This window comes from Nicotiana tomentosiformis, chromosome 9 (assembly GCF_000390325.3).
Source record: "Nicotiana tomentosiformis chromosome 9, ASM39032v3, whole genome shotgun sequence".
Classification (NCBI taxonomy): domain Eukaryota; kingdom Viridiplantae; phylum Streptophyta; class Magnoliopsida; order Solanales; family Solanaceae; genus Nicotiana; species Nicotiana tomentosiformis.
This window is the reverse complement of record NC_090820.1, coordinates 110,063,394-110,135,482: the sequence shown is the minus strand read 5'-3', so window position 1 is coordinate 110,135,482 and position 72,089 is coordinate 110,063,394. Positions and strand designations below refer to the sequence as shown.

Genomic DNA, 72,089 nt, shown 5'->3' with positions numbered 1-72,089 from the left:
ACCGGTACGCAATATTAGCAACAACAACAATAATAGAAATAAATTAGGTAATTCATTTATAATAATTGAAGACAACTCAACAGTCATAACCAATTATCATTTCCATCGATTTTGTTGCAGCGTGCAACCCGCTCTTACTATATATTCACATTCAATTCTGTTGCAGCGTGCAACCCGCTCTCACAACCTATTCACATTTAGTTCTGTTGCGGCATGCAACCCGCTCCTCCAATATATTCATTTTAATCAAGTCTGTTATATATTTATTTCAATCAAGTATATATATAAACTTTTTAATAAGTCTGTTGCGGCGTGCAACCCGATCGTCCAATATTAACTTTTCATAAGTCTGTTGCGGCGTGCAACCCGATCCTCCAATATTAACTTTTAATAAGTCTGTTTGCGGCGTGCAACCCGATCCTCCAATGTATCCATTTCAATCAATTCTTATAGAAGAAATTTCCCCATTAAATGCAACAATTAATATAAAATTATAAGACAACAAGTATACAACAATTATGATTTAATTATGAAACAAACAATGACAAATATCAAATTATTATAGAAATCAGGGAGAAAATAAACAGTTTAATATTTAATATGGTAAATGTCAAATAACAATTAAATCACATAATCCAAATAGCATGTAACAATTAATGCAGGAATTCAACAATTAATATTTGACAAAGAATAAGAGAGAAATAATTATTATAATAATTAATTTATAATTAAAAATAATTTATGATTTTTCAAGTAGGCAGGCAAACAATTAATTTGACGGCGTATAGACACTCGTCATCTCGCCTATATGTCGTTCACATGCAATTCACATAACAAATAAATTAAGGGATCTATTCCCTCAAGTCAAGGTTAACCACGACACTTACCTCGCTTTGCAAATTCCAATCAATTATTCAACCACAACTTTTTCTTTTAAATTTGCCTCCGAAAGCTTCAAATCTATTCACAAACAATTTGATATATATTCAATACGAATCATAGGAATTAATTCCGTATGAATTTATAAATTTTCCGGATAAAAATCCGAAATTTATTAAAATATTCGGCAGTGGGACCCACGTCTTAAATCCCGGAAAAACTTGCGAAATCCAAACACCCGTTCCGATACGAGTTCAAACATACAAAATTTGTCCAATGCCGATATCAAATGGACCTTCAAATCTTAATTTTTCGTTTTTGGAAAGGTTTACAAAAATTCCAATTTCTTCCATCTAAATCCAAAATAAATGATGAATATAGACTTAGATTTATGAAATACAATCACTATATGATAAAGAACACTTACCCAGTCCGAAATCGTGAAAAACTCCTTTGAAATCGCCACTAAGCCGAGTTATAATTGAGGGTTTGTGAAAAACAAATGGGAAAAATACCGTTTTGGTTCTATTTTAAGACACAGGGGTCAGGCCTTCTTCGCGTTCGCGAAGAGCCTGTCGCGTTCATGATAAGTAGTAGCCCGTGGCTTTCGCGAGTCCTCCTTCGCGTTCGCGAGGCATTACTCACGTTCACGATGAAGGAATGATCAACCCTCCCCCAGGTATGCCTAATACTACGCGTTCGCGAGGAGCTGGTCGCGTTCGTGAAGGGTAATGCCACCATCGCTTCGCGTTCACGACCAAGCCTTCACATTCGTGAAGAAGAAAACTTCAACTGCGCAGTTTACTCTTCGCATTCGCGAGAGTGCCTTCGCGAACACGAAGAAGGACATGCCAGAATACATGTTGCAAAACATCCCGTAGCCTATCCGAAACTCACCCAAGCCCTGGGGGCTCCAAACCAAACATGCACACAAGTCCTAAAACAACATACGAACTTTCTCGCGTGATCAAATCTCCAAAATAACACCTAGAACTACGAATCGGACACCAAATCAAAGGAAGTTTTCAAGAAAACTTTAAAATTTATATTTTTACAATCGGACGTCCGAATCACGTCAAATCCACTCCGATTCTCACCAAATTTGGCATACAAGTCATAATATTATAGTGGACCTATACCGGGCTCCAAAACTAAAATACGGACCCGAGGTCAATAAATCCAACATCAGTAATTTCTTAGAAATCATTAAGCTTTCAAGCTTTTAATTTTTTATCAAAATTCCATAACTCGGGCTAGGGACCTCGGAATTCGATTCCGGGCATACGCCCAAGTCTCAAATCACGATACAGATCTACCATATTTTCCGGAAATTGTACGGACTACGCACGCAAGTCGAGGAATGATAAATGGTGCTTTTTGATGTCTTAGAACACAAAATTACTTATTAAATATAAATATGACATTTTGGGTCATCACATTCTCAATCTCTAAAACAAACGTTCGTCCTCAAACGGAGTTAGAAAAAGTACCTGAGCTAGAGAAAAGGTGTGGATATCTACTCCGCATGTCCGGCTCGGACTCCCAGATAGATGCCTTTACCGGCTGACCTCTCCATTGCACCCGAACTGAAGGATAACTCTTAGACCTCAACTGTCGGAGCTGCCGGGCTAGAATAGCCACCGGCTCTTCCTCGTAAGTCAAATCTTTGTCCAATTGGACTGAGCTGAAATCTAACACATGGGACGGATCACCATGATATTTTCGGAGCATAGACACATGGAACACCGGATGAACCGCTGATAAACTAGGTGGTAATGCAAGCCTGTAGGCTACTTCACCTACCCTTTCAAGAATTTCAAAGGGTCCGATATACCTAGGGCTCAACTTGCCCTTCTTTATGAACCACATTACACCTTTCATAGGTGAAAACCGGAGCAATATTCGTTCTCCAACCATGAATGCAATATCACTAACTTTGCGGTCGGCATAACTCTTTTTCTTAGACTGAGTTGTGCGAAGTCGATCCTGAATAATCTTGACCTTATCCAAGGCATCCTATACCAATTCGGTACCCAGCAACCGAGCGTCTCCCAGTTCAAACCAACCAACTGGCGATCGGCATCATCTTCCGTATAATGCCTCATATGGAGCCATCTGAATGCTCGACTGGTATCTATTATTATAAGCAAACTCCGCAAGTGGCAAGAAATGATCCCAAGAACCTCCAAAGTCTATAACACAAGTGCGGAGCATATCTTCCAATATCTGAATAGTGCGCTCTAACTGTCCGTATGTCTGTGGATGAAATGTTATACTCAACTCCACCCGCGTGCCTAACTCACGTTGTACAGCCCTCCAGAAATATGAGGTAAACTGCGTACCTCGATCTGAAATAATAGACATGGGCATACTGTGAAGGCGGACAATCTCACGAATGTTAATTTCAGCTAACCTCTCTGAAGAATAGGTAACTGCCACTGGAATGAAATGTGCTGACTTGGTCAACCTGTCCACAATGACCCAAACTACATCAAATTTTCTCTGAGTCGCTGGGAGCCCAACAACAAAATCCATAGTGATACTCTCCCACTTCCACTCAGGAATTTCTAACTTCTGAAACAAACCACCAGGTCTCTGATGCTCGTACTTAACTTGCTGACAATTCAGACAATGAGCTACATATGCAACTATATCCTTTTTAATTCTCCTCCACCAATAATGTTGCCGCAAATCTTGATACATTTTGGCGGTACCTGGATGAATAGAATACCTGGAACTGTGTGCTTCTTCAAGAATAAACTCACGAAGCCCATCCACATTAGGCACACAAATACGACCCTGCATTCGTAGAACCCCATCTTCCCCCACAGCAACCTGTTTGGCATCACCGTGCCATACCGTGTCCTTAAGGACAAGTAAGTGAGGATCATCATACTGTCTCTCTCTAATGCGCTCATATAAAGAAGACCGAGCGACTGTGCAAGCTAGAACCCGACTGGGTTCTGAAACATCTAACCTCACGAACTGGTTAGCCAATGTCTGAACATCTGTAGTTAATGGACTCTCTCCAACCGGAATATATGCAAGACTGCCCATACTCACAGCCTTTCTACTCAAGGCATCGGCTACCATATTGGCCTTTCCGGGGTGATACAAAATGGTGATATCGTAGTCTTTCAACAACTCCAACCATCTTCTCTGCCTCAAATTAAGATCTTTTTGTTTGAACAGATACTGAAGGCTGCGATGATAAGTAAATACCTCACACGAGACGTAGAGGTAATACCTCCAAATCTTCAATGCATGAACAATGGCTGCTAATTCTAAGTCATGAACAGGATAATTCTTCTCGTGAACTTTCAACTGTCGTGACACATATGCAATTACATTGCCATTTTGCATTAATACTGCACCAAGCCCAATGTGAGATGCATCACAATATACCGTATACAATCCTGAACCTGTGGGTAATACCAATACTGGCGCCGTAGTTAAAGCGGTCTTGAGCTTCTGAAAGCTCAACTCACACTCGTCTGACCATCTGAATGGAACACCCTTCTGGGTTAGTCTGGTCAATGTGCTTGCTATAGATGAAAACCCTTCCACAAACCGACGATAATAACCTGTCGAACCCAGGAAACTCCGGATCTCTGTAACTGAAGTATGTCTAGGCCAATTCTGAACAACCTCAATCTTCTTAGGATCCACCTTTATGCCTTCTTCCGATACAACATTCCCCAAAAAGGCAACTGAGTCTAACCAAAACTCGCATTTTGAAAATTTGGCATATAACTGATTATTCTTCAAGGTGTGAAGCACACTTCGAAGACGTTGCTCATGCTCTTCTCGACTGTTGGAGTAAATCAAGATATCATCAATGAATACAACCACAAAAGAATCCAAATAAGACTTGAACACTCGATTCATCAAATCCATAAATATTGCTGGAGCATTTGTCAACCCAAATGACATCACTAGGAACTCGTAATGCCTATACCGAGTCCGAAAAGTTGTATTAGGGACATCAGATGCCCTAATCTTCAACTGATGGTAACCAGATCTCAAATCAATTTTCGAAAATACCTTGGCACCCTGAAGCTGATCAAATAAGTCATCAATTCTTGGCAACAGGGGCGGATCCAACCTATTACATGTGGGTTCTCGGGAACCCAGTAGCTTTTGGATATACCCTGTATATATATATATATTACAAAATCCACTAAATATCCATAAATATTTGATTGTAAACCCATTTACTTATTGTATATTTATTTAAGGTCGCTACAGGAACCCATAAACTTTAAATCCTAGATCTGCCTCTGCTTGGCAGCGGATATTTGTTTTTGATAGTGGCCTTGTTCAACTGCCGATAGTCTATACACATCTGCATCTAACCATATTTCTTCTTTACAAATAATACTGGTGCACCCTAGGGCGAGACACTGGGTCTAATGAATCCATGATCAAGCAAGTCTTGTAACTACTCTTTCAATTCTTTCAACTCTGGCGGGGCCATACGGTATAGTGGAATAGAAATGAGCTGAGTGCCCGGAGCCAAATCAATACAGAAGTCAATATCTCTGTCGGGTGGCATCCCCGGCAAATCTGCAGGAAATACTTTTGGAAATTCACGAACAACTGGTACTGAGTCCATAGAAGGGACATCTGTACTGGGATCACGAATATAAGCCAAGTAGGCTAGACACCCTTTCTCTACTGGCAGAATGGCCAGGAGTTCCTTTCCACTCTAATCGAGGTAACCCCGGCATAGCTAGGGTCACTATCTTAGCATGATAGTCCAATATAGCATGATAAGGAGACAGCCAATCTATACCCAAGATGACATCAAAATCTACCATATCAAGAAGTAGAAGATCCACACTAGTTTCAAGATTACCAATAGTAACCACACACGAATTGTAGACATGATCTACTATAACAGAGTCTTCCACCGGTGTAGTTACACACACAGAAGCACTCAGATAATCACAAGGCACAACCAGATATGAAGCAAAATAGGAGGACACAAAGGAATAAGTAGATCCTAGATCAAATAAAACTGAAGCATCCCTATGGCAAACTGGAATAATACCTGTAATCACAGAATCAGATGACTCAGCCTCAGGCCTAGCTGGAAAAGCATAAATCGAGGCTGGGCCCCACCACTCTGAACTACATCTCTGGGACGACCTCTAACTGGCTGGCCTCCACCTCTAACGGTTTGACCTCCACCTCTAATGGCCTGACCTCCACCTCTAGCTGGTTGGGCAGGCGGTGAAGCAACCAGTGCCGGTATGATGGCATGAGAGTCTTGCCGAGATCTGTTACTCGCCAACCTAGGGCAATACCTCATGATGTGACCAATGTTCCCATACTCATAACACCCATCCTGATGCCGTTGCTGCTGAAGCTGAAGCTGACCCAGATAGGTCGGATAACCACTGTAGTAACTCTGGAGTGGTGGTGCACTGATAGGAGTTGAATGTGCATTGAATACTAGCTTCCCAGAGTAAGGCATAATAGGATCGTGACTCCTTGAAGCACCAGGAGATATATGAAGTGCTGAATGAAACAGTTTGGGAGGATGACCCCTACCAAAATTACCCCTGCCACTAGACGAGGCACCACTGTAACCACCGAACTGACGAGGCCTCTTATCGGACCTCTGCCCTCTTTCCTGTGCAAGAACCATCTCGATCCTCCTTGCGACATTAGCAGCCACCTGGAAAGAAATCTCAATTCCGGTCTCCTTGGCCATCTGAAGTCTGATAGGGTGAGTGAGTCCCTCAATAAACCTCCTCACTCTCTCTCCCTCCGTAGGTAGTAAAAGGAGAGCATGACGAGTCAAATCCACAAAACGGGACTCATACTGAGTAGCAGTCATATCGCCATGTTGTAGATGCTCAAATTGCTTGCGGAATTCCTCTCTCAGTGTGATAGGGAGGAACTTTTCCAAAAATAACTGAGAGAACTGCTCCTATATAAGTGCAGGCGATCCGACTGTTCGGGTCAATGTGAAATCTCTCCATCACCTCTTGGCGGAACCCGTCATCTGGAATACAGCAAAATCAACCCCATTGGTCTCAACTATACCCATGTTCTGCAGCACATCATGGCAGCGTTCAAGATAATCCTGTGGGTACTCAGAAGGTGTACTACTGAAGTGAACTGGAAAGAGCTTGGTAAACTTATCCAGTCTCAATAAGGCCTCAAAAGACATGGGGGCCTATCACCGATTTGTGCTGCAACAACTGGCTGAACTACCCCAACTGGCGGGGCTACTGGAGCCTGATTCTGGGGCGCCATCTGCTCCGGAGTGGGAGTAGTGAGAGTTTGTGCTCCTCCCCCAGCTTGTGAGATGGCTGGTGCCATTGGAAATGTACCATTCTGGGCCACGCCTTCCATAAGACTTACCAAACGGACTAGAGCGCCCTGAAGTACTGGAGTGGCTATGAATCCTTCCGGGACCTGAACTGGTCCAACTGGTACATTTTGAACTAGAAACTCCTCCTGAAGGTCCACCTAAGGTTCTACAACAGGTGCAGTTGCTCGAGCTCTGGACTGAGCTCTACCTCGACCTCTGCCTCGGCCTCTAGCACGACCTCGGCCTCGACCTCTACCCCTAGCCATAGTTTCCACCGGGGGTTTTGGTCCCTGTCCATTGGTAGAGATATTACGTGTTCTCACCATCTGCGAGAGAATAAGAGTAAAATGGTTCAATCATCGATGATGGAATAGAATCGCACGACAGAATAAGAAACAAGTGATATTGTTCCTAAACTTCATAACCTCTGAGAGATAAGTACAGACGTCTCCGTACCGATCCTACAGACTCTACTAAGCTTGCTCGTGACTCATGAGACCTATCACCTATGTAACCTAGTGCTCTGATACCAACTGTCACGACCTAAAATTCCCTCCTTTGGACCGTGATGGCGCCTAACATTTCACTTGCTAGGCAAGCCTACGTTTGAATAATCTTAACCATTTTTAAACAAATCAAAATTAAATGGAAGTCAATTACTGAAATAAAGTGCGAAAGACTATGACAACCGAATCATCGAAATACATCCCTGAATCTAGAGTCACAAGTGCACGAGCTACTAGAATAATACAAATAAAGGTCTTAATAAAATTCAAGTTGTTTGAAAGATAATACAAAGTTGAGATAACCAATTTTTAAACAATTTTTAAATTATTAATAATCAAGGAAATAAAAGCGGAAGCAAAGTTTGAAATATAGTGAATAACCCATAAAAACAATGGTGTCTAAATACCATCTCAGAATTGGTGTCACAAGTGCACGAGTTTCTAGAATAAATACAAATAAGGTCTAAATAAAATAAAGTTGTCTGGGAATAAACACACAGCTAAAGTAAAATAGACGGGGACTTCAGAACTGCGGACGCCATGCAGTTATACCTCAAGTCTCCTCTGGTAGCTGAAATCCAAGCAAGTCTATGGTACGCCGCTGGGACCAACTCCAAAATTTGCACAAGAAGTGCAAAGTGTAGTATTAGTACAACCGACCCCATGTACTGGTAAGTGCTGAGCCTAACCTCGACGAAGTAGTGACGAGGCTAAGGCGGTTCACTTATATTAACATGTACGCAATATTAGCAACAAAAACAATAATAGAAATAAATCAGGTAATTCATTTATAATAATTGAAGACAACTCAGCAGTCATAACCAATTATCATTTCCATCGATTCTGTTGCAGCGTGCAATCCGCTCTTACCATATATACACATTCAATTATGTTGCAGCGTGCAACCCGCTCTCACAACCTATTCACATTCGGTTCTGTTGCGGCGTACAACCCGCTCCTCCAATATATTCATTTTAATCAAGTATGTTATATATTTATTTCAATCAAGTGTATATATACTTTTTAATAAGTCTATTGCGGCGTGTAACTCGATCCTCCAATATTAACCTTTCATAAGTTTGTTGCGGCATGCAACCCGATCCTCCAATATTAACTTTTCATAAGTCTGTTGCGGCGTGCAACCCGATCCTCCAATATTAACTTTTAATAAGTATGTTGCGGCGTGCAACCCGATCCTCCAATGTATCCATTTCAATCAATTCTTATAGAAAAGATTTCCCCAATAAATGCAACAATTAATATAAAATTATAAGACAACAAGTATACAACAATTATGATTTAATTATGAAACAAACAATGACAAATATCAAATTATTATATAAATCAGGGAGAAAATAGGCAGTTTAATATTTAATATGCTAAATATCAAATAACAATTAAATCACATAATTCAAATAACATGTAACAATTAATGCAGGAATTCAAGAATTAATATTTGACAAAGAATAAGAGAGAAACAATTATTATAATAATTAATTTATTATTAAAAACAATTTATGATTTTTCAAGTAGGCAGTCAAACAATTAATTTGACGACGTATAGACACTCGTCACCTCGCCTATATGTCATTCACATGCAATTCACATAAAAAATAAATTAAGGGATCTATTCCCTCAAGTCAAGGTTAACCACGGCACTTACCTCGCTTTGCAAATTCCAATCAATTATTCAACCATAGCTTTTCCTTTTAAATTTGCCTCCAAAAGTTTCAAATCTATTCACAAACAATTCGATATATATTCAATACGAATCATAGGAATTAATTCCGTATGAATTTACAAATTTTCCGGATAAAAATCCAAAATTATTTAAAATATTCGGCAGTGGGACCCACGTCTCAGATCTTGAAAAAACTTGCGAAATCCGAACACCCGTTCCGATACGAGTTCAACCATACAAAATTTGTCCAATTCCGATATCAAATGGACCTTCAAATCTTAATTTTTTGTTTTTGAAAAGTTTTAAAAAAATTCCAATTTCTTCCATTGACATCCGAAATAAATGATGAATATAGGCTTAGATTTATGAAATACAATCACTATATGATAAAGAATACTTTCCTAGTCCGAAATCATGAAAACCGCCTTTGAAATCGCCCATAAGCGGAATTATAATTGAGGGTTTGTGAAAAACAAATGGGAAAATTCTCGTTTTGGTTCTGTTTTAAGTCACAGGGGTCAGGCCTTCTTCGCGTTCGCGAAGGGCCTATCGCGTTCACGATGAGTAGCAGCCCGTGGCTTTCGCATTCGCGAGTCCTCCTTCGCGTTCATGAAGGCTTTCCCCCCTGGCCTTCGCGAGGCATTGCTCGCGTTCGCGATGAAGGAATGATCAACCCTCCCCCAGGTGTGCCTAATACTACACGTTCGCGAGGAGCTGGTTACGTTCGCGAAGGGCAATGCCCCCATTGCTTCGCGTTCGTGACCAAGCCTTCACATTCGCGAAGAAGAAAACTTCAACTGCCCAGTTTACTATTCGCGTTCGCGAGAGTACCTTCGCGAACGCGAAGAACGACATGCTAAAACACTTGCTGCAACAAAATACGAGATTTTCAAAGTCCAAACCATCTCGTAGCCTATCTGAAACTCACCCGAGCCCTCGGGGCTCCAAACCAAACATGTACACAAGTCCTAAAATATCATATGAACTTTTTCACGCGATCAAAATGCCAAAACAACACCTAGAACTACGAATCGGACACCAAATCAAAGAAAGTTTTCAAGAAAACTTTAAAATTTATATTTTTACAATCGGACGTCCGAATCACATCAAATCAACTCCGATTATCACCAAATTCGGCAGACAAGTCATAAATATTATAGTGGACCTATACCGGACTCCGAAACAAAAATACGGACCCGAGGTCAATAAATCCAACATCAGTAATTTCTTAGAAATCATTAAGCTTTCAAGCTTTTAATTTTTCATCAAAATTCCATAGCTCGGGCTAGGGACCTCAGAATTCGATTCCGGGCATACGCCCAAGTCCCAAATCACGATACGGACCTATCAGAATTTTTAAAATACTGATCCGGGTCCATTTGCTCAAAATATTGACCAAAGTCAACTTAGTTGAGTTTTAAAGCTCTATTTCCCATTTTAATCCATTTTTCACATAAAAACTTTTCGGAAAATTGTACGAACTGCGCACGCAAGTCGATGAATGATAAATGGTGATTTTCAAGGTCTTAGAATACAGAATTACTTATTAAATTTAAAGATGACATTTTGAGTCATCACATTTACTTTTCGCGTCCTTTTCATATGCGGCTTCGAGTGTATTTTTTCCCGATAGCATTTTTTATTCCAGGCATAAATTCTTTTGGAACCTACCCTTTAACGTGAGGGTTTTTTTATAAGAGAGGGCCCTTCTTTACGGTACTCATGTTAAGACAAGAAACAACCCTCTTATGTTTACGGTGCTCTTGAAGAGGACGTCTCATGTTCATTATGACACTAACATTTGAAGTACTTGTTTAGCTTTCAAATGAAAATTTAGTTCATCGTTCAGACAAGAAACAAGATAAAAGCAAAAGAATTTTATTTTATTCCTTTTATTTCAAAAAATACATAGGCATCTTGCTATGCAAAAAGAAATTTCCATTACATGTGTCTATCTTGTACAACTTGTTTTTGTGGGGATGACTGTGCAGTCCCGGGTCCCGACGAAGCATTTTGTTTCCGGATTTTTGTTCCCGGTTGACGTGACAATTATTGTTGATGTATCCTGATATTATTCCCCCTAGTGTTCGAAGGTGGAGAGTGTGAATTGGAACACTGGAAGTCTTGTACCCTCGAAGGCTCCACCAATGAATTGTTAGGTAATCCTTCACTTGGAAACATACTTTGCTTCTCCTTAGGAATACATGCTATCGAGCGAAAGAATACCTAACAGTCCTCTAGTGGTTTGTGCTCGTGAACGGTCGGGTAACCTCTGTTCGGCAGCAAACTTAACTTCACGGTGGGAATTTGCTATCGAAGTAAAGATTATCTAATCGTCCCCGAGTAGAAACTTGTTTGTTTGCCTCGTTATCAAAGGTATTATCACTTCTGTCTTCATAGTATGCTTTCCATCTCTGCCTTGTTAAAAACCTTGCTAGAAAAACCCAATTGGGACAAAAACTGAACGAAGGGAAAAAGAGTGAAGCACATACTTTCCGTTTGACTGTTGTTCGTCAGCAGTAATATCTTTTGAGGTGAGTCATGTTCCAGTTGTTGGGCAACTTGTCTCCGTTCTGGTTCTCCAACTCGTATGATCCTTTCCCAATGATAGCTGAAACCCGGTAAGGGCCTTCCCATGTTGAGCCTAACTTGCCCGCGTTGAGTTCCCAGATGTTTTGAGTTACCTTCCTCAAGACCAAGTCTCCTAATTTGAAATAATGGAGGTTGGATCTTCGATTATAATATTGCTCTATTCTTTGCTTTTGAGCCGCCATTCTGACATGCGCCAAGTTCCTGTGTTCCTCGAGCAACTCCAAGTTGATTAGCACTGCGTCGTTGTTCGATTCTTTGTCCGCCTAGAAATACCTTAAGGTTGGTTCCCCTACTTCTACCGGTATCAAAGTTTATGCGCCGTACACAAGGGAAAAGGGGGTCTCTCCTATGCTTGACTTGGCCGTTGTTCGGTAAGCCCATAGAACCCTAGGTAATTCTTCGGGCCAGTTGCCTTTTGCTACTTCCAACCTTTTCTTTAGATGTTGTATAATCACTTTGTTTGTTGACTCCGCTTGGCCATTTGTGCCCGGATGATAAGGTAAAGAAGCGATCCTCTTTATCTTCAAACCTTCAAGGAACTTTGTAACTTTTGCGCCGAAAATTGCGACTCGTTGTCGCATGCATTCTCCTTTGGTATTCCAAACCTGCAAATTATATTTTCCCATAGGAAGTCAACCACTTCGCATTCTCTGATCTTCTGATAAGGACCTGCTTCCTCCCATTTAGATAAATAGTCAATCAAAATTAAAAGAAACCTTACCTTTCCAGGAGCCGGTGGTAGCGGTCTGACGATGTCCATCCCCTATTTCATGAACGGCCACGGGGACAGAGTCAAATGTAGGGTTTCTGTCGGTTGATGTACTAGCGGTGTGTAGCTTTGGCACTTATCACACTTTCGTACAAAGTCTTTGGCATCTTGTTCCATACAGGGCCAGTAATATCCTGCCCGAACTAATTTCAGCACCAAAGAATCTGCACCCAAATGATTGTCGCATATCCCTTCATGGACTTCTCTCATGACATAGTTAGATTCTGATGCTCCTAAGCACCGGGCCAACGGGCCTTGAAAGGATTTTCTATACAATTGGCCTTTGTTGAAGCTATATCGTGCAACTTTGGCACGTAACGCTCTTGATGTTTTGGGGTCTTCGGGCAACTTTACATGCTCGAGATAATCGATTATTTCGTATCTCCAGTCCCAAACCAAACTAGTCGAATTCACCTCATAGTAACCATCTGTGTCTAAGACTGAGTTCATTAATTGTACTACCGTCCCTGATTCTGATCCTTGGATTTCAGTCGATGAGCCCAAATTTGCTAATGCATCTGCTTCCGCATTATCTTCCCTCGGGATATGAGTAATTGACCACTCTCAGAATCATACAAATAAAGCCTGAACCTTTACCACGTATTGTTGCATATGTTCCTCTTTGGTGTCAAAATTCCGTAGACCTGATTTACCACCAACTACGAATCACACTTGATTTCGATGACTTCAGAGTTAAGCCCCCGGGCCAATTCGAGCCCCGCAATCAAAGCTTCGTATTATGCTTCATTGTTAGTTAAAGGAATCATTCTGATGGCTTTCCTTAAGGTTTCGCCCGAAGGCGTGATCAAGACTATTCCCAGCCCGAACCCTTTTACGTTTGAAGCTCCATCCGTAAATAAGGTCCCAACTCCCGATGTCGATTCTGACACCATTATTGCCTCCTTGGCTTCCAGAGGCAATAGCCCCGGGCTGAAATCGGCCACAAAGTCAGCCAAGACTTGTGACTTAATTGTAGTCCTCGTTTTATACTCTATATCAAATTCGCTCATTTCGACGGCCCATTTGGCCAATCTACCCGAGAGCTCGGGGTTATGGAGGATGTTTCTCAAAGGGAAAGTAGTCACCACAGCTATCAGGTGGCATTGTAAGTAAGACCTCAGCTTCTGAGCGGCAACTACGAGAGTTAAGGCCAGCTTTTCCAGATGTGGGTAGCTAGTTTTTGCTCTCGTTAAAATTTTGCTAACGTAATAAGTGGGAGATTGTGTACCTTCATCCTCTCGGACTAAAACTACACTTACCGCAACTTCTGAAACCGCGAGGTAGACTAGTAATGTTTTACCTTCTTTTGGTTTTGAGAGCAACGGAGGGCTTGGCAAATATTTCTTCAACTCCTTCAAGGCTTGCTGACACTCCGATGTCCATTCGAAATTGTTTTTCTTTTTGAGTAGTGCAAAGAAACGCTGACATTTTTCCGATGATCGGGAAATGAACCTCCTCAAAAACTACCAATCTCCTTGTGACCCTCTAAACTTCCTTTACGTTAGGCAATTGATCCAGGATGTCCTCTATGGCCTTAATTTTATCGGGATTTACCTCAATTCCATTTTGTGAGACTAGGAATCCTAAGAACATACCTGAACTTACCCCAGACGTACACTTCTCGGGGTTAAGCTTCATATTATGCTCCCTTAGGATGTCAAATGTTTCTTGCAAATGCTTCAGGTGGTCACCTGCATTCAAAGACTTAATGAGCATATCGTCTAGATATACTTCCATAGTCTTTCATATTTATTTTTTGAAAATCTTATTCACGATCCGTTGATAAGTGGCTCCGGCATTTTTTTAACCCGAAGGGCATTACATTGTAACAATATGTACCAAAATTCGTTATAAACGAAGTCTTTTCCTGGTCATCTGGGTTCATCTTGATTTAATTGTACCCAGAATAATCATTGAGGAAACTCATTAACTCATGTATCTGATCAATATTTGTCAATGGGAATGAGTCTTAAGGGCACAGTTTATTAAGATCCTTATAATCTACGCACATGCGAAATTTATTATTTTTCTTAGGAACTACTAATACATTGGCTAATCAGTATGGATATCTTATCTCTCGGATTGATCTAATATTAAGTAAAAGGGTTACCTTTTCTTTGACGAATTTATTCCTTGCTTCAGCAATAGGGCGCTTCTTTTGCCTTACCGGAGGTATGTTGGGATCCAAGCTTTACTTGTGTACGGCTATCTCCGTCGGGATTCTTGTCATATCCTCATGCAACCATGCAAAACAATCGGCGTTAATTTTAAGGAATTCAATAAAAGCAGACTTGAGCTCCGGGTGCAGTCCTGTTCCCAAATGGAATTTCCTTTCTACGAATTCTTCGAACAAAGCAACTTGCTCTAGTTCTTCTGCTGTGGACTTCACCACGTTCGTCTCTTCTAGTACTTGAAAATACCTCAGTACATGATATTGTTCCGACTCTTCTGTCCCCGGGCTAACTTCCTCTGATTTGGGAGCAGGTGTCAGTTCCAGTAATTTCTATGCCATAAGTTCCTTTCCTTTGCTACTGGAGACCGAAATTGCATTCATCTCTCTTGCTACCGGTTGATCACCTCTTATCTATTTGATCCCCTCAGGTGTCAGAAACTTTAACAATTGGTGATATGTCAAAGGCACAACTTTCATCTCGTGCAGCCATTGTCTTCCTAAGATGATATTATATCCCATGTCTCCATCTACCACTTCGAAGAGAGTTTTCTTCATTACTCCCTCAGCGTTCGTGAGCAGCAAAATTTCTCCTCGGGTTGTCACGCTTACGAGGTTGAAACCAACGAGGAGTTTCGTTGCCGGGATAATACTTCCAGTGAGTTTAGCGTGCTCCAGTACTCTCCATTGTATGATATTATCTGAACTTCCTGGATCCACTAAAACACATTTTATTTTAAAATCTAACACATTTCAAGAAATTACCAGTGCGTCATTGTGCGGTAGCAGTAATCCGTCTGCATCTTTATCCGTATATATGATATCCTCTTCCCGGAGCCTTTTACTATGAGTTATCAATACTTTTGTCTTATTTGCTGCCGAAAAGGTGGCCCCATTAGTCTCATTCCCTCCGAAGATCATGTTGATCGTTTGGCGTGGGGGTTCTTCTCATATTTTTTAGGGTTCCGCGTCGCCATTGTTCCGACCATAATTGTTTTTAGCTCGGTCACTCAAGAATTCTCAGAGGTGACCATTCTTTAACAGTGTTGCCACTTCTTCCCGAAGGTGTCGGCAACCCCCAGTCCGGTGGCCGTTGGTGCCATGATATTCACACCATAAATTGGGATCCCTCTAACTGTGATCAGATTTCATAGGTCTCAGGGATCGTGCCTCTTTGATATTTCTCATAGATGACACCAACTCCACTACACTGACATTGAAGTTATACTCTCATAACTTTAGGTAAGAAGAATCTCTCGACCCTGAGATTTCTTTATCCTACAGCGATCTGTTGTTCCGGCCACGATCGATCCTTCTATCAATGGTGAACTTGTCTGCTGTGCGGAAGCTCCTGCCATGACCTTTTGTCCATTCATAGGGAAAAAACCGGCCCCTCGAAGTTCGTCCATCCGTGTCAATATCATCTTTCATTTTTCTCTGTTCTTCTCCCGCCCTTTGGTCGATGATGAAAAGCCAACCTGATCGTCTTCGATCCTTATTTTTGACTCGTACCGGTTGTGGACATCCTCCTAAGTCGTCGCTTAAAACTCGAGAATACTTTCCTTCAACTTCCAGGAATCGTCTGAATTTCTTGGATTTAAACTTTTGGTGAACGCTTCAGCTGTCCATTCGTCCGGGACAGCCGGTATTAACATCATTTCCTTCTGGAACCAGGTAACGAACTCTCATAATAACGCGGATTCTCCCTACACAATCCTGAATATGTCGGCCTTTCGGGCTTCTACCTTTCTGGCACCGGCATAAGCCTAGATGAAAGAATCCGCGAGCATTTCAAAGGAATCTATGGAATGCTCGGGCAATAATAAATACCACGTTAAAGAACCCCTCGTGAGAGTCTCACCAAATTTCTTTAGCAACATAGATTCAATTTCGTGAGGAGCCAAATTATTTCCTTTCACCGCTGTTGTATAGGTGGTAATGTGCTCATATGGATTTGAAGTTTCGTCATACTTCGACACTTCGGGCATTTTTAACCGCTTCGGGATTAATTTCGGGGTTGTGCTCGGTTTATACGGTAATTGGGTATACCTCTTTGAATCCAGGCCTTTCAGTACTGGTGGCTCTCTCGGGATTTGGTCCATGCGGGCGTTTACTTCCTTCATGCACCATAAAAGTTCATTATTGAATGGGTCGTTCTCGCTGTTGAGACCGGATCCGCTTCCCCCACCCTTATCGGAACCGACTTCACCCTTAGGAGTATTATTGTCGACTCTCTACATTGTCTGGATCGCGGGGACACCGGGAGGAATTGGATCTCGCATGTTTGCATTATTTAAGGCCCCGACAACGCCTATTTCAACTCCGTCATAACCTTATCATGCAACGTGAGATGGCCTAGAATAATCGCTTGTTGCTCTTATAAGACCCTTACAGCATCGACGACATGCTCTTAACGAGCATCATCGGGCGTTATTTCTTAAACACATCGAGGATATTATATATCATGAACTGGCGTGATGTCATTCCCCTCGTTGTGGGTGTCACTGATTGAATCCTCGAAATGAATTTGATTCCCTCGAATTTCAGGATTGCGAGTGTTGTTTTCAATATTGTCTGTCATCTTTCTTTTATGATATTTTCTAAGACAAAACAATCAAAGCTTGCTAGTAAAGAAGGCAAGGATTAATTTAACTGCACAGCTATCTAGGCCCCACGGTGGGCGCCAAACTATTTACTCGTAAAACGTACAATTGAATTTGTTCGTAGTTTCTAGACAAATGAATTAGTTTGATCCAAAAAGTAACGACATAACTGATGAAATATAAAATACTTAGCCTTAGAATGTAGATGAAATGACAGAATTGACGAGTCCAGGAACAAGATTTCCAAGCACCATAATGATTAGATCAAAAAACGAGAAAGCAAAATGGTATTAAAATTTTGTATAGAATGTAGTATAAGTTAGCCTGAAAATTTATGTCCCTTACAATGATCATTGAGCTTATTATTTATAGCTACGAAAAAGGTACTAGTGTCATGCCCTTCTTTAATGTCAATTATGAGGAGCATTGATGAAGATGTAATGGTGAACATAAATGCCAAATTATCTGTAACGGGCCGTTGCTCTTTAATGTTGTGGAATATTCCTCATTGATTGCTACCGGGCGCAGAGTATTCAATGTCTTCACGAACGTTATCATTTCCGGTGACACACGAAATAATTGCATCTGATTTTTTGTCCTCCCGGCTTAGGTTCCACGTGTCCCCTTATTGGGTGGCCACGTGCCATAATATATTTTACCTAATACAATAATATTTGTTGCAATTTTAGTATATTGATCACTAGCTCGTTTCTAATAGACCTACAAAATTCCAGGTCAATCAAAGTCCATCAAATTTATTTTTATAAAATCATCAGTTATTAATATATATGAAAAATATATATAATCATAAATGTGCATTGCATGATCCCGTAATGCCATAAATTGAACTCGAAAGTCATGGCGAAGAAATGAATATTGGTCACTTAGTCTGTATTCTACAGACCTAAAATTTTAGGTCAATTAGAGTCTTTTATTTTATTTTTTACAAAATCAGCATATACTAATACATACGAAAAAGTGGATATAATTACAAATTCGTATTGCATGATCTGAAACGCCATCAAATGAACCAGAAAGTCATGGCGAAATAATGTGATTGGTCACTAGACAGTTTCCTACAGACCTACAAAACTTCAGGCCAATCAGGGTCCGTGAAAATAATTCTACAAAATTTGCATGTACTGATACACACGAAAAAGTGGACATAATCACAAATTCGTATTGCATAATCCTAAAACACCATAACATTAAACCCGAAAGTCATGTCGAACCAATGAGTATTGGTCACTAGGGTGTTTCCTATGGACCTACAAAATTTCAGGTTAATCGTGTTCCATCAATTTGTTTTTACAAAATCAGCGCGTACTAATGGACACGAAAAGTGAATATAATCATAATTTCATGTTGCATGATACCCGAAATGCCATAAAATGAATCGAAATTCATGAAAAATACATGAGTATTGATATTAGGCTGTTTATTACGGACCTACAAAATCTCAGACCAATCAGAGTACGTTAAAAAATTCTATAAAATCAGCATATACTAATACACACGAAACATTAATGGGTATAATTATAAATTCATGTTGCATGACCCGAAACACTATAAAATGAATCTGAAAGTCATGGCTAACCAATGAGTATTTAAGCCATTACCTAATGAACGGTAATATCATGCCCCTCTGCTCTACTGGCAATATCAACAGGAAGAAATGTGAAAACTCTTGGTTAAGACATGAATGGAATCCATCTATTTGCAGTATTTCTTAAACAACACTCCAATGTTTAGAAAGCTTTCAGAGTCAGATTGTCGTATGCCAAAGAGACAGATTGTGGGCCAATCAGAAATAACCTAATGAATAATAGTTATCGCTTTGTCATGATCGTTCCTCGTTTTTTGACATTTTAGGGCCATAAAACAAGAATTCAACACGATTTACGATTTTTCGTGTACTATATTCCACGCCATCTGCATGAACTCAAGCGACTGGATCTGAAACGCCTAATATTTTGCTGGCCCATCAAACAATAGTCATCGCTTCTTCATGGATGTTCTTCGGTTTTTAGCATTTTAGGTCTATAATAAGAATACAAGATGATTTCTAATTTTTCATGTGCTAATGTCCTTACCATCTTTATAAATTCAGGCGATGGGCTCCGAATCGCCTAAATTCTATGTTCCTATTAGAAACAAAGCACTAAACAATAGTCATAGATTCACCCGGATCACTCCTTTATTTTTGGTATTTTATGGCCATAAAATACGTATTCGGGACGATTTTTAATTTCTCATGTGCATTAGTCTATAGGGGTGGGCATCGGTCGGTTCAGTTCGGTTTTGTAGAAGTTCGGTTCGGTTTATTCGATTTTCGGTTTGTGATTTTAATAACCAAAACCGAATCATAATAACTTTGGTTCGGTTCGATTTATTCATGTTTGGTTCGGTTTAATCGGTTCGATTTTTTGGTTTCAAGCCATGGCAAAAATAGTACGAAACAACGAAAATAGATTACTTGTTGAGAGAATAGCCTAAAAGGGTAACCAAAAACATATTGAGTGCTTATAAATATTCTCCATTTATTTTTGTTAGACTGCATTGATGGTTGTATAATATAATGAAATTCTATATATATATCCAATCAATGAAATAAGTGAATGATTAGCATGCGAATTCAGATGATATAGAAGAATGAATTGTGCGAACGAGGCTTTGTTTATTTTTCTGTAGATCTCATTCACCTGTTACTAAAATTCAAATACGAAAAAGGATTACATCAATTCCGCAATATCCGTTGGGGTCAAAATTCCTGTTGTATTTTATATTGTTCTTAATTCGGTTTTGGGCTTAGGCTAAAAAAAATCGGTTTTTCGCTTTAACCGAAAATCGAACCATTAAAACCGATCACCGAACCGAATACCGAACTTTTTAAAAATATAAATCGCAAACCGACCGAATAAATCGAAAAACCGAAAAAGAAAAAACCGAAATTTTTGGTTCGGTTCGGTCGGTATTATGCCCACCGCTATTAGTCTATATCATGTTCATGAATTGGGCGACAGACTCGAAATCACCTCAAATTATGAGGGCTCATCGTAAACAAGTTAATGCACAATAGTAATTACTTCTCCACGATCGTACCTTATTTTTTAAAATTTTAGGGCCAAAAAACGTAATTCATAATAATTTCAAATTTTTCGTGTGCTATTGTCCACACTATTGTCATGAATTCAGGAGACGGGCTCCGAATCTCCTAAAATTTTGTGGGCCTAACAGAAATAACCTAATCAACAATAGTCATAGCTTCTCCATACATGTTCCTCTTTTTTGACATTTTAGAGCCATAAAACAGTAATTCAGGATAATTTCTAAATTTTTGTATGCTAATGTACACACCATCTTCATGAACTCGGGCAACGAGCTACGAATTACCTAAAATTTTGTGGGTCCATTAGAAATGACTAAATAAATAATAGTCATCGCTCGCTATGATTCAGGATGATTTAAAAAAAATTCGTGAGCGAATGTCCATGCCATCTTCATGAATTCGGGCAACGGGCTCCGAATCGTCTAAAATTTTGTGGGCTGATTAGAAATGACCTAATGAATAATAGTCACTTCTCCATGATAGTTCCTCGATATTTAGTATTTTAGGGCAAAAAAACAGGAATTTAGGATGATTTCCTATTTTTCGTGTACTAATATCCACGTCATCTTCATGAATTTGGGTGACGGGCTCCAAGTCGTCCAAATATTTTGAGCCCATCAGAAACGACCTAATGAACAGTATTCATAGATTTACCATGACCGTTCCTCGGTTTTTGGCATTTTAGGATCATAAAACAAGAATTCAAACCGATTTTTTATTATTCGTGTGATAATGTCCACGCTATCTTCTTGAATTCATGCAACATGCTCTGAATTGCCTAAAATTATGTGGACCCATCCAAAATGACCTAATGAACAATAGTCATTAATTCTTCATGAGCATTCATCATTTTTTTGGTTTTTCAGGGTCATAAATATAGGAATTTAGGATAATTTTTTATGTGCTAATGTCCACGCCATCTTCATGATTCGCGAGACGAGTTCCGAATCGCCTAAAGTTTTGTGGTCCCATAAAAAATGACCTAATGAATAAATAGTCATTGCTTTGCCATAACGTTTCTCCTTTTTGGCTTTTAGGGTCATAAAATAGGAATTTATGATGATTTCTGATTTTTCGAGTGCTAAGGTCCACGCCATCTTTATGAATTCAGGCGACGGGCACCAAATCACCTAAAATTTTGTGGGACAAGCAGAAATGACCTAATGAACAATAGTCATAACTTGGTCATGACAGTTCCTTATTTTTAGAAATTTTAGGGCCATAAAATAGAAATTCGTGACGATTTTTAATTTTTCGTGTGCTAATGTCCGCATCATCTTCATGAATTTGGGCAACTGGCTCCAAATTGCCTAAAATTATTTGGGCCAACCAGAAACGACCTAATCAACAATAGTCTATGCTTCGCCATGACTATTCTTCATTTTTTGGTGTTTTAGGGCTATAAAACAAAAATTCATGACGAGTCCACGCCATCTTCATGAATTCGGGTGTCGGGCTCTGTATCGCCTAAAATTTTGTGGGCCCATCAGAGACGACCTAATAAACAATACTCATTGCTTTTCTATGATTGTTCCATGTTTTTGGCGTTTTAGGACCATAAAATAGGAATTCAGGACGATTTTTATTTTTTCTTGTGCTAATGTCCACGCCATCTTCATGAATTCAAGCGACGGGCGCCGAATCGCCTAAACCTTTTTGGGCCATCAAAACAACCTAATGAACAATACTCATTGTTTTTGTTTAACCAAAAAATAGTTATTGTGGTCAAAGAAAATAAAAGAATAAAAGAATAATTCGAATTCTACCAATTTTACTCCACTTTTTCTATTATAAAAGAGTAAGAAAATATGGAAAGTAAGAGAGAGAATAAGGAAAAAAATCTTATTGATAATGAACAATAGTCGTTGTTTCGCCTGGACTGTTTCTCGTTTTCCGACATTTTAGAGTTATAAAACAAGAATTCAAGATGTCGGACTCCGAGTTCAAGCCATGGTTATCGAGTCCTGACGTGGAACTTTTTTTTAGTCCATCCAAACGTGAATGATTGAACAATTGGTAGAAAACCAAGAAAAAGAAATGGGCAGTTGCCTAATAGTGATTTCCGTTCCCGTCAAAAACTTAGGCCCGGGTGTGTCGCTTTTAAAGATGGCGACCTGCTGTAAAATATAAATTTAAAGGCGTGATAATATTTTTTTTAAGACGACAACAACATATTCAGTATTATCCAATACAACAACAATATATCGTAAGATTTGAGGAGGGTAATATGCACGCAGACCTTACCCCTACTTTGCGAAGATGAATCGAACACAAACCTTCTGGTCTGGAGTCAGACGCGCTACCATTGCGCCAAGGGCCAAATTAATTGATTATATGTCAACAAACCAAGCATATTCCAGGTGTTAACATTAGAGGTACCTTCACAGGAAAACTCAAAAAACTTAACGCCTATTGAATGTCCACTACTTATGAAACAGAGCAGAAATCTGTGTCCCTCAATTATTCAATTTCATGTTTCCTTCCTCTTGTCTCCAACAGTATTCTCACTTTAGGAAATAATTTCCTATAATTAGTTATTATTTAAATTTAAAAAAATGACCCTATAAATTTTTTATGTATTTTATTTACCAATCTCATACGTTATTAATTACTATGTTCCTTTTAAATGATCATATAATAAAAAGAAATATTAGTAATAAACCACAAAATTACAAAATCTCTATTTAGGATGTTTCTGTCGTCCTAGCCATTGGAACAATGTAGCACTTGGCTCAATAAAGGCCAAGTTGTCCGCTATGAGCCGCTGGCAGGGCAGGCTCACGTTGGTTCAAACATGTTCAGTTGAACTCGCTTTATTAAAAAAATAAATTATTTTTAAGTGGAATTTATTTTTCTAAGAAATAAATTTTCAAATAAATAAATAAAATTGAACCCACTTGACAGAAAATGGAATTCTGGCGTGATGGTTCATGTGGGTTCAATATGAATAAGAGGTTTTGAGTTTGCCTTTTTACTAGTGACTTAGTCTCAATTTTACCGTGAGTTTTAAGTTTTTTATTGAATTGATTTTTTTAAGTAAAACTTCAAAAGGTTGTGAAGTTAATAAATTGTCAAACTTTTGAAAGTAATAGAGCTATTTTTTATTTTTTTTATTTTTTACGACCGCGACCTCAAAACAAAATAAAGAGTAGCGAAATAACCCCTTTGAGGTTATGAACCAAAATAAAGGGCGGAGGGCAAAACTAGTTTGTTATGCCCATGCCGCTTTTACTGTCAGATGATATCGATGACTTAGTCTCCGTCAGGATCCGCTTGTACAAAATTCTGGGTTCGTCGCTGATAGCTTGATGCAGAAAAATTTGAGAAGTGAGCCAATTTCAAACATTTTATCATGTCAATCCAACTAAGTCAATGAAGTATTTCTTAAGAAATGATTTCTCTAATAGGTAAAGTGTGACTAAAACAAGGCAATTAATTTGGTACTATATATGAAGCCAGCACAAAAATTATTTAGGTTCTCTTGTCGTTGATCTAAATATATTTTAAGGTTCTATTCCACAGTGGACACTGATTAATAGTGAAGGTTTAAGTAGTTACGGCCTCAGTGATAAGCACAAAACAAGATTTGATGATTTCTTCTTTAAACACTAAAATATAATTAAGGTTATTCAATGGAAGGGGAGTGACCATTTGGGCCAATAAACAAACGAAATTAGATTTTCTTGCCAATGTCAAGAATATGTCCTTTAAAAAAAGTTGTATTAGATTAGATTATAACAACTTTAATGGAGACAAAGGAAAAGACCATAATTAAATTTTAATAATTTACATATTGGTGACTCTTGAGAGGCACCAAAAGATGCTCTATCTGTATGCCAAGTAAAAATTAGATTTGCTAGCTATAAAGAATCTTTTTTTGGCTCCGCATAAAGTAATTTTTACTAGTAAAGTCTGGACCATTTGGAGTATGTTAATTTAGTTCTAATTGGGACATGCAAGAATTTTAGTAAGCGATATCAAAATTTTAAAAAGTGAACAAATAAATAAATCGTTATAACGAGATAAGTTGTATCATTTTTTATATTTTACACATGTATTGGGCTCGTGAACAAAGTCTATTATTGAAAGTTGATAAGAAGAAGAAGTTACATATCGATATAGTAAGCGTTAACAGCAATAGCTATTATCAAACGTTTACTTAATCAAAATAGTAGAGAGAACAAAGGGGCAGTTAACATTTAACAATTACTATTAAAAATCTTCATATTAATTTATAATAGTAACAGTTTGCATGCTCTAATTCAACCACGTCAAATTAGAAAATGATTATATAATGCCCTTTATTTGCGACTACATTAGAAGCCTTTGTAATTTGAATTTCCCATAGGTCATTTGGATTTAAGCCAACCATCTAAAGCAAATTTTGAATTAGTTTTAGTACTGAATTAAAAGTTTCTCATGTTATAAGGAGATTCAACAATTATACGTACAGAAAGACAGACACATATTACTACACCATCTCAACAATTGGAACTGCCTAACCTTTTCTATCTATCATTGGAAATAAGGTGAGTGAATCTGTTCCTTTAGTACAACGCGAATTAATTGTATTCCTTGAAACCACGTAGCCTCCTCCATTTTAGTCGACCGCAGTGCGGAGGTAGTATATAACATGTCGGTTCCTCAGAATGTTGGTTGTAGTTACGATCCAAACCTTTTTGTGTTAAAAAGAAATTATTAAATATGTATAAAAATTAAATTTATAATTCAATTATTAATACTTTTGACTGCGTTTTAAAATCTAAAATCCATAAAGTTTAAATCATGACTCTGTCTTTGATTACTCCAACTAAGCATCTGAAATTATAAGCTGGAATTAGCAATGCATATGACCAGGAGGTTACGAGTTCAAGCAGTGGAAACAATCTCTTGCAGAAATACAGAAGACTTTTATAGTCCGACTCTTTTACGAACTCCGCACGTAGCGGAGATTTAGTGCACGAGATTGCTTTTTTTAATTAGCAGTGCATGCAATTGCCTGTGCATAGCCGTAAAGGGCATCAAAATGCGCGGCGTGCATCTTGTGACTGATAAAGGAACATAAGGAAATAGGCAGGGAAGTCCCACAACAACAATAACAACTCAGTATAATTCTACTAGTGGAATCTGTGGTGGATAGTGTGTACACAGACCTTATCCCTACCCTGGATAGAGAGGCTGTTTCCGATAGACCATCGGCTCCCTCCTTCCAAGAATTCTTCACCTTGCTCTTGGGGTGACTCGACTCACAACCTCTTGATTAAAAGTGGGGTACTCAGCACAAAAGCAACTCACTCTTCACCTATGCTCACCACTAGGCAGGAAAGTCCCACAACTACTCTTCAAATTAAAAGCAACATATTCTCATATGACTTTGACCATTACTAAAAAGCAAGTTGAACAATGGAAACTAATACGAAACCTTCCATAGTGCTAATTAAAGTTGCTATAAATATCTCATAAAGTCACGTAAAGGTGTTGCATGTCTATTTGTCACGACTTGATAAAGGGTCAAAGGTACCACCAATGGAATGAATTTGATCCCTTTATTCTAAATTAGAACTCACTATTAAAAAGTAAGAATTAGTGCGGCTAAATTCTGTAGCTAAACAACAAAATATGACCTTAATTTTACTTAATGATAAATTAGCGATATATTATCAAAGTATATATTAGCTACAAGTGATTTAGCGACTAATTAGCAATGAAATTCGTAGCTAATTTTAATTTGTTTTAATAGTGTCTCGAATTTAAGCAAAAAAATCTTTGTAGGAAACACTTCACGCCCTTTTAATGAGCTCTAAGTGGATTAGTCGAGTCAATAATTATCGCTTATCATATACTTATAACATAAAAAAAAAAAAAAAGAGATTTTTAATTTCACTATCTACTTTGCATATTCTTATCTGTCACCAACTTTCAGTAGCAAATTGTTTATACTTGAACTTTTAAAAGTAAATGAAGCTGGTGACATACGTTATTAAAAAGAGTGAAAATGACGGGTTTTAGAGAATATATTCAGAGAAAAATATCTACCAATTAGAACTTTGATGATTAACTTATTGTGGAAGTGGAGAAGATTTATTAAAAAATAAGTGCATATTATGTAAGAAAATATCAGATTCAAGTTAAAGTAATCAAGAGATAATTGGAACACATCATGTGCTCTATTTGTTATTAAGAAATAGTCCAATCTTTTTATTTAAAAACGTTCATCTTTTGTAAAGACAACATTTATTTTTGGTCAGATATGTATAGACAACATAATTTGGACATTAGAAATGACAAGTTTCTCCAATACGGATTTACACCTATAATTATTTATTCACTAAGCTTTTACAAGATCGAAATTTTTTACATCCTTGACCTTATCTATTTTTATTTTTTTCATATATGTTCAGTACCCATTTTAGGGCCCGACTATATTTGAGCCGAAAAACTCTATTTTGGAATAAAGCATAGTTACAGAAGGTGACTTTATACCCAGGTGATAATCGGCTTAATGTATACATATTTTGATATATATCACCTCACATTTTACTCATGTCTCGATGATTTGAGATGTTTAATATGATTATTTGTGCTAAATTTTGGTATTTCTATGTGTAGGAATCATTCGGATGCAATTTGGAACGAAAGGGCGCGAATTGGAGCAAAATCGGGACAAAATCGCAAAAAGGAAAATTTGAGGGCCACAACCAGCATGGGGCGCTGGTTGTGGCGCACTTTACAGAGGCCAAAATGTTTGAGCGCCAGGGCCAATGCCCCACGCTGCCCTGGACGCTCAAGACGGGAAGTGTCCTTTTTCGACTAGGACTCGGTTATTTCGACCCCTAGACGCCCCCAACTCATATAAAAGCCAACCTAAACCTATTTTTGGAGGAAGGACGTGATTTAGAGAGAGGAGGGAGGCGCAAAACACTCGAAAGCAAGGATTTGATCAATTCTTCCATCCCTTTCCTAGTATTCATTGATTTTATGTTTGAAAATATTATTTTTGATGATTGTATGAACATGAGTGGCTAAGAAACCTATTGTTCTAGGGTCATGGGTATACATGAATGTTGATGTTTGGAGTTTAATTTGACGAAGTTAATTTTATCATATTGGGTTATTTATTTAATTCTGTTTTTAATTATTTTGCTGAGTAGCTAACAGTGAAATACTATCTACGAATCTAGAGTTGAACTCGAAAGTGGGAACTCTATATTGCATATAGAATTAAATAGAGCAAGTTCTTAAACCAGGGCATCGGGGAAAGGATTCGCAATTGGGATAGACATATACCTAATTTCCTTGCTCGGTTGCAATACAGGAATTGTAAATGCGTTCTTGTTAATCTTAATTCCATAGACATATAGATATTAAGTTAGCTTGAATAGGCGAGTAAGGGCTCGACAGATTCTTATGAGTAATATCAACCCTGTCAACCAACAATCCAGATAAATCAATTAGTTATTTTAAGCTAAGAATGCAACATGATTGCTAGATAACCCGTGACCCTGGAATATTATCTCCCATTGATTTTTATTTAAAACTATTTAAGTGTTGTGTTGATTTCTAGTATTTCATTACTTGATAATCTTTAGGTAGTAAATTAGACAATTATCTATTTTATAAGAAATCGCTTGAATCAATAAACTATTTGAGTTGAATTAGTCAAAAGTTAATCATAAGTCTTCGTGGGAACGATACTTTATTCACTACTCTATTACTTGACGATCACGTATTCTTGCGTGAGTGTGTTTGGTCGCAACAAGTTTTTGGCGCCGTTGTCGGGAACTTAGAAATTAGCTACTTTACTGAGTTAAGCTTTTATTACTTATTAGTTCAAGTTTTAATTTCCAGTTTGCCTTGTTTGTGTTAACGCATGATCTTCTCTTGAATGCTGAGGAGTAGAAGTGCAAATAACCTCCTTCCTTTTGATCCAGAGATTGAACGAACACTTCATAGAGTGAGGAGGGAAGTCGAAGCTAGAATGAGAATAGAAAGAGAGTTGGACATCGTAGTTCAACCACATCCAATAGAGATGGCAGGTAATGAGGAGCGTCCGGTGATAGAAGCCACAAAGCCCAATCTTGCTAATATGACGGGGCTGATATCACAAGGCATTTTGAACTCAAATAGTACATGGTACAACTGATTCAGTCCACAGGGCAATATGTGGGTCTATCTCATGAAGACCTGCAGAGGCACATTCAGAACTTCTTGGAAATTACGGACACTTATAATTATCCGAACATTTCCAAGGACTATGTCAGGCTGACATTATTTCCCTTTTCATTGTTGGGGGAAGCTAAGGAATGGTTGCAAAAGGAGCCTGCGAACTCAATCCACACTTGGGATGATTTAGCAAGGAAATTCCTAATCAAGTTTTTCTCTACTAAGAAGACAAAATCGCTGAGGAGCCAAATTCTTGGGTTCCAACAACGGGATGGCGAGACACTTCGTCAAGCTTGGAAAAGATACAAGAAGCTACTCAGAGACTGCCCACATCATTGTCAGACTGATGAGGTATTGGGTCACACTTTTGTTGATGGTCTAGACGAGGCATCAAAGATGAATTATGATTCAGCTTGTGGGGGTAGTTGCATGGCAAGGCCGTATAGTGAAATACAACTCTTGCTAAATAACTTCACTGCTAATGACCATAATTGGCAAGGAGATGGGGACGCAAGAAGAGCAATTAAACAGAAGGCAGCCGGGGTGATTGAGCTTGATGACTTCTCAGCCATGAGAGCAGATATTGCAAAGCTGGCAAATCAGATGAACAGAATGACAATGCAACAAACACAACAGATGCATCATGTACAGCAGATGTCTATTTGCTGCGAACTATGTGGTGACAGTCATATGAGTGACATGTGTCCCACAAATCCTGAATCTATATACTATGTGGGGCAACAAAACAGAGGTCCGATGAATCAACATGCACAATATGGGAACACTTACAATCCAAGTTGGAGGAGTCCTCCTAACTTCTCATGGGGAGGAAATCAACAGAATCAAAACTAGTATAGGCCCCAAGGAAATTTCAATCAACCTCAGAAACCACCCCTACAAACAGAAGAGAGTACGAATGACTTTCTGAAGAAGTTGTTGCTTGATAATCAACAGCTCAGGACCGATTTCAGAAATCTTGAGAGGCAAATGGGACAGTTAGCAACAAATCAAAACACTAGACCTGCAGGCGCTCTTCCCAGTGATACAGAGAAGAACCCTCAAGTTAATGCAGTTACACTCAGAAACGGGAGGGAACTAGAAGAAGTGCCAAAGAAGAGAAAGGACAAACCTATACCTGAGAGGGAGCTAATCCCTAAGGTAATACACGAGTCAAAGAAAAATGATGCAAGTTCAGAGCCAGTAGAGGCTGCAAGGCCACCACCACCTTTCCCCCAGAGATTGCAGAAAAAGAATGATGATCGCATGTTCAACAAATTGCTCTCTATGTTGAGCCAGGTTCAATTGAATATTCCATTGGTGGATGTACTTCGTGAAATTCCAAAATATGCTAAGTACATAAAAGATATAGTGGCTCAAGAGAGGAAATTGACTGAGTTCGAGACAGTTGCACTTACTGAGGAGTGCACTTCAAGGGTCCAAAACAAGCTTCATCAAAAGCTTAAGGATCCTGGCAGCTTCACCATCCCTGTGCGAATTGGTAATATTGACGTGGGTCGTGCTCTTTGTGATTTGGGGGCGAGCATAAATCTAATGCCCTTGTCCTTATTTAAGCAATTGGGTCTGGGAGCTCCAAGACCAACCACTGTGATGTTGCAATTAGCTGACAGATCCATAGCCTACCCTGAAGGAGTTATTGAAGATGTATTGCTGCAAATTGGGAAATTTATCTTCTCAGCTGACTTCATTATTCTAGATTTTGAGACTGATGAACAAGTTCCAATCATATTGGGACGACCTCTTTTGGCTACTGGTGATGCAATAATTAAAGTGAGAGAGGGAAAAATGATAATGAGGGTGGACAACAAGGAAGCAGTTTTTAATGTCTACAAAGCGATCCAACTTCCCCGCCACTATGAGGAGCTCTCTATGATATCTGTTATGAAGGTGGATGAGAAACTTCTTGACACGAGTGTATATCTAGACGATTCTCTAGAAAAATCACTCATGTTGTTCGATAGCTTGGAGATTGATGATAAGGTTGAGGAGATGATGCATATCCTAGATGCATCTTGTGCTTACATGCAAGGAATACACCCGTTTGAGCCCCTGGATAGGCTAAGTGGATCTCCTCCAAAGTCGTCAATTGAAGAAGCTCCAAAATTGGAGCTTAAACCCCTACCCCCTCACCTTCAATATGCTTATTTGGGTAGTTCTGACACTTTACATGTTATTGTTTCTTCTGACTTGTCTAAATTGTAGGAAGAAAAGTTGTTGAGCGTGCTACGTGAGCACAAGCGAGCAATTGGGTGGACGATGTCTGACATCAAAGCCATTAGTCCAGCTTTCTGCATGCATAAAATCCTCATGGAGGACGGACACAAGCAAAGTGTAGAGCAACAACGCCGCCTAAATCCAATCATGAAAGAGGTGGTAAGAAAAGAAGTGATTAAGTGGCTTGATGCAGGTATTGTATTCCCAGTCTCTGATAGCAAATGGGTAAGTCCCGTTCAATGTGTGCCAAAGAAAGGGGGGATGACTATAGTGGTTAATGAAAATAATGACTTAATTCCTACAAGAACTATCACTAGGTGGAGAATTTGCATAGATTATAGAAAATTGAACAATGCCACCCGAAAGGACCACTTTCCCCTCCCTTTCATTGACCAAATGCTTGATAGGTTGGCTGGCCAGGAATACTATTATTTCCTAGATGGTTATTCGGGGTATAATCAGATTGCTATAGCCCAGAGGACCAAGAGAAAACCACCTTTACGTGTCCCTATGGCACGTATGCGTTCAAGAGAATGCCCTTTGGTCTTTGTAATGCACCTGCGACATTTCAAAGGTGTATGGTGGCTATTTTTACTGACATGGTTGAAAGATTTGTGGAAGTATTCATGGATGATTTCTCTGTTTTTGGGTGTTCTTTTGATAATTGTTTAATGAACCTTGATAAAGTGCTTGCTAGGTGTGAAGAGACAAACTTGGTACTCAACTGGGAAAAGTGCCATTTCATGGTACGTGAAGGTATAGTCTTGGGGCACAAGGTGTCAAAAGATGGTCTACAGGTGGATAAAGCAAAGGTGGAGGCGATTGAAAAATTTCCCCCACCGACATACGTCAAAGGCATTCGCAGTTTCTTGGGCCATGCAGGTTTTTATCATTGATTCATTAAAGATTTTTCGAAAATTTCTTCTCCATTATGCAGGCTTCCAGAGAAAGATGTCACATTCAAGTTTGATGATGCATGTCTGAAAGCATTTGAGGAGATGAAGGGAAGGTTGGTGACTGCACCAATTATCATCGCCCCATATTGGGGACTGCCATATGAGTTGATGTGAGATGCAAGTGACATAGCAATCAGAGTTGTTTTGGGGCAAAGAAGGAATAAAATATTTCACTCCATTTATTATGCGAGCAAAACTATGAATCCAGCTCAGATGAATTATACAGTTACTGAAAAAGAGTTGCTTGCAGTGGTGTGGGCGTTTGACAAGTTCAGATCTTATCTAGTGGGAACCAAAGTTATCGTCTACACAGATCATTCAGCTATCAGATACTTGTTTGAAAAGAAAGATGCCAAGCCGAGGCTGATTCGTTGGGTCCTCCTCTTGCAAGAATTTGAATTAGAGATCCGAGATCGAAAAAGGATAGAAAATCAAGTGGTTGATCACTTGTCCAGATTAGAAAGTCAAAACCATGTAGCTGAAGGAGGGTCAATCAAAGAAACATTCCCTGATGAGCAGTTATTAGCAGTCACCTCAGGTGAAGCCCCATGGTATGCGGATTATGTGAATTTTATTGCAAGTGGGGTAACACCACTAGAATTAACACCTGATAATAGAAGAAGATTCTTACATGATGTGAGGCTCTACATATGGGATGAGCCATTCTTATATAGGCAATGCGCAGATCAGTTGGTGCGAAGGTGTGTTCCTGAGGAAGAGATGAATGCAATATTGCATGGTTGTCATGCTTCGCCATATGGAGGTCATCGCGGTGGGGATAGAACCGCCCAAAAAGTGCTACAATCAGGTTTCTATTGGCCAAAAGTATTTAAGGATGCACATACCTTTGTTAAAAAGTGTAACAGATACCAAAGAACCGGAACTATCACGAGGAAGCACGAAATGCCTTTGCAAAATATTCTGGCAATAGAGCTGTTTGATGTTTGGGGGATTGATTTCATGGGACCATTCCCATATTCTAATGGTCACGGGTACATCTTGGTGGCGGTCGAATATGTTTCTAAGTGGGTGGAGGCTATTGTTCTTCCTACTAATGATGCAAAGGTAGTGGTAAGCTTTGTAAAGAAGCATATCTTCACGCGCTTTGGGACGCCAAGAATGTTAATAAACGACGGAGGAACTCACTTTTGTAACAAATTGATGAATAATGTTCTTACAAAGTATGGAGTTAAGCACAAAGTTTCCACCGCCTATCATCCCTAAACGAGTGGTCAAGTAGAAGTTCAAACAAAGAAGTAAAGCAGATTCTGGAGAAAACAGTAAGTGGAAATAAAAAAGATTGGGCAGGGAAGCTGGATGATGCATTATGGGCATATCAAACTGCATACAAGACTCTCATAGGTACTTCTTCGTACAGGTTGGTTTATGGGAAGGCATGCGTCTTGCCCATCGAGCTTGAACATAAAGCTTATTGGGCGATCAAAAAGCTAAATATGGATATGGACTCAGCTGGTGAAAATAGGTTGCTGCAACTCAACGAGCTTGATGAATTTCGATTGCACGCATATGAAAATGCCAAATTATATAAAGAAAAGACGAAGAGGTGGCATGACAAGCACATTCAACATCGAGAGTTTGAGCCGGGTCAAGAAGTTCTCTTGTTCAATTCAAGGTTGAAGCTATTCCCTGGAAAGCTTAAGTCTCGTTGGGCAGGTCCTTTTGTTGTGGTAAGTGTGAGGCCTCACGGAGCGGTGGAACTGCGTGATACGAGCTCAAGTGGTACCTTCTTGGTAAATGTCCAGAGAATAAAATATTATTGGGGTGGTGACATTGCACATCACAAGACCTCAGTGGACTTAGCAGATGCTTAAACATGTGTTGAGTCGTGCCGCGACGTTAAATTAGGCGCTTGTTGGGAGGCAACCCAATTTTTACCGCTTTCGAAGCATAATTTTTTTTTTCTTTTGTAGGCCATAATTTTTTATTTGTAGGTTGAAATGGTGTGGAATGTGTGTAATGTATATATTGAGTGCTCGGATAGTTGGGATTGTTTAAAAAAAATCAGCCAAGTGAATGCCCAGGCCAGCGCCCCACGCTGCCTGGGGCGCACTTTACAGTATCTGCGACGCTTCAGCGCCAGCCCCAGCGTGGGGCGCTAGGCTGGCGGTCCAAGTGAGTAATTTTTTTTTTATTTTTTGTTTTCTTTATTTAATTAAAAATACCCTACCCAATTACCCATATACACTCACAACCCAACCCATACCCAATTACCCAAACCCATTCCCCCACCTAAATTAAGACAACCCAACCCAAAACCCCCCATTCTTCAAAACACACGGTTTCTTCTTCTTCTTCTTCCCCTTTTCTCTCAACTTCTAATATTCATCAATAGTTCTTGCTCAATTCCATCTCAAGACTCTAAGGTATGTTCTTCTTGTTATCTCTTTTCTTGTATTTTGGAAGTTCTTAAAGTAGTTGTAGTCTTCCTTCTCCCTCAATCCTCCAACACCCGTTTTGGAGGAAGGATAAAAAGTTTTTTTTTGGCAACACCCTAACACAATACATGCTCTCTCATGGGGTACCAGAGTACCCTGGCTATGATGAGGTAGTGGAGGCACCCACAACATTGTTAGACATCACATCCATGCTAGAATCCACATCCAAGCTCACCCAAGCTGCTAGGAATGAGAGAGACGAAAATTTCAACAGGTATCTTTACAAATCCCTCAATGTTATTATGAGCAAGCTTGGGGTGTCAGATGAGGAGCGCACGCAATTGCGAAGTGATCTCTCCAGTTCTTCCAAGGAGATGTTCGGCATAGCACCAGGCAGTCTCGTTCATCCATCTGAGGATGAAAACACTAACGAAGAATCTGATAATGAGGATGTGGATGATGATGAAGTTATGGGACCAATGGCTTTGGTACCCTTTGGAGATGATGATGAGCCCATTGCCGCAGCTGGTTGGCATCCTGATGAGGAAGACTCCGACTAACAGGGAGTTCTTTCTTTCCACCTTACCATATTTTCGAATTGATTAAGCATCGGGGACTATGCATTGTTTAAGTGTGGGGTGGAGGAAATATTCCTTGAATTGTATAATACTCCTTAAATTGTATATAATTACTTGATAAACTTTAGGTAGTAAATTAGACAATTATCTATTTTATAAGAAATCGCTTGAATCAATAAATTATTTAAGTTGAATTAGTCAAAAGTTAATCATAAGTCTCTGTGGGAACGATACTTTATTCACTACTCTATTACTTGACGATCACGTATACTTGCGTGAGTGTGTTTGATCGCAATACCAGGTATCGAACGAAGATCTTTGGTTATAGATAAAAGAATATTTACTACTCCACCACAAATTTCGAGTGTTACTTCCTTGCTCTTATTATGCCTTGTTGTGCAATATTTTTCTATTCAAAAGCTACGTTCAAATAACGTCAAAGAGTGGAAATTATAACTTCGCACTATTTATCCTGTCATTTTTTTGCTTTTTAAAGGTCAAATTAATTTATTTGTGAGTGGAATTAGACGTCGATAATTCTGTCCTTTTATTTTAATTTAGTAATCTAGAAATAGTAAGAAACAATACAACTTAACAAAACTTTTCATTGCCAATATATCGCATCATAACTCAAGGATTTGTTATTATAATTCACGGGCTAGACTGCTTTCACAAGAAATTACTATTATAAAAATTTTAAATTGGATAATTTCGTTACACTATTTAAATTCTTTCTCAATTGCATTTTAAATGATTATTAATCAATTCCAAATAGATCGATACATTTTAAGATTGAAATTCCTTGGTTCTATTATTCATATTTTGCCATTAATAACGTCTTATAGAAATAACTGACATATTTAAGAGTATAAGTTTATTGAAGCATATTATACGCAAACTTATGTTTCGAAAATATTTATTTAAATAACTCTGTGTCCAGTTAGACATTGTAATAAAAATATAAAATAACAAGCATGCAGTATTTTTCTTCTTAAAAAAGTTGAGTTTTTTTTAAAAATAAAAATCAGTTTGTTTGAGTTATTTTTGTAGAAACAAGTCATTTTTTTTTAAAGATTAAATATTTTATTTATTTAGGACTTTAAAAGTTTTCACATAAATATTTTTTTTATTTATTTATATTTTTTGGCAAAAGCAAGTTGAAGAAACGCGGTTAAAAAAAACAGCTTATATCCACTGAAGCCTCACTCAAAACTGAAACTCCTTTCTCCTATAAAACCAACGCAAATACCTCCTCCTCTGCCACCCCAGCTTTTCTCTTTCTCCTCCAACCACGCGCCGCCGCAGGCATGGACGTAAAATGCACCCAACCACCCTCCTCCGCCTTGAAACTCCGAAGAACAACCAGTGCCGACGATAGTGGAACTGGAACCATCATTCTCGGCAAGTATCAACTTGGCCGTCTTTTAGGCCGTGGTAGTTTCGCTAAAGTCTACCACGGCCGCTGTTTAAACAATAATACTAACATCGCCATTAAAGTTATTGACAAAACCTCTATCTCGGATCCTTCAATGGAGCCTCGGATCATTCGCGAAGTCTCCGTTATGACACGTGTCAATGATCATCCCAACATCATCAAACTCGACGAAGTGTTGGCGACGAAAACCAAAATCTACTTAATCATGGAGATCGCCACGGGTGGCGATCTCTACGCTAATCTGAACCGTCGCGATCGGTTCTCTGACTCGACCGCGCGGTTTTATTTTCACCAGTTGGTCTCAGCCCTCCACTTTTGCCATCAAAATGGGGTGACTCACCGCGACATCAAGCTTCAAAACCTTCTCCTCGACCAAAACAACAACCTCAAAATCTCTGATTTCGGGCTCTCCGCCTTACCTGAACAACTAAACAACGGTCTCCTTCATACTGCTTGTGGAACTCCAGCTTATACTGCACCAGAGGTAGCTTACAGAAAAGGATACGATGGTGCAAAGGCGGATTCGTGGTCTTGTGGAGTTATATTATTTGCATTTCTTTCTGGGTTCCTTCCATTTGATGATAGCAATATATCAAACATGTACCGTGCAATACACCGTCGCTTATTTAAGTTTCCTGATTGGGTTTCAAAACCAGCTCGGAATATAATAAAGCGACTACTGGATCCTAACCCGAGTACCAGGTTAAGCATTGAAGAATTAATGAATCTTTCGTGGTTCAAGAAATCCGGGCTGAAACAAGGAGAATCTAATAGTCAGCAGAAATTCGATGAATGTGTGTATGAAAAAGAGTGTAAAAACTTGGGCAGGATAAATGCGTTTGATATAATATCAATGTCATCTGGGTTGGATTTATCTGGGTTATTTGAAATTGGAATGAGTAAGAAAGAGATGAGGTTTACGACAAGAGCGAAAATTGGGGAAGTTGAAGAGAAAGTGATGAAAATTGGAAAAGAAGGAGGGTATAAAGTGGAAAGAGGGAAAGGTAGGGGAATTGGATTGGTTAAAGGCAGAGTAGTTTTAATGGTGGAAATTTTGGAGGTGGCAATGGAGTTGTTGTTGGTGGAGATTAAGGTTGTTAATGGTGGATTGGAATTTGAGGATTTTCAATGGGAGGAATTGAAAGTTGGGTTGAAGGATATAGTAGTTTCATGGTACACTAATGGATCCTGAAAGAAATTATTTTTCTGCGTTATACATCTAATATTCGAAATTGACTAGCTCGATTAATCTAAATTAACATCCCACAGAGGTAGTATAGGGTTCACTTAACGAGAAAGCGATCCATATCAGGAATTTTTTCATTCTTCGAGCTCAACCCTATTTGAAGATGGTTGTTGGATGAATTTTAGTGGCTACACGGCGGAGATTTAATTCCGTTGCGGTGGATGCCGGCGGCGGAGTTGTACATTGGTAGCTATCTCTAGTACTTTTAAATGTATAGGCACATTGCTAGTAATAGGAACTTTGTTCTGCTTGGGAGTTTAAAATATTCTTTTTAGTCTTTGAATATGATTTTGTAAATGAAAACTTCTCTTCCTGAGTTTTAGTTGCACAATGTTTTTCACTAGTTCTTGTTCATATTCGTATATATATTTGAGAGGAATTTTCATAAAACACTACAGTTTAGAGCTTAATTATCATATGTAATAATAATTATTATTCGTAGCTTGTACTACAACGAATACAATCAAGATAAAATACATAAATACAAAAAAATAGAATATTTTTATTGAGAGTCAAACTAAAGACATCCACCTTACTAAAGCAGGTGGTATAACCAATAGAGATACAAGATCTTGTTGCTCTCTTGTTTCAGTTCAAAACATTTGATATCTTGTTTCAGTACTTTCAGGTGAATTTGCTATAAAATTCAAATATAGTTTTTAATGGTAATTTTCTAAGAGTATAACTAAAAATGATAAATACAATGTATATGTTTGTTGTGTCACGTAAATTTTCCTACATTACGATATACTTACTAGTTGAACATATTATATCACCCCCAACGATGAGAAAGAATTATCATTTTTACTTGTCCAAATTCAAGAACAAACTCATTAAAAAGTAAATTTTTCAGTGAGTCAATAGAAGACTCATGAGCAATTCGTAACACTTCCAGTAGAAAGTTCAATTTAATTTCTTCAAAAGATGATGAACTTTCAAAGTGAGAGTAGCAATATGTTCTTGGTGAAAAGCTAAAACATCCAAAGACGAATATGTGTATTTACCAATTGAAGAGGAAACAATGAAAGAAAAGTAATGCGTAACTGTGTTATCAAGAGTTTGGGGGGGAGGGGGGGGGAAACAACAACAACAATAATACAGTCGGTATAATTCCACAAGTAGAATCTGAGGAGAGTAATGTATACGCAGACTTTATCATTACCTTGTGAAGGTAGAAACACTGTTACCAATAGACTCTCCGCTCAAGAAAATCTATCGGCTCAATTAAATATTTATAGATATTAAGAAAATTTCTTAATGCGCATACCTAGTTGGGCAAAATTTATTGAATTAGCGGAACCAAATTGTATATCCGACTTCGAAATATTTAAAACCAAAGAATCCAATCACATCGTAAGCCTTCTTAGCTCAGTGGTAGAGCGCGTGGCTTTTAACCACGTGGTCGTGGGTTCGATCCCCACAGACGGCGATTTTTGTTTTTATTGGTCCAAATCCATTCAAGCCTAAGTCAGACTAGAAATTATTGGTCCAACGTTAAGTATTGGTCAGTCTAGAAATAACTTTTCGGAATATGTTTTAACAAAATAAAGTGTTTTTATTCTTGTCTGAGTTTTATAATAAAGTTAATTTGGCATGGAAGACATTGTCATAACGATGTTTTGATTTTAAACACAAATAGTATATTTTTTCTTTACTAAGCACCCATTCACTTTTATAATTTATACAGTAAACCAGTAAATATTACAACAAAAATTTCTAAGAAGCTTTAATCAAGATTTGCTTCTCCCGACTGACAAAGCCAAGCATGACATCATTATGAACTCTGTCTAAAAAAATGGCAATTGGTGCAAGGGGTTAAAGAAGTGGAGGAAACAAATTATTACTCATTCTCTTTAGGGTAAAATACAAAATTATCCGGTCAGCTGAAACTAATTGCATTCGCTAGCCGATGTGTATAATATATGTATTTCCATTGTCATTAAATAAAAAAGAGCAAGTTTTTGATTTTCTAAAAACATCTCATCCATTTTCCAATGAACGATTCAAAATTTTCCTTTTATGATACCCGAGAAATCTTAGAGAAGGCGTAGTTCAAAACTTGATGAATAATGGGCTCGCCCCTTCTGCTCTTCTCCCCACTTAAATACCATGCCCCTCTGCTCTTATGACAATATCAGCAGGAATGCATGTCGAAAGTCTCGGTTAAGACATGAATAGAATCCATCTATTTGCAGTACTTCTTAAACCAGACTCCAATGTTTAAAAAGCTTTCAAAGTCAGATTGTGGTCTGCAAAAGAGATGTAAACGCAAGTTCAAAATATGAAACTCAAGTACCAGATACTGCAATTTGATGGACATAAGACCACTTTACCTATCAATTGCATGAGTGTCCTCAGGGAACACAATGACTTTAACCTCCACTCCTTTCTCCTTCAACGCTCGTGCATACTGCACGTAATAAGAGCGAAAAAAGCATACACTTTCTTGAGTTATACATTGTATGGAAATAAAACCAAAACTTAAAAAGCCATTAGTCATTGTGTTGCAACAGACATCACAGCCGTTAGACCACAATAGCTTAACTAGCTTATAAACAACAAAGTAACTCGCTTTCATCTCACAGATTTACGTGGTTCACTGAGTCATATTGCTGATTGGGTATCGGCACTATGAATTTTTTGGTCCACAGATGATAGGCACTCAACGGATATCCTTTTACGACATTTTATCAGCAAGAAGTTTGTAGCTTGCCTTAAAAATAAGCCAGCAACTAGATTCCACAAAGATTTGATCATATTATGGATCGGCTCATAGTTGTTCAAAGAGAATCAAAAGGAAAATGAAATAGACGATGGACATACATAAATTACAAATGTTCCCATACCCTAGATGTCATGTTAAAAATGAACCAAGATATGCAACCAACAAAAGGTGCAACTAGGAAAGATGATATAGAATATCGATGGACTTTCATAACTACAACCTTGCTCATATCAATGAAAACTTATGTTCAATGAATAAACAAGTAACTTGAAAGATGATAAGAAAGCTCACTTGCAACCCAGTAGACATTGGTACACGGAGGTCCTTTGCACCTAACAGGACAAGTGTAGGAGTTCTGACCTACAAATTTGTAAGCACATCGATGTTGGAAATGCATTCCGAAAAAATACTTTCTAGAGAACTGATAGAAACACAAATAGTTTAACACTGAAGACTGTCGAACCCAGATGTAACAGATCACACCTTGGAGACGTGTGAAATTGGTGATTTTCTGTAAAAGGATTCAAGGTGTTCAACTGAAGTAGCCTCTGTAAAGCTTGATTTTCCCTCATCTCCAAATGTCTCGGCATAGCACCAATCAGGTATATCAGATGTACCAACCATCAAAGCAAGGTTGCAAACAGGGTTCCTCGCAACTGCTGCTGCAAACTTATCTGGTGCCTGCAGAAATAGTAGCAGAACAGTCAAGAAATAGTCATTTTGGGATTTTTACACAAATAGCCGGCCGGATTCACAGTTTACTTTTCCTAGCCGGTATACATAGATTGTACACTGATTATACAAGGTTATACACATTATACATGGATTATACATATATTATACATCCACGGCTATTTTTGGTTTACGCGGTTGGGTGGGCGGCTATTTAGGTTAATTCTTCTTTAAATTTTAAAAAGACAAGCTTGTCCAGCTTCCCTTTATAAAGAGCACAAATGTTTGTTGAACAAAGCTAATGAGGATCATAAGTTCAGAAAAATGGGTACATAAGAAAACATAAAGACAATGGCATCTTAGGAAATTGATAGACCTGGCCAATCAAGTGAGTTGTCAAAAATCCACCGTGAGAACCGCCCAGCACGGCTATTTTAGACGGATCTGCAAGTCCCTTTTCAATGACATTATCTATAGCAGCAAGCACATCATTAACATCCTGAAGATAAAGGAAAAAAGAGGAAGAAACTCTTAGGTTCCAAATCCTTAATAAAATTATTATGAAAAAAGGAGCAATTCTATTCCATGAAACCTTTAAGTTAAGAGAATGAATAGATGGCAAACAAGTACCTGTGATCCAATTTTACCAGGAAGAGATTGTACTGCTTCCTCGCCAAACCCCAAGGAGCCTCTGAGAGGAGTGACAAAACAAAAAGTGCTTAATTAAGGCATTTATTGCCGCTTACCCAAAAAAAAAAAAAAGATATTCAGAGAACAAAAAAATATGAACTTTTCTGCTTGAAATGCCTTAAGCAAGAGACCAGCAATTACCGCTCCATTGCTACCCTCAGAAGTTAGCTTTACTAATAATTCTAGATAGTTTCACTACGACGAGCAATTGATACTACAGTTTAAACCAGAAATTAACAAAGGAAAGGCCACTCTACAAAGCAATTGAAGGGTTATTTTGCCTTAAACAATGCCCCCTCAAGGTTTTCTTTCGATGTTTACATGCCCCAAAATCTTCTTTTGAGGAGGTCGTGGGGGCTATGCGTAAGATGAGAAAGGGCAGAGCAACCGGGCCAAACGAAATTCCGGTAGAATTTTGGAAGTGTGTGGGTAGAGATGGCTGACTGTGCTGTTTAATGTTATTTTCAGGACGAAGAGGATGCCTAACGAGTGGAGATGGAGTACGGTGGTACCGTTGTACAAGAACAAAGGTGATATCCAGAGTTGCAATAACTATAAGGGTGTCACACTTCCTTTTTTCCGAGGGGATAGGGAGTTTTTTCAATTAAAGTGACATTAATCGAAATGAGATTATTTAATTAATCAGAGTCGTCACTTGGAATAATTGTTATGGTGTCCCAAGTCACCGGTTTATTTTAAAATCCCAAATCAAGAAAATTAACTCTTATTTATGGTCCGCGAACACAGAAGACCGGATAAGGAATTCTGTTAACCCGGGAGAAGGTGTGAGGCACTCCCGAGTTCTGTGGTTTTAGCACGGTCGCTCAACTATTAAAAATTGACATAATTATCTGATTTATTACATGTTCAAAATCAATTGTACATTTTTACTTTCTAACCGCTTTTAATTATTTATTTAACCGCTTTTAGTATTTATGGAATTTATTTGAACAAGTTGCGATGTCGCGCACTCGTTGTTTTTTTGTACATATTGCGAATCGCGTCACGTGAAACGCACCCGCGATCTACAACATATTGATTTTATTATTGTTTGAAATGAGGTCAAGTTGCGTGAAACGCGCACCTGAGTAGGGATTTATGTATCGTGACCATGACGCAGGAACCGTACCCATAGTCACGATGATTTATTACTAATCGCGCCTAAAAGCATATTAGCGAGTGAGTTGTTCAACTCCTAAATTTGAGATTATTGCAAGGTTGTGAATTATGGATAGGAGATTTTGTGGAAGAAATAGTATGATACAACTATTATTATCATTAAGAGAGCATTTATTCTTTAGAGCTTATTAAAAGTCATAATAACTTAATAAATTACTAGCATTCCATTTTACAAAATACCTAAATAATGTAAATAATAAAAGAACCAAATACGGACGTACAAAACATGGAAAAATGCTAAGGCATGATTTACGAAATATTGTTAAAATGAAATCAAGTTTCAAAATCAACATCCATTAAACATGATTTAAAGCTTACTTGAATGTTCTCTTAATCCAAACTAACGAACAACCAAAACTACAAAGAGTCAACTATAGATGAACACTAATGGAGATCAAAATACAGTAAAAGGACATTAACCGAGCAAAATATCATGTGTTTAATCATCGAGCAACACAGAAAAACAAGCAAACAAAATATACAACAGTGGAGAGAAAAGAAAACTGAACCTTATAGCGAGAAGCTTTCTTCATTATAATCCAACATTTTTTATCCCAAAGCTTTATACAGTGATGATTTGAAAGGAGCAAAAACACGAGAAAACTGATGACAAGATATGGACTAAAATGCGCCTCAAACCACAAGCCAAGTCGGCGACCTCGACCCTGACAAACTCAATTTTTGGAGCTATTTTTTTTTATGCGAAAAGAGGACTGGTTTTAGGTGATTTTCGCAGCTGTTTTTTTTGGGCCTGTTTCAGCTGCGTTTTCACTGCTGTTCGGGACGGTTTTGGGGGGGTTAATGATGGCTCAAAAGTGGTCAAGGGCTGGTGGTTTTTGGGTGGTGAAGCTGCTGGTTTTTTCGAAAGAAAGACGAAGAAAGAATGACACGAATAGAAATTCCCTTAGCGTAGAAGAAGCAAAAACATTTCTCTCAAATCCCTCCCCTCTATTTTTTCCTTCTTTTTTTTCTTCTTTTTTTTATGGTTGCACCTGCTTCTTGCAAGGTTGCTTTTGGGTTGCACCTGGTTCCTGTTTTTCATACAAAAAACAATTGTTAGTTTGAAACGGTGGTTGGTTTTGCGGCCTTGAGTGTTTCAGTAGCTTGATCTTGCCCGGCTTCTTTGATGATAATTTCACCTGCAACTGCTAGTTTCCTAAATACTGATTGCATTTCTGGCCTCGGAGAACCTTTGGTTTTTCCAAACTTTGCCATGATAGTCGATCACGTGGGACTTAACCTTTTCCAACTTTATTTTGACTTTGTAGGCCTTTGACTTCTTTCTTCCAATTTTAACTTTAGAGCATTGGGGAACCTTTGGCTTTTCAAACTTTGCCAAGACGGTTAGCCACTTGGGACTTTACCTTTTCAACTTCATTTTGCTCTTGTAGGCGCTTTCAATTTGATTTCCTCCTTCCAAGAGTTTTTGATTTCGAAGCATCGGCCGCCATGGCCAGTCGGGGTCGACTTAATGCCCCTGCCTAGGCTGGGTGCCTTTTTTGCATATTAGCTTGTATCAAACAAGAACCCTGTAAATCAGTCTTACTATCCCTTCTTTGTCTTAGCTTCAGAACAGAGTTAGACCAAAAAGGATTCAAGAAAGACAAACATTGGAATGGACAATGAATTTAGACAAAAGGTATCCCTTTTGGGGAAAGAAAAAAAGGACTTATCTGGAGTACATGCGGACTTCAATGAACATGATATGCCTTTTGGACAAGGTGCCCAGGAAAGCCCTTTGGAGATGCCTGGAGGCAAAAGGTGTGCCAGTCGCTTACATCAGAGCGATTAAAGACATGTATGATGGAGCTAAAACTCGGGTTAGGACTGTGGGAGGTGACTCAGAGCATTTTCCGGTTGTTATGGGATTGCACCAAGGATCTGCGCTAAGCCCGTTCTTATTTGCCATGGTGATGGATGCACGGACACACCATATTCAAGGGGAGGTGCCATGGTGTATGTTATACGCTGATGACATAGTTCTGATTGATGAGACGCGATGCGGCGTTAACGAGAGGATGCAAGTTTGGAGACAGACACATGAATCTAAGGGTTTCAAGTTGAGCAGCACGAAGACAAAATACCTCGAGTGCAAGTTCAGCGCCGAGTCGAGTGAAGCGGGCATGGACGTTAGGCTTGGATCACAGGTCATCCCCAAGACAGACAGTTTCAAGTACCTTGGGTTGGTTATCCAGGGGGATGGGGAGATCGGCGAGTATATTGCACACCGTATAAGGATAGGGTGGATGAAATGGAGGTTAGCATCTGGAGTCATATACGACAAGAAAATGCCACCGATGCTCAAAGGTAAGTTTTATAGAGCGGTGGTTAGACCAACCATGTTGTATGGGGCAGAGTGTTGGCCAGTTAAGAACTCACATATCCAGAAGATGAAAGTAGCAAAACTGAGGATGTTGAGGTGGATGTGAGGGCACACTAGGATGGATAAGATTAGGAATGAAAATATTCGGGAGAAGGTGGGGGTGGCTCCTATGGATGACAAGATGTGGGAAGCGAGGCTCAAATGGTTCAGGCACGTGCGGAGGAAAATCCCATAAGCCCCGGTAAGGAGGTGTGAGCGGTTGGCTATGGCTGGTACGAGAAGAGGTAGAGGGCGGCCTAAGAAGTATTGGGGAGAGGTGAACAGGCAGAACATGGTGTGGCTTCAGATTTTCGAGGACATGGCCCTTGATAGCAAGGTGTGGAGGTCGAGTATTAGGGTTGTAGATTAGAAGGCAGTTGAGCATTTTTCTGCATTGTTCCGGGTGAGAGACTAGTCAGATAAGGTTTTGTCTTAGACTGCTAGTGGTTAATGATGTGTTCATACTATTCTTCCGTTTTTTCCTAGTACCGGGCCTTATCTACTTGTTATTGTTATTGCTTTTCATCTATTTTCTGGTCCTTATGTTGCTACTATTATTTCTGTGATTCCTGTTGATGGTACTGATTTATTGTCTCTATTCGTCTTCTTGAGCGAGGGTCTTTCGGAAACAGCCTCTACCTCTCGGGATAGGGGTAAGATTTGCGTTCTCACTATCCTCCCCATACCCCACTTGTATGATTACACTGGGTTGTTGTTGCTGTTGTTTACATGCCCCCAAAACTGCAAAAGGGGAGCAATTGTCCCTAATGTCAAGTGACCATCTAGGAGCCAACTCAACCTAGATTTTGGGTTCACTTCATTCATTTTGATTCTGATTAATCTAAGAATCTGGATTGGCATCAGTCTACTACAACAACCCAATGTATTCCCACAGTTGGGGTATGGGGAGGGTAGGATGTACGCATCCTTACCCCTACCCTGGACGGGCAGAGAGGTTGTTTCCGATAAACTCGCAGCTAAAGAAAAGATGAAAGAAGCACTGATAGATAATTTGTTGATATCTAGTGTATTGATAAACAATCTCCATTTAAAAAAATCCATGAGTTCTATTTATAATTGTAAATATATTCTTCTACTAGTGTTTTGTTCCCGGGAACAGAGGCAAATGAGAGGATTCTGTAAGGTCGTTGTAAGTTCATCATTTACTGGCTAATCTGTGAGCTCTTCAAACAATATAAATTATGTAAAAGAGAATTGGTTTTTTGGGATATCATTTCCTAATCACTTGGTATCTCCATAGATTATATATCCCTTATTTACAATTAAAAAAAAATCCATTAAACTTTCTTCTTCATTTTAGAATGTTGCTAAGATTGAAATTTGTTTAGACCAGAATCACCAATTTAAATATGGCCTCAAGTTTAGATCTCTTTTATATTATACTGTGTCAATCTCAACCAAACAAATTTTGAGATTGCCATTTTCATCATTCCACTTGATTCTTTACCAGCAGAAATTTCTTTGATCAGTTATTTACTGGTAGCTAACTAAAATGTGAATTTTAAATTTCCAGCATCTCTTGAATAAATTCATTGACATTGAATAAAACCAAGAAAGTAGGTTGAAGCTAGCTAATATATAAGTTGGGAAAGAGAATAATTTTTTTTTCGAGCTGAAATTTATATTGAATATCATTTTTTCAATATAGTCAAAATGATATTCACTTTCCCCCATCTGCAGGAAATTTTGGCATTTGCACAAATTTCCATGGAGTAAGGGGTGTGAGTAAGAGCTGTTTGTTTATGTATTTTATTTGCATGTCACCTTAAATCTAAAAGAACTAAATACACAGATGTCTTAATAAAAAGTTGCAAAGGGGATATCATCAAAAGTTTCACGCCCTATACAATTAGTCTAGCATCTCACATACATTACATTTTGCATGTCACCATACATCTAAAAGAATAAATACACGGATGTCCAAATAAAAAAATTACAAAAGGAAGGGATATCTCGCGACCTATAATATTAGTCTAGCATCTCATATACGTTACTAGTATTTCACAGTCGGAGTGATCACGAATTTCAGCAACCATTTGAATTAACAGAAGCATGAAGAAAGAAGTCAGTTATGTTGCTTACCTGTAATTTACAATCAACAAGCTATAACCAAGCGAGGAAAGGAAAGCTAAGGAGGTCGAAAAGCTTGACAATGAAACAGAATGAGGACCCCCGTGAAGGACTACAATCAGCGGATCGCACACATTGCGGCTCTGAGACTTAGAGGATACAAAGATAGCCTCATACGGTTTGCCGGCACCTACATGAATAAAACTCATTGAAGATTAAAGTAGAAATAGCACAGTTATACAGCCTTGAGCCACGATTTTAAATTACAACTCACTCCATAAATTAGAATATCCAAAACTTATTTTGATAGATTTTTTAATAGCTTTCATGCCCAAATATTCACCAAAAATTCAATCTTGTTTTTATTCTAGAACTCATCTGCTGATTCTGACAATTAAAACTAGGAAATTAAAGCATAGCAGACATCATGCTATGTAGCCCCAGGTCATGACTCTAAGCTTCTATCTCCTTTCATTTTGTTATACTAGATGCTGGCCATAATATTAGTTTATTGACATATCTTATAGTGTAATTGTACTATGCATACGGTATTTTGATTTTTTTTCTTTTTTCAGAAGGTAATATATTTGTATAATAATAAACTACACAAACAAAAAAACAAAATGAAATTGGAATTAAAAGAGAATTAAGGGAATTACAAGAATAATTGTACTACGCATATGATGTTTTGATTTTAGTGCAATTGGAATAACAATTAAAACCTCGTCTGCATAGTACACTGTCTCTTCTTTTCCTGGAGCTTCTAAATCTGTGTTTAAAGCAATATTATGCTGGTTTAACCATCAACTAGGAGTTCATGTGCTTCAGTGCAAGAATTTGATTAATATAACCATAGTTCATATTACGTAGGTTCAAATAGTAATCAGGTCTAAGATTTCTTTTTTCTTTTTGGTAGATAAAAGGAATTGTGTTGTAGAGAAAGCAGACAAGGGAGCTGTAGCCCATATACTATTAAGTGTAATGTTATTAATGCAGGAAACATGTCTTTGAACAATAGATCCGCTTCCGTAGCACATTATGCAATAACTATGTCCTATTTTCAGATCATTATCATAGAAAACAAATTATCAACTACATGGACGCTGGAATATTAATTAAACGGTTGCAGGAATAAATTAAATTAATCAAAACTTTACGCTGACAAGTTCCTCAAAAGGTGAGCTAGAAGCTATCTGTGCAAACACTAAAAAAAATATTTTTAGACACTATGCCAGGAAACAAATATATTCTTGATTTTTTGAGACACACTCCACTATCGGAGTTTGAATTTCTGAATATCAAATCATCACCAGGAGCATATAACTTAAAGTACTCAATCTATTTCAGAGAAACAGCGCAGCATAAGGTTATACATAAATGATAAACCCATCAAGAAGTTGGTCTCCATATCATTATACATAAACCCATCCTAAATACTTAAAATATCACACGTCCACGTGTAAGCAAGTCTTTAGTGAAGACTACGATGAGTTATATTACCTTTAGTAAGGTTCTCGGAGATATCCCTGACAGGAATCCTCATAATACTAAATTGGCGTGAAGACAGCAGAGATGTTACCTGTGAGAATTATTGGGGACATTTTAATTTCAGAAAAGCCTTCCTAACTAGTACATACCTAACAGAACAGACTAGATGAAACAATAAATAAATAAATAAATAAAGAAAAAAAAATAAAGAGAAACATACTGACCTTTTCAGAGCATCTAGATATGGGGCTTGAAACATCTAACCAACTCCATGAGGCCTCTGCGGATGCCTTACGGACAAAGGACCCGTACTTGATTGCAGGAACATCAACGGGACTACTACAGACTTTAACCCCAAAAAAATGATAGACTCTTTGATTAATAGGACTACTATTACAGGAACCAGTATAAATTGAAGTATAAACACCGACTCTTACCAGCTATGATGTTGTCACCATCTAGTGCGAGCACATTCCAAGAGAAGCTAGAGTCTCCAAGGCTAATGCGTGATACATTTCCACTATCATTTTTGACAAAGACGCATTTCACTACTATAAACTTGTTGATACAGAAAAAGAATTCAAAGCATGTCGTGATGCCATTCACATTGAATAACAAAATATTAGGTTACCTTATCACATTTACTGAAATTATTACTTGTGCGCTGCCCCAGATAGAAGATAAGATCATAGTATATCCATCAGAAATCCAAGGTCTACTAGGAACACTATAGCAGTAAAGGCCAGGGAAGCAGCCATCTTCAGGACACATCACAACAGGAACCTGCAGTAGGATAAAGCTCGGAATCAAATATAATAATACTACTTAAAATGGCTAACAATGACTGGCTTCAAAGTGCTGATGCAAGTAATCAAAATCACAAAAAGTGAGTGTACCACATCAATAATTTTAGCATCTGGAGTTGGCTTTCCATTGAATGACCAATCAATTCTATGAAGTGAACCAGTTGCAGAATGTGCCCAAGAATCTACTGAACTTCTAGCGGACAAAAACAGAAGCAATTTTCCATCTGGACTGGAAAATTTATTGAAAAGATTAATTAGTTCCATTTTATCAAGCAAAATACCTGCAGCTGTTAAATAACATGAGGAAGCTGCAAGACTCCTTACATGGAACCTACTGATGTCTTAACGATTGTTATCTAAAGGAGAAAATCAAGGGAACAAGGAGATGTCTCCACCAATTTCAGAAATTCATCTACACCTCTGCTCTTCATGTTTTTCTACATTATATTTTTTTCTTTTTCTTTTTTTACCCGTGGTGTTTGGACCAACTTGCGCGCACCTCGACTAATTCCCCAGGGTATGTGCTACCTCCCACTAGCATAGGTATCAGATAGCTCTGTCTACCAATGCTTGGACATAATGAAAGAAATTACCTAGTGTTTTTGCCTCGGCTGGGAGTTGAACCTAAGACCTCATGGTTCCCATCCCACGTCATTGACCACTAGGCCATGCCCTTGGGTGCTTATTTTTCTCCTTTTTATTCTGGGGAGCGTGGGGAGGGGGAAGGGGGTTGGCCAGGCCAGTAATTCAAGACAAACCTGAAACGAGGAAAGTAAGCACTACTTAAGCTTTGTGTCAGCTTAATTGGAGATACATTGTCAGCTGCATGAGTTCTGAAAGTGAGAAAATGTCAATCGAAATTAGTAAAATAGCATATACCAAATATAAAGGAATTCTCCACTAGCTAAGTCCCCTTTATACATTCATATAGAAGAAGATTTTAATCCATAACATTTTCTTTTCTAGCAACTAACAAGTAATTACCCAGATTGATGGATGTCTGACTTTGAAAATGGAGCTCTAACAGCATATAAGGCACAAGGCCTGTTATAGCAATATTTTATGCCCAACTTTCTAGTATCTGAAGGCCACCCAACAAAAACTAGATATTGTTGCAATCCTTCAGTGGATGGAGCCCATACAACTTGTCCGACACTCAGTGACTTCCCGATTCCTTCAACAGGACGTACTTCTCCACTGCACAAATTCATAATTAGAATTGCTATCTAAAAACATCAAAACTGAAGGGAAGCTTTGGGGCAACAGAAAAAGTTGTCGCCGTGTGACCAAGAGGTCATTGGTTCAAACTGTGGAAATAGCCTCTTGCAGAAATACAAGGTAAGGCTGTGTACGATAAGACCCAATGTGGTCTGACCCTTCACCTGACCCTGCGCATAGCGGGAGCTAGTGCACCGGCTGCCCTTATATATGAGCAATATAATAAATAAACAGACCTGTTGACATTGATGATGAAGAGAGCAGGTTGTCTTTTTCCAGCATAGGTTTCCCCCCACTCCTCTTCCCAGTCCCCTTGACCTTTCCACTTACCACATTCTTTATCTGTAGAATTCTCTTTCTTATAACCAAAAGTAGTAAATGTAGGCTTCGAGGGAGCCGGTTCCTCAGCGACATAAGCAATAAGAGTTTCATCGTTGTTCCATGATATTCCCTCAAACCTGCATTATCAAATATTAATGCACACTGCGTATGTGAATCGGGAAGTGAAGTAAGTAAAGTTATGTGTTCATATAATAACTTACCATCCGTCTGAATATACGGAGCCATGGACAGAGGCAGGAACCAAAAATTCCTTTTCCACCAGAGATTGACCCCAAATTTCAAACTTGGTCGGAGAATCATTTTCAGGATTTCGAACTACAAGAAGCTTTGAACCTGAAGGTGATGGGATCATCAGAGAAACATTGGACATCTCAATAGGAAATGCAGCCCATAGAAAGTCCACACCATTTGTACTTTCTTTTGAAATATGACAAGATAATATGTATCTTCTCTTTTTGTTGGCTAGGAGATTCGGTTGGCTTATCGAGAACATACCCTGGGAACCTTCTTGTGCAGTGAAAAGTAACAAAAAAAAATGGTTACGATCTAGCAGCAGTTAAAGAATAAAGCAATATATTAAGTGGGAATGCAAGAATTTAACTAGAACTACACCTGTTTTTTATCTACCAAATTAAGCGAATGAAGAATTAAAGAAACCATACCACCATCAGATGTGAAAGTCCATGCCTTATCAATGGTGGGGATGCTAGTGAAATCTTGGAGCAAACTAGATTGAGAAGAGTATTCTTCCTCAGTACTTGCATCCAACCCCAGAGGAAATTCTTTCGGGGAGCCGGCTCTTACATTATTCATTGTGGAGAAAACTGAGAAACTTCGTCTAGAAATTAACATAAAAAAGGGACCATTCAATATAGAAATTTCACTAATCAAGGAACATTTAGTTTCCAATCAAGAAAACAAATATGAAATAATAGACCCCCTCTTCACCCATCCCCACCGTTGATACATAAAGAAGAAGAGAGTGTACATTTTCTCATCCTAAAAGTTTACATATTGTCATGAAAAATATTGGGTAACTGACTATGAAACAAACAAACAAGTATCTGAAGTTGGATTAATGAAAGTTCAAATGACCAAAAACGGGGCAAGTTTTGAGACCCGTCATCGACAGTGGCAGAGCCACAGCCAAGAAAGGGGGTTCAACATTGATAATTTGTACAATGCAAATAGGGTAAAAACAATTTGTTCATTTATACATATACATATATATATATATTTTTGAATCCCCTTGACATAAGAGAATGTAGTTCAAAAATTGCCTTAGGTCGCAGGTTAGAATTTTTTGAATATCCACTTGGTAAAATTCCTGACTCTGCCACTGGCCATTGGTGTCTAAAGAAAGTCAAACAAATAACTAAATACCACATGAAGTGAATCTTCTTTTCCCACTCTGCATTGGATAAATGGAACTTCCTTTTTCACTCTCTTTTTTTGTATCCTTTTTTGGCTAATGTACAACTTGCTTCAAGTTAAACTAAGATCTTCAGAAGCAGCTTACAAGAATCAACACTTGCTCGAAATTTCATTGCTGTGATTTCCTTCTTGGATGGGACATTTAGCAAATACTCCCTATGCATATTACAACAACAACATACCCAATATACTCGCCCATGCATATTTTGAAAAGAAAAAATTCTTAAAAACAAACACCTACAATATGCTAAGGTCAATGAATAGTTGTATTTGATTTCGAAAGACCAACATCAATATATAACAACTACGCTTTATTTCCAAACAAGTTGTGTTCAACTATATGTATCCTCACTGACAAGCATCAATATAAACTTCTTAATTAAGTCATATAAACAAAATGGTCAATTGTAAATGTCATACTAGAACAGATAAAGTGTTTTTTTAATAGAAAATGTGAGAAGGCATGGGAGAAAATATGTTATTGATTATTGAATGATAAATATAATACAAGAGGTCCCTATTTATAGTAAAACACTACAAGGAGATATTACTCCTCTTCCAATGTGGGACAAGACTACACTATACATATCTGTAAACTAACACTCCCCCTCAAGCCGGTGCATACACATCATATGTACCGAGCTTGTTACACATGTAACTAATACGAGAACCAGAAAAAGACTTAGTGAAAATATCTGCTAGTTGATCATTCGACTTTACAAACTTAGTAACAATATCTCCTGAAAGTATTTTTTCTCTGACAAAGTGACAGTCGATCTCAATGTATTTAGTCCTCTCATGGAATACCGGATTTGACGCAATATGAAGAACAGCTTGGTTATCACACACTAGTTCCATCTTGCTAATTTCTCCGAACTTTAACTCCTTGAGCAACTGCTTGACCCAAACTAACTCACACGTCGCCATAGCCATGGCCCGATATCCGGCTTCGGCGCTAGATCGAGCAACTACATTCTGTTTCTTACTCTTCCACGAGACCAAATTACCTCCTACTAGAACACAATATCCAGACGTAGAACGTCTATCAAAAGGTGATCCTGCCCGATCAGCATATGTGTACCCAACAATCTGCTCATGGCCTCGATCCTCGAATAGTAATCCTTTGCCTGGAGCTGACTTTATATACCGAAGAATGCGAACAACTGCATCCCAGTGACTATCGCAGGGAGAATCCATAAACTGACTGACAACACTCACCGAAAAAGAAATGTCAGGTCTAGTCACTGTGAGGTAATTCAATTTGCCAACCAACCTCCTATATCTCGTAGGGTCTCTAAGAGGCTCCCTCTGTCCGGGCAGAAGCTTAGCATTCAGATCCATAGGAGAGTCAATAGGTCTGCAACTCATCATTTCAGTCTCCTCAAGAATGTCTAAAGCATACTTCCGTTGTGAAATAACAATACCTGAGCTAGACTGAGCGACCTCAATACCTAAAAAATACTTCAATCTGCCCAGATCCTTAGTCTGAAAGTGCTGAAAGAGAAATACCATCCTGATCATTACCAGTAAATAACAATATCATCAACATAAACCACTAGATAAATACACAGATTAGGAGCAGAATACCGATAAAGCACAGAGTGATCAACCTCACTACGAGTCATGTCAAACTCCTGAATAATTATGCTGAACTTACCAAACCAAGCTCGAGGGGACTGTTTAAAACCATATAGTGACATGCGCAATCTGCACACACAACCATTAAACTCCCCCTGAGCAACAAAATCAGGTGGTTGCTCCATATAAACTTCTTCCTCAAGGTTACCGTGGAGAAAAGCATTCTTAATGTCTAACTGATAAAGAGGCCAATGACGTACAGCAACCATGGACAAAAAGAGACGAACAGATGCTACTTTAGCCACGGAAGAGAAAGTATCACTATAATCAAGTATATCCTTTTGCAACAAGACAAGCCTTAAGCCGATCAACCTGGCCATCCGGGCCGACTTTGACTGCATAAACCCAACGACAACCAACAGTAGACTTACCTACAGGAAGAGGAACAAGCTCCCAAGTGTCACTGGCATGTAAAGCAGATATTTCGTCAATCATAGCATGTCGCCATCCTGGATGAGATAGTGCCCCGCCTATAGACTTAGGGATAGAAACAGTGGACAAAGAAGATATAAAAGCATAATGAGGTGACGACAGACGATGATAACTTAAACCGACATAGTGGGGATTAGGATTAATTATGGATCGTACACCTTTGCGGAGTGCAATTGGTTGACTAAGAGGAGACAAGTCCGCAGTAGGTGCAGAATCTGATGCGGGGCGTGAATCACCTGGGCATGATGCTGGATGTGGACGACGATGATAAGTCAAGAGTGGTGGAGCTGCAGAAGGTTGAACTGGATTATGTGGAGGAACTGGAGCTATAAGTGGTGGAGCTACAACCGGAGCTGTAGGTGGTGGAACTGGAGCTATAGGTGGTGGAGCTGCAACTGAAGCTATAGGTGGTGAAGCTGGAGTGACTGAATCTCCAAAAGATGAAACTGGTAGTACCTCAGAAATATCTAAGTGATGACCTGAACCTGTGAAGTATGATTGGGTTTCAAAGAAGGTAACATCAGCGGACATAAGGTACCGCTGGAGGTCAGGAGAGTAGCATCGATACCCCTTTTGTGTTCTCGAGAAACCCAGAAATACGCACTTAAGAGCACGAGGAGCTAACTTATATGTTCCTGGAGTAAGGTAATGGACAAAACAAGTGCTTCCAAAGATACGGGGCAGATGAGACAACAAAGGTAAGTGGGGAAACATGATAGGGAATGGAACTTGGTTCTGGATAGCTGAAGATGGCATACGATTAATAAGATAGCAAGATGTAAGAACAGCATCCCCAAAAACGCAACGGAGCATGAGATTGTATGAGTAGGGTACGAACAGTTTCAATAAGATGTCTATTCTTTCTTTCAACAAGATGTTTGATGAATAATCCCATGAGATTTCATAAACTGCTGAAATGGAGAAGACAAATACTCTCGGGCATTATCACTACGAAATGTGCGAATAGAAACCCCAAATTGATTTTGAATTTCAGCGTGGAAGGTCTGGAAAATAGAAAACAGCTCAGATCGATTTTTTATCAAAAATATCCAAGTGCACCTGGAATAATCATCAATGAAACTGACAAAGTAGCGGAATCCCAAGGTGGAACTGACAGACTAGGACACCAAACATCTGAATGGACTAAAGTAAAAGGTGACTCTGCTCGATTATCAAGACGCCGAGGGAAATGGGAGCGGGTATGCTTACCGAGCTGACATGACTCACACTTTAGAGCTGACAAGTGAGATAAACCATATACCATTTTCTGATGTTTTGACAAACTGGGATGTCCCAACCGTTTATGTAATAAATCTGGTGAATCAGTAACAAAACAAGTTGTAAAAGGAAGACAAGATGTGAGTCCATGAGATTTAGCAAGGATAAGGTAATAAAGTCCGTTTGATTTACGCCTGGTACCAATGATCCGCCCCGTACTGCGTTCCTGTATAAAAATATAGTCATCAAGAAATAAAACAGCGCATTTAAGTGATTTGGCTAAGCGACTAACAGCTATGAGATTAAAAGGACTATTGGGAACATAAAGGACTGAATCTAAAGGTAAGGAAGGAAGTGGGCTTACTTGACCTATTGCAGTTGCCATGGTTTGAGACCCATTGGCCATTGTGACTTTTGGAAGAGATTGAGAATACAAAATAGTAGTGAAAAGAGTGTTACCAGAAATATGATCTGATGCACCTGAATCAATGACCCAAGACTCAGAGGATGAAGATTGGGAGAAACAAGTCATGCTATTACCTGTTTGAACAACAGAAGCTATCTCAGAAGATGTCTGCTTACATGCTTTATACTGAAAGAACTCAATATACTTTGCTAAAGAAACCATCCGACTATTAAGCATCGGTTCCCATGTCGCTATAATTTGTAGTAGTAGGGTTAACTTGAAATAGTGGAAATAAGTAACTCCTGTGAGAAAACTGAAGAAATAGCTTGAAAAACACTGTTTACAGCAGGAAAACAGAACATTGTTCTGTGCCGGAAACACTGTTCACACCGGAAAATTCCAAAGTTGTCGGAATTTGTCGAAACCAGGATGGATAGACTCGTAATTCCTTTGCGAGCAAGCTGTCCTGAAGAAATGTTTTCAAACAATGGCCGAAAGCTCACTGTTCATGCCGGAAAAATATAAAAGTGGTCGGAATTTGATTTGAATTAGATGGGTAAGCTTGGAATTTTGAGGAGAGCACGCTGTCCTGAAGAAGCTTCGCGAAAAAATGACCGGAAAGTGGCCGGAACCCTCGCTGGAAAAGTTGTTGTTGCCGGCGCGTGGAGGAGCATGGCGTCTTTTCTGTCGGATAAAATTCCAGGTGTTGGTCGTCGGAGGGTGATCTACCTCGTGGTAGTGTTGGTTTTAGCACAACACCGACAGAAAGTGACTTTCACTTAGACAAGCCTTAGGTCACCAGAAAAATTGCACGATGACTAAGTTCTTTCTTCCCGATTAACGTTGGAATGACGCACATCGATCTTTTCTCACTAATGCTCTGATACCATGTGAGAAGGCACGGGAGAAAATATGTTATTGATTATTGAATGATAAATACAATGCAAAAGGTCCTTATTTATAGCTATACACTACAAGGAGATATTACTCTTCCAATGTGGGAAAAGACTACACTATACATATCTGTAAACTAACAGAACAGATTAAGTTTTTATCTTTTTTAATAAAACAGATTAAGTTTTTATCTTTTTTACTCCCTCACATAAAATGTGACATACTTTCTTTCCTAGTTTGTCCCCATAAAAAATGACCCAATTATATATTTTGAATTCAATTTAACTTTAACCCTTTCAATTTACTTTTAATGAGAAAATGTATAGCCACACGTCTATAAATGTTTTTAGATCACAAATTTCAAAACTCCTATTTCTCTCATTAACTCCATACCCAGTCAAACATCGCCAAATAAATTCAGATCGAGGGAGTAATACTTATCAGAGTACAAATCCAATCTCTGTACCATATGAAACAAATATGCACAAAATCAAGATAACACATTTCTGCAAAATGAAAACTTGCAAAAAAAAAACTTAATTAGGCCTCAATAAGTTCTATCTGAATGTAATTTACAGTACTGTACAAATGTGACATACTTTCTTATCTAGTTTGTCCCAGAAAAGAATGATCCAATTATATATTTAAAAATAATTTAACTTTAAACTTCTCAAATTACCCTAAATGAGATTATTTCTAGCCACACACATCTTTATGACTTATTTTAGATCACAAGTTTCAAAAGTCTTATTTCTAATTTGGTGGCCGGTCAAACATCGTCACATAAATTCAGACCGAGGGAGTAATACTTATCAGAGTATTAATCCAATCTTTGTACCATATGAAACAAAATATGCACAAATTTAAGATAACACATTTCTGCAAAATGAAAACTTGCAAAAAACTTAATTAGGCCACAATAAGTGCTATCTGAATGTAATTTACAGTACTATACAAAGTTATAAGCATAAATTTGCAAAATCAAGAGAGATAGTGAAAGAGAATTTTACGAGTTTAGCCAAATGGGTCTGTAGGAAAGAGACTTGGGCTGCTTGAGAAGGCGATTTTTAACAGAGGAGAAAGGGCGTAGTAGCACTGAGCCGATGAAGTAGGTGTGTTTTGCAGCTAAGGGAAGAAATATATTATTCGTCATAGAATATGATTTTTACTATTCAATCAGATTGGCTCCCTTTTTTTAAGTTAAATTTTTTCAGATTGTCCCCTTTTAATGAGACTCAGGTACATATTTTTTGGCTGAATATATAATTAAACACCTAAAGTGTCATAATTTTTTATTTAAACACCTTAGCTCTTGTTTGGATTGAACAACTATAATAAGCCTAAAGTTGACCAATCAAACATATTTTTTTTGATAGTTGTGCCAAGTAGAATGCTCTTTTACTTGATGTTTAGTTTGCCAAAAAATAAATCACAATTAGTAAGTTTTTCTAAGTAAAAATATACTAATTAAGAGATAAAGTGTGTATGAGAATATATTTATGTGTCGACAATGAATACGATTAAATTTAAAACTTTTTTCTTTGTAAAATGAGGAGAACACTGAGTGTTTTGTTGTTGTTGTAAAATGAGGAAGTTCAGCCTTATCGTAACTGGTAAAGTTATTGTCATGTGACTAAGAGGTCATGAGTTCAAGCCGTGGAAATAACCTCTTGTAGAAATATAGTGTAAGACTGCGTACAACAGATCATTGTAATCCGGCTTTTCCTCGGACCCCAACCTTGTGGTCCGCCTCTTTTTTGGACTGTATCTATAGCGGGAACTTAAGGCACTAGATTATATTTTTCTTGTTGTAAAATGAGGAAACGAGATTTTATAAGAAGTACAAGTCTAGGACTAAGGGGGTACATATACCAATTACAATGGAGTACAATACAACATTACAATAAACTTTAGTGGGGCAAAAGAAGAAAAATAAATTAATCTAAAAAGCATATCACTTTTAAAAAGAAAGCAAAGAGCCAAAAAGCAAGAAAGACAATAACAGATATAAATTCCATTATTCTCCTTTCCTCTGAAAATCTCCGGCAAGGCTATCAATCCACCGGAGGGCTACGCCGCCGGCGACGATTTTCTCGAGCAAATTCTGGCTATTCCTTCTTACTCTAGCCTCCCGCTAACTGATATTGGTGCCGGTGCTTCATCGGAGACGACGTCGTCCAATTCAGTATCTGGTGTCTCTCAGCTCCAGCAGCCGCCGCAGCCGTTGTTTCCGTTGGGGTTAAGCTTAGATAATGGCCGTGATGACGTCAGCATCTCCGGAGCTTTTGCAGTGAAGCACGTAAGTGTAGTAAGTACTAGTTTGTTAATCGAAGTTCAGAATTTATGCTTCTTCCGTCCTAATCCGTAAGGCAAGTGTACTTAGCTGATTTTAGGAACCTACATAAAACTTAACTTCAGACCCGAGGTACGGTGAAATATACAAATATCTGTTTTTAGAACCTTATTTAAAGAATAGCCTAGATATATAAATTTTTAAAGTTTAGCTGCCTCATAATTAACTTAAGACTCGACGGTCTAAATTTGAAAGCCAAAGCCTAACTTAAGAGGTCAGGTCTGAAGTTTGAATATAGTTTTCGGTCTAAATTTAGGGGTCGTTTGGTATGAGGTATAAGTTGGGATAAGATGTACGGATAAATTTATACCGCCAAGTATAAATTTAATCTCAGACTTAATTCAGGATATCTCACCTTATCCCATCAAATGTGGGATTTTATCCCATCTCTCATGTGGTATAAATTAGTTCTGGGATTAATTATTATAATCCGGGGATAATTTAGTCCGCGTACCAAACAACCCCTTAGGCTCTGGCAGAGTCTACTTCAAACTCGATCTTCTGAAGCCGTCTAAAGTTACCAAAACTGGCTAAACTGTAAGTAGTTTTTAAAAATTGGATATCATTTAAATAAAGGTCCTCAAAGCGGCTATCTGGTGTCATTTCTACCTAATTTGTTGGGGAAAAATTCAAAAATAGCCAGATTTACAAGTGATAATTGAAAAATAGCCACAATTTCAAAAGTAATCGAAATTTAACCATTTTTCGTGTAAAGATAAATCTGAACGAAAACACTGTTCAAAAAATCCGGAAAATATTCCAGCATAATATACTGGAGTTCCAGTATAATATGCTGGAAGTTCATACACAGGTGCTCCAATCTCTAGTATATTATGCTGGAACATTTCGCGTGTTGGAATTCCAGCATAATATGCTAGAAGTTCATACACAGGTGCACCAATCTCTAGTATATTATGCTGGACCGGTCCGTGTTGCAGCAAAATAGTGGCTATTTTTCAATGACTTTGCAAACGCTGGCTATTTTTCAATTACCGGTCCGAAAACTGGCTAGCCCGTGCTTTTTTTACAATTTGTTGAGTGCTGACCAAGGAGTTTGAGAAATAAATAAGGACTCATAAGCTTTGCATATAATAGCAACAATATCCTTTGTACCAAACTAGCAGTACTACTCTTGTTCGAAATGTGATTGTGAAGGTTAAGGTGGCATTTGTTTCAAAGAGATTTAAACTTATTTTGATTTTATATTTGGAATTAGGGAAGTATATTGTTTTTCAACCAACCACCAACAGAAAAGAAGTTCCGTTCTTGCAAAACTACTGTTTGGATAAAAAACAGTTTTTGCAAAAAATTGAAAATAATTTGGCATCAGTTTCTTGGCTGAAACTCTTCTTCAAATTTTGAAGCAAACGTCACCTAAATAGTTCTAATGTAAGAAAAATGTCATTTTTTTGGTATGGAGAAAAAAGAAATAAGTGCTCATCAAAATTGGTACTGAAAGAGTAGTATGTATGATGAGAAACGAGGAGTTTAGCTGGTATGGAGAAGGAACTGGATATTTGTGTCAATGGCGGTAAGCTTAATATGTAATATGGCCTTTTTGGTATTCGTGTTCATTTTCAGGAACGAGAAGCAATTAACATGGGGAATTTTTATCCAGGTCTAGAACATTTGCAATCTCATGCAGTTTACCACACTGTCACCCAAGTTCAGGTTTCCATATTTCTGTTTTTTCCACTGAGCTATTGTTTCATAATTATTATTCCTTTAGACTAGTACTAGTATTTCCATATAATATCAGCAAACCTGATAAGTTTAATTTAAATGCTTTATCTAAAGTAGCTGTTAAGAATTTAATCACTAGTATATTTGCATGAAACTCAGTTTTGCCGGTGATTTGATTTGGGCTCTTGTAGTAAGATTACTATTGTTTCTGGAATTTTAATTTGATGGTGACGAAGGAAGCAGAGTGAGTTGAAAAACATAATTACTAAGCAAATATGGAAATAGTAGAATTGTCTTTAAGAAGCATCAACTGCCAATATAAATTTTGGCAGGCTCCTGAATCTTTTTTGGCCTTTCTTTATCATATTCTTTTGTTGTTCCCTGTTGTGCATATGCTAGTTTTTATAATCTTGAGTAGTTGCAATTTCAACCCAAAATTGTTTGACTCGCCCAACCTCTCATAATAAAACTTTATTTAAACCACCCATTTAAAATATGGATTAACATCAACCCGTTCACAATCCGTACTGTTTCTGAATTATTTTTATGTATTTCATTTCAAAATCCAGTTTAGTTGCATGCCACTGGCTTCATAAAACTTATGCGGATATAAAATGTCTCTTTGTCAGTTTTAGGATTTACTATCTCCTATTCACTATTCGATCTCTTAACTTCTCTTTGGTTCTTGCAGCCTTTTCAAGGCCAGCCAACATCAAGCACAGCGGTAACTGTACCACACCCACCTGCAATTCGTCCACGGGTTCGAGCACGAAGAGGACAGGCCACAAATCCACATGGTATTGCTGAGCGGGTAATAGGATTGATATATGCAGATAATTTTGTAGGACAATTATAAGTTATATGCAGATAATTTTGTAGGACAATTATAAGTTATATGCAGATAATTTTGTAGGACAATTATAAGTTATGTTGTGAAATGCGAGGGCTGCAGAAAATGCTCTAGAAACAAGTGCCTGAGTAATGTATTGTCTCTTTTAAAGTTAAGAAGAGAAAGGATATCAGAAAGAATTAAGGCTTTGCAGGAACCTGTCCCCAGCTGCAATAAGGTGTGTTTTATTCTCTTGTTGCCACAAATTCTTTTGATGAGCATTCTTTCTTTTGTTGCAACAGATAACAATTCATGCTCATTAATCTTAAAGTTGTATATTCAAAATAATGGAAATATTCACTTTTGTGCTGATCCATCGCTTTACCATGATGTTAGAAGTACCCATACTTAAATTGAAAAAAAAAGCTAATAATCTTCTGTTATAATAAATCCCCATTGCGGTTGAGTGTTATTTAATGGATTCAAGTTACTAAATATGACAAATAGTTGTGGTTTTCAGACAAGTAATTCTTAAACCTCACTGTAATAGGTATCTTTTTTTGAAATTGGTTTGCTCAGTTTTTTCAATTCAATAGATGTTGCAATTTGTGGTATTGATATTCTTTTTTCTGTCTTGCCAGACCGACAGGGCAGCAATGCTTGATGAGATTCTGGACTATGTGAAGTTCTTAAGGCTTCAAGTTAAGGTAATTTGATAGTTGAAAAAAAAAGTTAAAATTAATTTTCAAGTCAACTACTAGCTTAGCTGATGACTCTAGCCAATATATTCCATGATAAACAGTTCCAAATCTTGCAATTTGGAGTTATCTGCAATGACACTGGTTCTTCTTACTCTTCGTTTCCCATATGCTACCATCCTGGTTTTGGATAATGGGAACATAATAACCGGCGTATTGGCATGGAAACATAATAAGCCACCCCACAAAACAATAAAATTGAAAAAACAGTTTAAGCCATTCTATTTAGTTTACAGTATGAGAATCTCAATGGTGGTGTTTAATAATTCTTTCTTTGAGTATAGCTTTGCCAACCCCAACTAGCTTGGGATTGAGTTTAGTCGATCGATTGATCAATTGAATAGTTTCTTCGATGGACATCCATTCTGTGAGTTGGGATGTAAATGATTTTGCAGAAGGTTATTGACTTAATATCACCTTAACCCCTTACTGTGCGGAGGATTAAGCACTGTAGTTCCATTAATTTATTTGGCTGCCTTGCAAGTTGAATACGCCTTGCGGAATCCTAATGAGCAACTATACTCTTCATAGTTTTAATCTTTGCTTGTAAGTCAAATTGCAGGTTATCCTTGCATCAACCTTTCTAAAAGTGTTTGAAAATAATCGGAAAGGAAGAATGGATCTCGTTCAAAGATGGTTCAACTTGTTTCTAGCCATAATTGAAATTTCTCTTCCACTTTTTCCTCCCATTAAACAAATAACCTCGCTGAGGATGGATGGTGGCAATCTTAAAGTCTTCTCTGGTGGCAATACTATGTAATGAATTTACTGACTGAAACCTTTGATTGAATGACAATGGTTATCATTGTAGTCCTGCTTAAAGCTCTAAATCTTTTACCACTATTTTCTGGTCCTCATTGTAGTCAAGGGAGTTTTGGCCGTAGTAAAGACTGAACAAATTGAATACATTGATAACCCCCTTATTAGTTCTTTTAGATTCCCTGGTTTTCCTAATTTTGCTAGTCCAATAAATGATTTGCCTTAAATCTGCCTAAAGGTATTGAGCATGAGTAGGCTGGGAGGAGCTAGCGCGGTGGCACAACTTGTTGCTGACATTCCAATGCAATCTGTTGAGGTAATGAACACAGTCACTTTTTCTTGCTTCTTACTTTCATCATTGAAAATACCTTTATACAGTCTCTCATAGCTCAACTGTAAGATTGTTTCATTTGCTTCAAGACTTGATTATTTCATCAATTTCTTAGGGGGACAGTGGTGAAAGTCGATCCAATCAGCATGTCTGGGACAAGTGGTCCAATGCTGAAACTGATAGGTTATGTGCTTTCGCGTTTTGATGATTTAACAAACTTCTTATGAGAACCAGATAGGTAACCTGATACCAAGCCTCAAAGTGCTCGGAACAACAAGTCACATGTCTGGCACAAGTTCCAATAATATCAGTCAAAGGAACAGTAGAGGGAACAGATGGCTATCAGTTCCTCCGGTCACAGTACAAGTCAACTCCTTACAGCTGTTAAAGCTGCTGCTGCACGATACACGCAACAGTGCAGCGGTCACTTTTTGAAGCATGTTGTGTATCGGATACTTGCTTACATCATTCCTATGACCTCACATATATATTACCAACATGAGGCAAGAAACCATTCTCTCTCTAAGTGTGCAACTGCCCTCATTCTCTCTAAGTCATTGAAGAACAAAGAAGCAACAGACCATAGAGTTATTACAGAGAGGCTTGCAATATAGTTATTGCAAGTAAGGGAGGATTAAGAGTTTAATTCCTAAGTTACAATAGGTTGTAATCTGAAGTTTGCTCGGTGTAGTGAAGTTAAAATTCTACAAGTGTAGGTTGTGGTTTTTAATCCCGTGAGCTGGGAGTTTTCTACGTAAAATATCGTTGTGTTGGTTACTTACTGTTGTGTGTGTGTTCTGTGAGAACTGATAGAGAATTAGTTTCTCTATACAGTTTGGTGGACTCTTAGTTTACAACAGGAAACAGAACAAGAAGTAGCAAAGCTGATGGAGGAAGATGTTGGAGAAGCCATGCAATACCTTCAATCCAAATCACTCTGCACCATGCCCATTTCACTTGCCGCACTTATCTATCCTACTCAGCTAACGGATGATCAATCAGTGGTCAAGCCAGAACCAGCAGCCCCATCGTAGACTCCTTACTTATTGAACGTGCCATCGCGAACTCCTAATGGCTTTGCCGCCCACCCTCCTTTATATCTGTACCTATAATCTCTTGTATTACACTCTAAAATCCATGGCAAATGCAATCAAAGTCAGATGCCACAATTTTTGCTTTTACCTCAACCATTGGCCCCTTTATCAACTTTCTGAGTTTTATCAAGGCATGATGTCATACCTTGAACAAAGCCAGCACTTAAGAAAGCACCCAATCCATTTCACCATTTGTAACATTTTTGGGAGAAGTGTTTTTTTCCAAATTGTGTGTCATTAGCTGCCATTTCACCCTTTTTGTTGTTCTTGTTGTTGGTGTTTGTGTGTGTTTGGTTTTTTTTTTTGGGGGGGGGGGGGGGGGGGCGCTCCTTCTATCTTTTGCATTGTGGATACTGGACAATGGGGTGTTGTAAAATTGATCAATTGATGCTTGTAAATTGTAGTGTAATTAGAATATATTATCCCAACGGGTAAGTGAAGTGTGAAAACGTATCAACATTTAATTAAGATAAGTTGAATTTTTATTCTATAAAATACATTCGGCTGTCAGAACACACAAAATACTTCCATATTTGCTCCAAATACCTAGCTTAAGGTGCACCTGCATTTGTTATATGTCGATAGATTCGACAAACAACAAAGTAATTAGGTCTTTAACTTTGGATTTGGGATTTGTGTATCCATCATCATCTTTGAAAAATGTATCAACCAATCTTGTATAATTTAAAGTTCGTTCAAGGACAAACATTGGTACTGCAGTAGGGCGAAGGAGTTCCTTATTTATGTCTTTCCACGCATTTGTGATGTTTTTCCACATCTCAACATATGCTTCTTGCTTTGAAACTCCATATTCTTTCATGTAGCACTCAACAAATGAAGCAACATGTCCTCTTTGTTGTTCAACCTACAACATAATATACTTCAATATCTTCATTAATATTATACAATATTTTACCATTTTAATCAGTCGTTTCTAAAGTTCCATAAATCACTTTAAGTAAATGTGCTCATTGAAGTTGTAATTTATCAAGCATGTCTATTTATTATATCATGCAAAAGTGCAACCTAGACTGGAAATCGGAGTGAGAAATATTTTTTTTTTGGGTCGAGAGTCTATCGAAAACTGTTTTTCTACCTCCACCTAGTTGTTGTTTTTGTATTGTATTTAGGGACAAAATTCGCGAATTAGGAGGACTAATTGTTGAGTCTGGATATTATATAAAATGGAAATTATATTGTTATACTTACTTCGTGATCGGCAATATCGTCCATTAATCTGCAAATTGTTGATGAAGCTCGAAGAATCAAAGGTTCATTTGACAACCATTCAAAAGTCTCTTTTGTTATAAATTCTTCCATAACAACCAAAGAAATTGTTCCATACATCATACCTGTACAGCTTACAAGTCCATTTTTCATATACTCCTCACATTTTGGAATGTAGTTAGCATTCAACCATTGAGCTTCCTTAAAATAGGCCGCCACCAACTTTTTCATCTAAAAAGGTAACATAAAAAGTACTAATAATTCAAAATTGCGATTAATCTTCCTTACAGCTTGGTTTAATTAATTAACTTATTGAGTAATAATTAATGTAACTTAATCAAGGATTACCTCTTTTTTCGCATAGTAGATGCGATCTGCTTTACCTTCTTTGGCCAATACTTCTTCCATTTCGTTGAAAACGTCAAGAAGGCCTTGATAAATAGGTCTCAGATATGTCGGTAATGAATCCATGGCACCTACGTCCCATCTGCAAAGTCTAAGCTGTCATAATATATTTCTCTATAACAGCATTTCACTATAACAGTTTTATAATGTCAGAACAAATGACGATATTATAGAAAACTTTTAACATATATAATTTTACCTCTGGATCGCATCCGTGAAAAGCACAAGCTCATCAAAAGTTGCATAAGCATCATAAGTGTCATCAATGATGGAGTTCGTTTTGACTACTTTTGTTATCATTCTTCTTGAACGACTATATTGAGGTTCAAAATATATTCCCGCCATCCAAAAGTAAGCTTCTACCAATCTGTCCTTTGCATATGGAAATTTGTTTGCAAAATCCAAATCTTTCCACCAGCTATAGATACCATAACCGTATTAACATACTTAAACTTTAAGTGTTATTAATTAGCGTGAGTTACAGTCAAACCTCTCTATAATAGTCTTATTTGTTTCGAAATTTTTTGGCTGTTACAATAAAGTGTTGTTATATAGAACATGTATTATAACATAACATAAAAGATTGGTTCCTAAGAAAACTAGGCCGTTATAGTGAAGTGTTGTTTTAAAGAAAATTTTTTATAGAGAGATCTGACTATTCTATAATTATGAAGGTGATAAGAATGGTAGATATACCTTGTTAGCTCGTTAAGCTCTTTCCGGTGAAGCTTTTGTAACATGTTAAAGTCCAGCTTTGCAAATTTCAAAAGCAAATCATTATGTGCTTCAATATTTTCATAAATGTATATGTATTTCCTTGCTCCCACCCTTGGTATAGTTTTGCGAATAGGCTGGCTTAAGGCTTCAGTAACTTGTACCTTAAGCGAGTTACTCAAATTCGGGATCATGGACTCGAGATGAGTGGTGGTAAAGATAAGAGCTTCTTCTAGAATTTCCTCTTCGTGCACGCTCATATGTGCTGCTTCATACAAACTCAGTAATCCTTGAACATCATTAGTATGATTTTCCTTGAATTTTCCGTCATGGTTAGTGAATTGCTTGAACACATCTGGTTGAACACCATGTTTATATTTTGAAAGAAATGAATTTCGTTAGCATCAAGAAATTAAACCCTAAGTTATTACAACAACAACCAAAAAACAATCCACTGAATTCGTACAAGTCGGATCTGCGGAGTATAGTGTGTATGCAGACCTTAACTCTACCTTGTAAAGGTAAAGGGCATGTTATCAATAGACACTCGACTCAAGGAAAGCATAGTCACAACAGTGTTAAAAGAAATATAGTTGTGGAGAAGCCACGAAAAAAAAAAGTAAACCCCAAGTTATTATTGAAAAAATGACTAGTAGTACATATCTACCAAAAGAACTTAAATAATATTCCTATAATAACTATTTGATTTAACAGCTAGTTAAGAAATTTACAATTTCCACATTATAGTTTTTTAAGATTTTTAAGCATAAGGACAAAATCAAAAAGTATAATACAGAAGTCTTCTATATAGAAGCAGATCTCGAAACTCGCTATTCTCTGCACAAATAAGATGCAATAGCAAAAAGAGAGGTCTGTCTTGGATCAACGGTAAAGTTGTCACTGTGTAACTTATAATTTACGTGTTCGAGCCATAAAATTAGTTATTAATACTTGCATTAGGGTAAATTGCCTGCATTACACCCCTTGGGTGCGATTCTTCCTGACCCTGCGTATATACGAGATATGTTATGCACCGGACTGCCTTTTAACAACGAAAAAAAATGAAACTGTGCGGGAAAGGGCAGAAATATAAGGTACCTGAAGACATGTAATTTCCTTGTTGCCTCGCAAGTCGAAAACGAAGAGCAACAACATAAAGGTTGTGTTCATCGTCTTCTTCACTATTTTGGGACAAATAAAAGATGTTTTGAATGGAGTTTTCAATCTCATCATTGAAATGATATGCTAATCCCAATCTTTGAATTGTGTCAATCAAGACAAGTTTTTGTGTACTATTATCTGGAGTTTCTACCAACATTTTCCTACCTATTTCTTTTAACTCTTCATGTTCATTTTTCTCTTGGGTAGTAATTTCCTGCAGGCAGAAATTGAGCATCAGGGGCGTATCCGCAGTTATAATGTCGGGTTCATCCGAACTCAATACTTTCATGCGGAGCATAAATTTATGTGTAAAATTACAACAAATCCTTAAAGGTTGAACTCATATAATTTAAATCTTAGATCCGCATATGTTGATCATTATTTATTAGTTTTGAATACATTATTAGATATATAGTGAAAACCTACATAAGTTTTTACAAAATAGTACTATTCAAAATTCAAAATTTTTAAAATACATTTGCAAAAAAAAGGTTAGAGAAAATCTTGGTTGACTCCCCAAATAGTAAAATATTCATTCTTTTTTGAGACGGATGGAGTATTAAATTTCAAACTCATAATTTCAAAAGTACGATAAAGACCAATCTTAAAGGTTGAACCTTTCATGTTTAAATGCTTGATCCGTCCCTAATAAAATTATAACATCTTCTTTATTCCTTTAGATAACAAATTCAAATAGAATATAAGCATGTGATTACATATGTATGTGACTTACTGTTATTTCAGAATTGTAGGAGAGAAAATGGTCACCCCAAATGGTTGAGTGAAAATCTGCCAAATGACGCGAGCTTGAAGAAGGATTCATTGCTCGATTCATTCTTCTTTCTCTCTCTTTTCTCCTCCCTCCAAAAGAGGCATATGATGAGTGTATAACTCTGAGTTCAGAAGTACTGCATCTCCAAATATTCGACTGAAATTTTGCAAAGTGAGAAAAGATTGGAGAAATTGATTGACTCATCTCTCTTTCTCTCGCCAGACGAGTTTTCTAGTTCCTTTGCTTTCGAGTTTTGTAGCCAAAAATAAGGGCAGCCTAGCATACAATATTAGAATTTGGACTTACTTTAATTGGTTATAAAAAGTGGTTCAAGTGGTGGATAAATATAAGGTCTAATATTAAATACTATGTGTAAGGATAAGTGAGGCCGAATAACAATTGGCATGGGATGGGAATACATTCTTTATATATAGAGGTCAACCCTCCCTTTCCCTAGCTATTAGAAAATCTCTGCCTCTTGAATACGTGATAACGATAGATATTCCATCAGTCCAGTTCTTCGGGTTGTACATGTGTCAATGGAGTTGAACGGTACGCTTCTTTAGACTCTAACTTGAGATTAATTGTGGATGGTGTTTTAGTCTTTACTATGGTTGCTAATTAATAATCTTACATACAAAATATCCCGTGATCAAGCAGGATCCGAGAAACACCGCACAAAGCATCCCGAGTTTTGTAGTTAATTGTCATGGCTCGCCACATCATCATGCCACTTGGCATATATATTTCTATATGGAAATATTACATATGAAATATACTAACTATGATGACCCGAAAGGTCATATTTAAATTTAATATTTATTTATGTGTTCTGACACCTCGAATAGTACCACTTAGCATTCCTCGACTTAGGTGAGCAGTCCGTATATTTTTTTCGGAAAGTTTTTATGTGAAAAATTGAAAACAAATGAGAAATAATGCCTTAAAACTCACTTAAGTTGACTTCGGTCAACATTTTAAGCAAACGGATCTGGATTAGTATTTTGACGATCCCAATGGATCCGTATTGTAATTTGAGACTTGGGTGTATACCCGTAATTTAATTTGGAGGTCCCTATCTTGAGTTATCGCCAATTATAGAAAATTAGAAGTTTGAAAGCTTAAAGATTTCGAAGTCTGACCGCAAATTAACTTTTATTGATATCGGACTCGAATTTAGATTCCGAAAGTTGGAGTAGATCTGTTATGTCGTTTAGGACTTACATGCAAAACTTTAGGTCATTCTGAATTGTTATGACGTGTTTCAGCGCGAGTTTTAGAATTTGAAATTTCATTAATTCATTAAGTTTGAATCGAGGTGAGAATTGTAGTTTGACGTTGTTTGATGTGATTTGAGGCCTCGACTAAGTTAGTATGATATTTTAGAACTTGTTGGTGTATTTAGTTGAAGTCCCGAGGGTCACGGGTAGAATCCGAATGGTTAACAGATCAAAATTTGGCTTAGAACAAAGCTGGAAGTTGCTGCTTACTGATGCAATTGCACCTGCAGAACTTTTCTCGCAGGTGCGAGCTCGCAGAAGCGAAGTGGGAAGGGGCAAGGCAGTGTGTGCAGGTGCGGAGCCTTGACCACATCCGCGAACCCGCAAAAGCGGCTTGTCGATCGCAGATGCGCGTGTGACCGCAGAAGCGGGAAGGCAACCGCAGAAGCGGAGAAAGGCCAGTCTTGGCAGGAACCACAGATGCAGTGGATTCTCCGCAAAAGCGAAGTCCGCAGGTGCGAAAGCACTGGACAGATTACAAAAATAGAGGGTTCCGATAATTTTTGTCATTTTGGACATTTCCAACACGGGTTGAGGCAATTTTTGAGCGATAATTCAGAGAAAAACTTGAGGAAATTCACTTGTGATCATTGTTAGTCAATAATATTGAATTATCATCGATTATTCCCAAAAGATTACGTATTTTTGAGGTGAAATTCGAGAATTTGGGCATAGGGATTTGAAAGTAAGATTTGGAGATTTGAAGGCCGAGTTGATGTCGGAATTTGATAAAATTTATATGGTTGGACTCGTGGTTGAATGAGCGTTCACATTTTGTATTTTTTGTTGAGTTTTGAAATGTGGGCCCCACTGTTAATTTTTGAATTGAATTTCAATTTTTTATTGGAAAATTTAGTATTTTCATATAGAATTGGTTTCTATAATTCGTGTTGAGTATATTGAATTGTTTGTGACTAGATTCGAGGCATTCAGACACCAATTCGCAAGGCAAAGGTTTTTTGGAATCTTGAGTTGGTTGCAACACGAGGTAAGTGTCGTGGTTAACCTTGACTTGAGGGAGTAGGACTTGTTTGTCTATTTGCAACGTGATTAATGTACGGGTACAACGTATATGTGAGGTGACGAGTACTTATGCATTGTGGTTGAGTCAAAGAATGCGGGTGGAGTTTGTTTATTGTGAATACTTGCCTATTTAACTAAGATTTTTCGGCTTAAGTTTATTATTTGTTTATTTGATCATTTTCATGAAATTATTGCTAATTTAATTATTGTTGAATATTTTGGAAGGTGAGGTCGGCATTTTGGTATTGAATTGATTGATAAGTATAGATCCCCGCATTTAAATACTCTTCCGAATTTATATTATCATTTCATGGTAAGGAAGAGTGTAAAAGCACGAAGGGTGATGACGTACCATTTATACTATTTATATTATTATTGTCATGGTGAGTAAGAGTGTAAAAGAATAAAGGGTGATGTTGTGCCATTTTCACATTTATTATTTATTGATTTATAAAGTGAGAAAGA

At 38.0% G+C, this 72,089-nt stretch overlaps 4 protein-coding genes and 1 non-coding gene across 11 annotated transcripts; 3 read left to right on the top strand and 2 right to left on the bottom strand.

Moving 5' to 3' along the window:
• Positions 1–36,189: 36,189 nt before the first annotated feature.
• On the top strand, positions 36,190–37,983 carry LOC104121103 (CBL-interacting serine/threonine-protein kinase 7-like). Its single transcript, XM_070185885.1, has one exon. The coding sequence runs from the start codon at positions 36,267–36,269 to the stop codon at positions 37,584–37,586; it is 1,320 nt and encodes a 439-aa protein (XP_070041986.1). The 5' UTR covers positions 36,190–36,266; the 3' UTR covers positions 37,587–37,983.
• Positions 37,984–38,997: 1,014 nt separating this feature from the next.
• TRNAK-UUU (transfer RNA lysine (anticodon UUU)) lies at positions 38,998–39,069 on the top strand. The gene has a single exon. It is a non-coding gene; the product is annotated as a tRNA-Lys (tRNA).
• Positions 39,070–39,464: 395 nt separating this feature from the next.
• LOC104121104 (acylamino-acid-releasing enzyme-like) lies at positions 39,465–58,407 on the bottom strand. 5 transcript variants are annotated; one of them, XM_070185881.1, is made up of 18 exons: positions 58,246–58,405; positions 51,876–52,051; positions 51,414–51,720; positions 51,036–51,329; positions 50,638–50,850; positions 50,412–50,486; positions 49,744–49,882; positions 49,479–49,630; positions 49,285–49,367; positions 49,072–49,193; positions 48,860–48,938; positions 47,372–47,549; positions 41,668–41,728; positions 41,414–41,536; positions 40,849–41,046; positions 40,657–40,725; positions 39,974–40,050; positions 39,465–39,889 (listed from the first exon to the last, which is right to left on the bottom strand). In XM_070185881.1, exons 1-18 carry the CDS (start codon positions 58,386–58,388, stop codon positions 39,826–39,828), a joined length of 2,553 nt encoding a protein of 850 aa, XP_070041982.1. In that variant the 5' UTR covers positions 58,389–58,405; the 3' UTR covers positions 39,465–39,825. The 5 variants fall into 5 exon arrangements, 4 of the variants coding, with proteins under 4 accessions (XP_070041982.1, XP_070041984.1, XP_070041983.1 ...); XM_070185883.1 differs by having other exon boundaries at positions 51,108–51,329; XM_070185882.1 differs by having other exon boundaries at positions 51,414–51,717.
• Positions 58,408–59,246: 839 nt separating this feature from the next.
• LOC104091010 (transcription factor UNE12-like) lies at positions 59,247–64,686 on the top strand (the record flags this gene model as incomplete). Its single annotated transcript, XM_009596255.2, has 7 exons — positions 59,247–59,534; positions 61,170–61,259; positions 61,963–62,082; positions 62,273–62,338; positions 62,742–62,807; positions 63,856–63,933; positions 64,064–64,686. Coding segments are annotated over 7 exons (798 nt in total), but the record flags the coding sequence as incomplete, so codon positions are not given.
• A 900-nt stretch (positions 64,687–65,586) lies between these two features.
• LOC104091009 (sesquiterpene synthase 12-like) lies at positions 65,587–69,595 on the bottom strand. 3 transcript variants are annotated; one of them, XM_009596254.4, is made up of 7 exons: positions 69,283–69,595; positions 68,487–68,763; positions 67,371–67,743; positions 66,874–67,092; positions 66,618–66,756; positions 66,252–66,500; positions 65,588–65,907 (listed from the first exon to the last, which is right to left on the bottom strand). In XM_009596254.4, exons 1-7 carry the CDS (start codon positions 69,523–69,525, stop codon positions 65,614–65,616), a joined length of 1,794 nt encoding a protein of 597 aa, XP_009594549.1. In that variant the 5' UTR covers positions 69,526–69,595; the 3' UTR covers positions 65,588–65,613. The 3 variants fall into 3 exon arrangements, with proteins under 3 accessions (XP_018624574.1, XP_018624573.1, XP_009594549.1); XM_018769058.3 differs by lacking the exon at positions 66,252–66,500 and having other exon boundaries at positions 65,587–65,907; XM_018769057.3 differs by lacking the exon at positions 66,874–67,092 and having other exon boundaries at positions 65,587–65,907.
• Between the last annotated feature and the right edge of the window lie 2,494 nt (positions 69,596–72,089).

Bases quoted from the DNA above. Each gene is read 5' to 3' on its own strand.
- LOC104121103 (XM_070185885.1), top strand. From the start codon at position 36,267: ATGGACGTAAAATGCACCCAACCACCCTCCTCCGCCTTGAAACTCCGA.
- LOC104121104 (XM_070185881.1), bottom strand. From the start codon at position 58,388: ATGACGAATAATATATTTCTTCCCTTAGCTGCAAAACACACCTACTTC. The intron at 49,631-49,743 runs GTACACTCACTT...ATCCTACTGCAG, and splicing joins ATGCTAAAATTATTGATGTG to GTTCCTGTTGTGATGTGTCC. The intron at 39,890-39,973 runs GTAAAGTGGTCT...TCTCTTTTGCAG, and splicing joins GACACTCATGCAATTGATAG to ACCACAATCTGACTTTGAAA.
- LOC104091009 (XM_009596254.4), bottom strand. From the start codon at position 69,525: ATGAGTCAATCAATTTCTCCAATCTTTTCTCACTTTGCAAAATTTCAG. The intron at 68,764-69,282 runs GTAAGTCACATA...TTCTGCCTGCAG, and splicing joins CCTACAATTCTGAAATAACA to GAAATTACTACCCAAGAGAA. The intron at 67,093-67,370 runs GTATATCTACCA...TGGTATCTATAG, and splicing joins GAGCTTAACGAGCTAACAAG to CTGGTGGAAAGATTTGGATT.